This window comes from Capsicum annuum, chromosome 12, assembly GCF_002878395.1.
Source record: "Capsicum annuum cultivar UCD-10X-F1 chromosome 12, UCD10Xv1.1, whole genome shotgun sequence".
NCBI classification, from domain to species: domain Eukaryota; kingdom Viridiplantae; phylum Streptophyta; class Magnoliopsida; order Solanales; family Solanaceae; genus Capsicum; species Capsicum annuum.
This window is the reverse complement of record NC_061122.1, coordinates 114,615,725-114,687,813: the sequence shown is the minus strand read 5'-3', so window position 1 is coordinate 114,687,813 and position 72,089 is coordinate 114,615,725. Positions and strand designations below refer to the sequence as shown.

General features: G+C 33.4%; 1 protein-coding gene across 2 annotated transcripts; it reads left to right on the top strand.

Annotated features, from left to right (window-relative positions):
- The first annotated feature begins 27,639 nt into the window (after positions 1-27,639).
- On the top strand, positions 27,640-36,740 carry LOC107849766 (tetraspanin-8-like). Of its 2 annotated transcripts, XM_016694331.2 has the most exons (3): positions 27,641-28,391; positions 32,658-32,767; positions 36,109-36,731. In XM_016694331.2, exons 1-3 carry the CDS (start codon positions 27,894-27,896, stop codon positions 36,191-36,193), a joined length of 693 nt encoding a protein of 230 aa, XP_016549817.1. In that variant the 5' UTR covers positions 27,641-27,893; the 3' UTR covers positions 36,194-36,731. The 2 variants fall into 2 exon arrangements, with proteins under 2 accessions (XP_016549816.1, XP_016549817.1); XM_016694330.2 differs by lacking the exon at positions 32,658-32,767 and having other exon boundaries at positions 27,640-28,391; positions 36,109-36,740.
- The last annotated feature ends 35,349 nt before the right edge of the window (positions 36,741-72,089 follow it).

Here is a 72,089-nt window from a genome sequence, read left to right as displayed (position 1 = left end):
GCCTGGATGAAAATGTTTAATGTTGGGGCTGATTTTGGGTTAAAAATTAGGTTTTAATTGGGGTTATTTAATTATCCCAATTAAATTTAACTGGGGTTAAAATAACCCTAATTAAATTTAATTGGGTTACAATAACCCTAATTAAATTAGAAAATTGGTAGTCTTCGAAATTATTTATAAAAAATAATTTCGTTAGATTAAAGGTTATAAAAATAATTTCAATTATGATCTAATCTATTCTATTTAAATTTTGACCAAATTAAAAGTTAATTGGCCAATTGCATTGCAATTGTGGCTAATTTAGTTTCAATTATGATCAAATTTAATAGATTGGTTAAATTGAATTGAAATTCGATACAAATTAACACCTTGTTTAATCTCAAGCTTCTTGATTTAAAAAAATCAACTAAATATTTTATAAATAAATTATTTTCAATAATAAATTATATTTGAATTAGGATTTTAATTATTTAAATTTATTTTTCTAATAATCCTTAATTTAAAGTTCAATTTTGATGAAAATGTTCATTTAAATGACATCATTTATACAATCTTGTATATATAAATACAAAAATATATAATTATCAGTTAAATGATAAATTTATCCCAAATAAATATTTTAAAATGTATATATTTGAAAAAATAATTGTTATAATTTTATTTGAAAATCAAAGAAACTCGAGATTAAACATAATTATGGAGGGCAAAAAATTAGGTGTCAATGGGTTGTTTGCCTAAAATTTCATGTGTGGTTATTAGTCTTCAATGTCATGTTGGTATATAAGTGGATGGGTGCATTGTGCGTTAGTGAATTCTTAGTAAGAGGTTGAATTTAGTTGTTGAAATGGTAAGAAGAATTTATCTTGAGATGAGAAGTTGTGAAAACACATGGGGTATCGAATTCATGGTTTATACTAGTAAAATGGTGGTATGTGTTATACCTTGTAATTTTGAGTTAGGCTTGAACATGGTGAGAGCATGTAGTTCAACTCACACTTTGGCTGGAGTTGTTATATGTACCCATGCGAGTATTTACGGAGCGAGGCTAAGCTTGAGTTGGGCAGTTGTGTTGCCTAGGCCTAGTAATTCTATCCCAGCTTATGTTTCATAGGCCTATGTTCCATCACTACAACAAATTCGACTATCAGTGACAAAATATTTTGTCATGAAAAAATTATATTTTATCCTGAAAAAATTATATTTTGTCACAAAAAATCTTGCGTAAAGAAAATATAATCGTCACTTGTTCGTCTCTAAATCATGGGTCGATGAATGAATATTGAGATGACTTAGTGCTTCGTCACTAAATAATTTTGCATTAACTACAAAAATATTTGTTGTCCCCAAATGCATATTTTTTATGACGATCTTGTTCGTCATAGAAATTATATTTTTTGTAGTTAATATTATTTTTTTTGTCACTAAAGAAGTTATAATGCTGACGAGAATGATGTGTCGCTAACTATTTATTTGAATTAGTGATGAATTAATTTGTCTCTAATCTTCTATGTATTTCATCGTGGAACAAAAATTATTTTGTCACTTAATACTATCTTTTACATACACATTCTCTATTTGTCTCTAAATAGATAAATTAGTGACAACATTACTTTCTTATCACTTTGTAGCTGAAAGCGATCAAGTCGGCACTAACAATACTTTTTTTACCTACGAAATAATTTTTTCACTAGAATATGTCATAATTAGTGACGATAGCTATTATCACAAAATATAAAGTTGATTTGTAGGTAATAAGTGGGCTATTTAGGGACAAAATTTACTCTTGTCACCAAATGTTCTAATTTGGTGATGAATATGTGATCGTCTTAAAAAGTAAAAGTAAAGCTTTTATGGATAAAATGTTTTGTCACTAATTACAACCATTTGTATTTAGCTAGCTAGATTTTCAAAATTTGAAATTGAAATCATATATAAATATCTTAAACTTCATTATAAAGAGAATTATACAAAATAAAAAAAGACAACATACTAAAAGAAATAAGATAATAGCAAAAAAAAAAAAATATTGTCATATATTAATTAAGAACATCCAAAATGACATTCATGAGATGATATCTCACTTACATACTCTTAAATAAAAATTAACATTGATCAAAATTCGCCCAACTTGAAAGTCTAACTAAGATATACCAAATATTAACAAAACGAAGATAATAAAATGGAGGTTGCTTCTTAAAATATCATTGCAAAAATGTTTTTTTGTAGCAATTAGTCTTGATTTCTACCTTCCACAACCTATGTAAAAATAATAATTCAAGATTAGAATTCATATATTATAATATCATGATATACTACAACAATAATGATATTCTTGGTGTAATTTCACGAGTTCAAAAAGGATTTGATGTACACAGACTTTATCTTTTTCATTGCGAGGTTAGGAAGAGTGTTTCAATAGACTCTTGAATAAAAAAAAATGTAAAAACGTATATGCTTTGTTCAACACAACCTCATTATCCATATTTTCTACCATGAGAACAAACTAATAGTAAATAGCAAATTAATAGTTTAACATCAAACTAATAGTAAACAACAGATTTCTAGTTCAGGAACAGGAACAACATAACATGAAAACAGAATAAACAAAAACAATTGAGATCTCTCATAGAACTTCTATATAATGATTTTTGATGATTGGGAATTTAACCCGAGGTATAATTGGTAAAATAAACAAAGAAAGATTTAAAAATAAAATTACCTATATGGTGCATATTTATTCGAATATAGGTTACCTTATGCTCCAAATCTAACCACATGTCACAAAGCCTATTTTAATTTTCGGGTGTTAGTTCTGGTACTTTAATTTTACAAGCATCTTTCTCAGAACGTGCACTTTCAAACATCTTTTTTAATTTGTAACGTCATTGAAGACTTCTATTTTTGAGGATATCTTCACAACTATCTTTGACGTAATGTTCATCCAAATTAATTTCAAACTTCTCCTGGAGAAAACGTTTAAAGAGATAAACATAAAAATCAAGATCCCTGGCGTATTAAAAGGACATTATCATTAGTGTTACAAGATAAAAAAGTGTAAAAAAATCTTACATGACATTTAATCAGTGCAACATATTTTTCCTCTTTTGTAAGTTCCTTCCACTTGTCTGGAAGCATAAGAAAATTTCGCGCAATTATCCCCAATTCATTTGATAGTTTTGATGATTGGACCGCCTTAACTAGTCTTTCCTTACCAACTGAAATTTCTATTACCATCTTTTTCCCCAAAGTCCTCTTAAGCTTTTCAAGACCTTTTTTTCTAGTTTTTCCTCGACGCTTCTTAATTCTACTTGTATTATTTGAGCAGAAGAAGTCAGTTGCAAATAGTGATATATACATCATAGCATTTCTAAAATTATAATTAAAAATAACTTTTAATGGATGAATCTTATTAGTCAAATTCGACACGTGTAAGTTAAGATTGCAGAGTAATAAAAAAAAGTGACTGTGGAGAATAAGAAAGAACAACAAATTAATTTTATGAAATTTTGACACATTACCTCAACTAATTAATTTTGTCGAGTAATTACAAATTCGGCACTCCAACCAATTTCTTTTGTTATCATCAGTGTTGATAATTTTTTTCTTAGATTTGTCATGCAATTGTTTGTGGACCAGAACTTAATTTGCTAACATACAAGACTACTTTTATTTTTCATACAAGAGAGATGCTATTGGCTGGAGAGTAATTACAAGAGAAATTTGACACACTATCACAATTGTAGAGTAATTACAAATTCGACAGACTACCTTAACTAATTAATTTTATAAAATATTCATCATCTTTCATCAACATAAGTATCGAATAACTTAGTTTAACCAAACTTTCATGTATGGTATTACCTGTAGTAGTTGCAGGACTACTTTTATTTGACTCATCGACAAACTGGGTAGCTGAAATAGTTTTTCTAGTTAGTGTCTTTTGCTTATATATACATCCTCCTTGTGCCATGACTTTGCTTATATTCCTGCTAAATATCATAGCATATGAATTGTAATGATTAATTATGAAAATTCAATAGTTTTGAATATCCCTCAGTTATATTCCTGCTCATGGTAACTCATGTCAACCATGAGCAAAAGAAGACAACTTCTTTTTTTCTTTTTTTCCCTTAACATCAATTGTTTTTTTCTAAATTAGTTTGAAGATACAATGTATGCATCATTTAATAGGTGTATTATGATAAAATAGTCTTGTCATTAATTATTTTCTTACTAGATGTGTCAACTCAAAATGTGATAAATAAAATCGAACGAAGGGAATAAATACAATAGAATAAAAATATTGTCTATCACTAAAACGGACCACACAAATAACATCTTTCTAACCGCCTAAAGAAAGTATTCAAAAATAAGTTAATCCGCATACAAGCTAACTTCAGGTATACAAATAGTTTTGAAGTGATTCCACTTGACACCCATCGTAATAATAAATGGCTCATCTCTAGCTATTTTTTTTTTGACAAACATCGTGATCAGTAATGCGTACTCTAGGTAGGATAAAGGACTTAGTACTACTAGAATAACTCCTCTTTGTATTAAACAAGCCACTAATATCCAACATTTTGTATCTAGCACTTTGTCTTTGGTAACAATGGGAACTCGTTCCCCTTCTATAGTAGTAATTGTACTAGTACTGTATGTTCGACTAATGATGGGTTTAATCCCACATCTGGTTCTGTAATGGCTACTTAATTATATAAATAAAATATCTTCCTTTCAAAAGAAAAACTCCATCTCCAAACGATCACACCTGCTCAATTTTATAAAGCTTTAATAATTTTCATAAATTCCTATGAATGAATTTTCTCGAAATTTCTATGTTTGTGCTGCGGAACTCACAGAATCAAATTATGTAACGATGAAGACAACACAATCTGTCTAAACATTGTATTCATTAAAATAATACAATACAACATAATACAATATGATACATTGTAAAACAATACATAACAACCATCCAAATAAAGTGTTATATGAGATCGGGATCATACAACAAGTAAATTAAAAAGAAAAGTTTCAAAGATTGAAACTCTCTAGGAAGGTAAAAAGAAACTCACTAATTATTATCTGAAATTGCAATTTAGCAAACGCAATGTAAAAGACTCAAAACCTGTTCCATAATGAAAATGCTTTTTGAAGCTTTTAGGAGGTTATATGGATTATAGATACGGAGAAGAAATAATGGTACAAATACATACTAATTATAAGTTGTAGAAGATGGAGTTGAAGAGACACATTGTTACAATTACTTTTATTATTAAAAAGGAAAAATATTAATAAGCATTTAGTAGAAACAATTTAATTATGGAAGTTGTAGAACTTAGACTAAAACGTGTAATAAGCTTTATTGCATTTGATTGCTATACTTAATTGGGTTCTGTGAAGCTTTTATTATGATGGAATGTTTCAATAGAAAGCAACAATTAAAATGGAAGATATTTTATGGAAAGATATTATATTAGGATACAGATATCCAACATAATATTTCAATCATGGAATGTTTTAAAAAAATTAGTTGATCTTAAATTACTTATCAATTAAATTTAGCTGACATTCATGTTTTTATTTTTATATATCTTACAAATAAGTATTAATAATTAAACTAAAATTATATGAAAAAAATAGTAAAAAGACGGTTTTATCTATTGTGTACAATTTAATTGTAGTGTCTTTATGTTAGGATATAGATGACCAACATAATTTTTTTTAACTATGGAATGTTTCAAGAAAAAGGAAAAATTAACATGGAAGGCATTTTAATTGGGAAGAAAATTTTGCAACTAATTTTATTCTCTTTACATTAGGAAACGGATGCCCAACACAACATTTTAACTATGGAATGTTTTAAAAAAAATTATATGACCTCAAAATATTTATCAATTAAAACTAATAACTAGATTAAAATTATATGAGGGAAATAGTTAAAAGACGATTTTGTCAATTACGAAGTCTTTTAATGAAGGGTGAAAAATTCAAATAAATTTTCTAAGGATCTTCATACATTTAATATATTGTAGATGTAGATGTAAATATATTCTTCTGAAATTCAGTTTGGAGCCAAAAATTCAGAAATTAAGGGCCAAAACATTCTTTTTTGCATTTTATCTCCAAATATGATTTAGTTGTTGTGGGACTTAGCAAAGTAATTTGAAATATTTAAACAATAAGGAAAAAAAAAAACCGAACACTATGATGGTCCATTACCTTTTTTTATTTGAAACATTTGAATAGATAAGGAAAAATTAAAAAAATAGAACACAATGATGGTCCCTTGTGTTTTTTAAAGAAGATAAAAACAAGCCACAAAAAAAAAATGATTCAACTATCTTGGCATAGTGATATTTTGACTCGCCAAATTCTTGTGGAGGTGTTTGGCATGAGGTATGAGGTACGAGGTATAAGGGATAATAATTTTGAATTCTATATACATCATGGAATAACTTATCTCAAGATAGTTAATTTTGGGATAGACTATTTCCAACCAAACGAATAATAAAATATTATAATAATAAAACGTGTGCTCATAAATTACTTAAAAGAAAATTTAATAATAAAATGTTATAGTGTGCACACGACAAAAGACGTCCACAAGGCGTGGTACTAATGAGATTCCAATTCTTTGAAGCCGGAGAAATTATGTGGCCATTGGGATACCTGGTGCCCTAAAGGTGCCACTTCTTGTGTGAGGAGGAAATATCTCACGAGGCGTCGGACTGGACGTGAATAAGTGAAGTCAAATTGAGTTTTGGAGAAGGGTATTTTTTTCCAATGATATGCGATAGGTATTTTTTTCCAATGATATGCATACACCTTATATAAGCTAAATGATGATTTCTGTGAATGTTTAAGCTGATTGGAGATAGAAATACGTGAGGAGACGAAATGACTGAGGCTTAGAGTTTTACTGTAGTAACCTCGATTTTATGAATGATGCATTTTATAATTGTGTAATTAAGCTAATCAAAATTTCATCACTTTCACAAAATCGACAAAATTCATTGATTTCAAACTTTTCCTTACCAATTAATCAGTGAACTCTGTCCATTTTTCTTATGAAACACTTGAATTTTTTTTCAGGTGTTACTTGTAATCATTAACAATAGTAGCCAAAGAAAATTTTGTATTTTACTATAAATTATTTTTGTCGCAAATAGTTGAATTATTCAACTACAAATTTTGAAGTCGTCACTATTTATACCATGCAAATGTTGTGACAAAATTTCTATTGTCATTAAATCATAGATTGATTAGAGACAATAAAATGATCGTCACTAATTATATATATTATTAGTGACAAAAACTAATGTCACAGTTAAATATAAGGTTTATGGCTAAAGCTTACAATATTTAACTTCAATATATAATTTGTCACTATTGTAACAACATATTTTTTGTGACAAAATATTTTTGTGTCCAAAAATTAATTAGTTTTAAGACAAAAAGGTCATTTGTCACAAACTAGATAAATTATTAGTGACAAAATAATGTGTCACTGATAACACATAATTCGTGACTAATGTTGCTTAATAAAATGGTGTCAACTCATCTTTTGGCAGGAAACTTTAGAGGACAAAATTGCGCTACGAAAATTTACGTTTTATCACTAAAAATATGTGATCCATGTATTTAAATACGAAAAGTAACTTTTGTCATTAAAAGCGAACAATTAGTGACGAATTTTATGTCGTAGCTAAATATCACATTTGTTGTAGTGCATATTGCAGAGTTATAGCTATATTTAGATTCCTTACTCAGATATCTTATTCCGATTATGCCTAGGAATTCTTTGCTCCCTAAGGTTATTAGAAATTCTTTAAAAAGTATTGGATAAATACTCCAGTTGAGTATAAACTTTCAGTATGATTCAACCCATACAACAAGTAATTCAGTTTAGCAATCAGACAGATAAGCTCCTATTGATTTTCCATCTTTCTATTTATTCTTACTATCCGGAGTTTCATAAATGTGGAAATTTGATGAGGTAATTCATTCACATCCATGCATGTTGTGAATTCAGTTCAGTCCATGTATCATGTCTTTGATTCAGATGTTTAGTCATAATTCAATTCATAAGTGTTCAGTGAATGATCTTAGTTTTCCAATTCAGACAATCTAATACCCATTGTATGATCTTAGTCTTGTTATCTCATGATTCATTCTTACATAATATACTTGGTGATGCCATGAAGCCCTTTTCTTTTGATTCTTATACGTTTTTAGATGATGGATAATTTCTAATGAAAAGTTATGTACTTTATTACATCCTTAGTAACTCATGGGATTTTATTGTATCAATTATTACTTCACATTTGTATATGTATGGCCGTATCATGAATATTTCAAGTGAGTTCTAAACTCTCAGCAAGAATCAACTCCTTATAGTTAATAAAGTCAAGTCAGCTCAAAAATCAATTTCATGATGGAAGTTTTAATGTCTTAGCTCAGCTATATCCTTTGTTAGTAGATATGCCATGTCTATATTATTTCATACTTCTAAATTTTCAATAAGTTCCTATCATCATTCAAGGATGAATGATTCCAAGGGGGAGATAAGGTAACACCCCGCATTTTTTATGCTAGAAATCGAACCTTCGGTCCAATTTGTATAAACTCTAATTCCATGATTTATATTTCAATACATGTGTCAAGATCATAAGCCTAGTTTGAAGAGAGCTTATGAGGTGGAAAAATGCTCATAAGAATCACTTGGAGCAAAGTGAGCTAAGAGCCTTTAATTTGGCCAAATTTTGATGTTTAATTCCTCAAGGGTCAGATTTGAATGTGTATAACTTCTTACATATGTGGAATTTTGCAGCTCAATACCCACCAAATTATAGATAGTTGAATTGTCTATCCAACGATACCAATTTTGCCTTAATCTGATACCCAAGCGAAAAGTTATAGCAATGCAAAGGTCGTGTGTCGCATGTCAATCACAAAAGCCCGCTGGAAAGGGTGTATGATGGCCATTCATCTCCCACTTGGGGCTTTGAGATGGCCATGAATGGCCCACCTTGGCTTGGGTGATTGATGTGCATAGTGCCAAAAGGGCTCTGTTTTGACTTATATTAAGGGTGTTGAGGTCTTTTCACACTCCTAAATCATCCCTAATCATTCCTTATCTATATAAGGGGTCTTTAAATACATAAATTCCACTCTCTTAACCCCAAGCATTCAAGTCACGATTCAAAAATCCTCCTCCTCTCCCAAGAATAAAATCTTAGCCCCTTTCTCAAAAAATCAAGAATTCAAGCTTCTAAGTTCGAGAAACCCTCAAAAGATCTTCAAAAACCCATCTATTGTATGTTGATGTTCATCAATTGATCCTTTCACCCATCGAACCCAAAAACCCCTTTTTAAGTAAAGAATGAGTTTTTCCTCTATTATGTTGTTTATTATGTTCAAGATGAGTTAAATTCATGTTATTCCTTAGTATTTTGAACTCAATTCATGTTCAAGTATGATTCCATGAAAATTTAGGTCATCTCATGTTTTAAGATTCAATTATCCATGTCATATTCAAGTGAATTTCATGCTATAATGTCAAGTTTTGAGCTTAGTCACGTAACCATGTTGCTTTCCCATGTTTTAAGACATTACTATGTTCAAGTTCATGATTCTCACATATTTGATGAAATGTCTATTTTTGGGTCTTTGAACCATGATTCAGTCCTAAAGTTTTAAGCTTTAATATTGTATTTTATGATCATTCAGTGCTGGTGGGTTATGAACACTCGATACCTATGTGTTTACATGATTTTAAAATTTCAAGTACTAAGTCAGTTAAGCAATAAATCTTATCAGTATACTCAAATATTTATGCTCATGCTGAGCACTACTAGAAACTAAGTTCAGTTGAATTTAGTCTAGTTCATTACCAATGTCATTCAATTGGGGGTAGGATTTAGCACCGAGCGAACCTAGGGATGAGGTCACCCGCCAGTTAGGACTGGTCCTTAGTAACTTTCCCTAAGTTTCAGAACTACATATCCCATGTAGGATTATGAGATGTCACCATCTAGTTTAGGACTGACACTCTCTTAGGGGTCACCTACTAGTTTAGGACTGACTTCCTAGTCCTTCAAAACTCACGATTAGTAGATCCACACAGCCAGTATTAGTACCCATGGCATGGTACTGACACTCTTCCAAAAGGGGTTACTGGTTGGACCCTGATTAGTACAGATTAGGGCATGTCGGTTGTATGATACCTCTCATAGTTTTAGTTAGTATTTCAGTATATCTCATTTCAGGTTTGCTTGACCAAGTGTACAGGTTTTCAGTCATTCAGTTATACATATTTTTAGTCTTTCAGATTTTAGTTTATTTCAGAAACATATTTATGCTTGGTCTTGCATTCTCAGTTTTACTTGTTTATGTTTTTCATGCTCAGTATCCATAACCTAAGTTTTGTTCCATAATATGTTTAGCTTTATATGAGATTTACATACAATTTTCAGATTTACCACTTCCTAGCTTCAGTTCTACTTATTCAACCAAAGTAAAGATTTAAGTAACTAAGTGTAGTGATTCACCAACTTATCAGATTATGTTTGTTACTCATATTTTAAGATACTTCAGCTTTCAGTTAATTTCAGTCTCTTGGTAAGTCTACTTGCACTAAGAATGAATGTTTTAAGATTATGTACCTAATCAATTTTACTTATTGATATGTATATGTGATATATTGTCTCATAATGTAGGTACTAGTTGTAGTACACACTTCATAATCAAATAATTTGTAGCTTTTAGAAAGCAGGTGATGAGTTCTCCTAGTTCTAGAATCTCAAGTCAGTTGTAGTTCATATACTGTATTGTATTTATTCATATTGACTGATTTATGGTAGTTGGAGGCTTGCCCCAACTATCTATAGTCATTATAGTAGAGGATTCATAGATAGTCTGTTAGAGTCATGAAATGTAAGTTCCAGTTCTCTTTTAAGTTTTATCAGGTTTTTAGCTTTATCAGATCATATTTATTCAGAAGATGCCATGATTATGTTTCCGCACAACAAACTTAGCTATTTTATATATTCTAAATTAGTTGCTCAAGTATCATGCTAGTTCATGGGTTAGCTTGGGACCGCTTGTGGTTCTAAGCACTATGTTACGACTAGGGTGTAGTCTCGGTTCATGAAAAACTTGGTATCAGAGAAGAAGGTTCAAGTGTCCTAGATGCAATAAAGTGGGGATAGTGTTATTAAAATTTAGTAAATTATGTATCCTTAGGTCTAGTTGTATGAAGGTAAACCAGTAGCTTAAAATAGTGTATGCATGAATTGAAGTTTATTGATTTAAAATTAAATATAATGATGTGTGTATGATTAAGATATATGCCTAAGGTGATATGGGATTATATCATTTCTAAGTTTTTAAAGCGTGTGTTTTTAGATAGTACCATTGAGTTGTTAAGTGCGAATGAGGCTATTTAGTATATGATGTTCTTACCATCTAAGTTATGGGTTATATATTGCTGATGTTGGGTATATTGGTGTAATGGTAATTCTCATGGTTTAGGGAAAATATAAGTTTAGAGATGTGATATTACTAGGCTATGAAGGAAGTTAGTATAGTTCATTAAAAATTTTGGGAATATCCATGTTAAGTGTTAGAATTTAAGTTTGAATCTTGGTTGATTGAGCTAATAGAAAGAAGAGTTGAAGTTTGACATGATGTGAAATCGGGATATGGTGATACTCCCAAAGATTCTAAGTTAGTGAGTGTTAAGTTGTTATATGATAACTATTGGGGCTATTGAAAGTTAAGATTTGTATCTCAGAAGAAAGTTTTAGCAGCGGGTTTTACACTTTCAGGTATAGTTTTTCAGGGTAAGTTTAGTATTTATGTGTATTATTATATCCTAGAATCTAGAGTAGAGTGGTTGTAGTTCAGCTTAGAGTTTATTAAAGGAGCCTACAGACTTAGAATGACGGCTTAAATCTAAGAGGGAGATGATGAAATAAGTAACCAAGTCAGGCTCTCGGATTCTAGTAGTGATGCCAGTATGGTGTAGAACAGCAATAAGGGAGGATGATACCCACCCTATTATTATCTCAGTATGAAGTTTTGTACTTTAGTCATCACGATATATACTCATGCATTACATATCTCCATGACCATAGCTCATATTCATGCGCTTTATAGAAAAATTATGTATGCTCTCAGTTCTTAGTATAAGGAGTTCCAGTTCACTCAGTAGTGCGAATCATGATCCATGAAATCATGAACTCTAAACTCAGGTCATGCAGCTCATGACTCATGTACTAATGTTTTATAGTATACTCAGCTCCCATCACTCATGGTGCACTCTTAATGACCAGCGAAATTCAGATTATGTCATGTACATCTTCATTTTTTTTCTCTTTAATGAATTCATACATTTGGATACTCTATTCCTCAGGACTTAATTATATTTCAAAGGTATGCACAGTATTTTTTCATGCACCAGGTCCTTATGTTTTGACCTTTCAGTGAACCCTCCTTATGAAATAATGGTGGTGATGAGTAATTATTTAGATAGGAGAGAATAAATATTTTATGTTGGGGAAAGATTGTTGTATGTTTGTTTTATCTAAGGCTATAAGCATGAAAGAAGATTTAGGTAAAGCTTTTGGTATATATCATGGTAATTTAAAATTTTGTGTGTGTTTTCTTGATGGTAGTACATGAAAGTTGTTATTGATAGAGGTTTAGACAATATGAGAAAGATGTTTTGATGAGTTATTTGCCTAGAAGTTCATGTATGGTTATAAGGATAGGCTTCAATGTCATATTGGTATATAAGTGGATGGGTGCATTCTACATTAGTGAATTATTAGTAAGAGGTTGAATTTAGTTGTTGAAGTGGTAAGAAGAATTGCTCTTGAGATAATAAGTTCTGAAGACGCATGGGGTATCGAATTCATGGTTTATACTTGTAAATGGTGTTATATGTTATACCTTGTAATTTTGAGTTAGGCTTGAACATGGTGAGAGCATGTAGTTCTACTCACACTCTGACTAGAGTTGTTATATGTACCCATGCGAGTATTTAAGGAACTAGGCTAAGCTTGAATTAGGTAGTTGCATTGACTAGGCCTAGTAATTCTATCCCAGCTTATGTTTCATAGCCTATGTTCCATGTTGCAGAGTTATATCCATAATATAATTCCTTACTCAGACATCTTATTCAGATCGTGCCTAAGAATTCTTTGCTCCGTAAGGTTATTAGAACTTCTTAGAAAAGTGTTGGATAAATACTCCAGTTGAGTATAAACTTTTAGTATGATTCATCCTGTATAGCTAGGAATCTAGTTTACAAATCAAACAGATAAGCTCCTATTGATTTTCCATCTTTCCATCTAGTTTTACTATCCGGAGTTTCATGAATATGGCTATTTGATGAAGTAATTCATTCACGTCCATGTAAGTTGTGAATTCAGTTTAGTCCATGCATTATGTCTCCGATTCAAATGTTTAGTCATAATTCAGTTTATAAGTGTTCAGTGAATGATCTCAGTTTTTCAATTTTTCCATCTCAGATAGTGCAATACACATTGTATGACCTTAGTCTTGTTATATCATGATTTGTGCTTATATAATGTACTTGGTGATTTCATGAAGCCCTTTTCTTTTGATTCCTATATGTGTTTTGTTGAGGGACAATTCCAAATGAGAAGTTATGTACTTTATTCCATCCTTAGTAACTCTTGGAATTTTATTGCATTAGTTATTACTTTGCAATTGTATATGTATGATCGTATCATGAACATGTCAAGTGAGTTCTCAACTCTCAGCATGAATCAGCTCCTTATAGTTAAAAAGTCAAGTCAACTCAAAAATTAATTTCATGATGAAAGTTTTAATATTTCATCTCAGATATATCCTTCGTTAGCATACATATCATGTCTATATTATTTCATACTTCTAAAGTTTTAATAAGTTGTTATTCATCATTTGAGGATGAATGATTCAAAGGGGGAGATATTATAACACCCCGTATTTTTTGAGCTAGAAATCGAACCATCATTCCTATGTGTGTACACTATAATTCCATGATTTATATTTAAATACATATATCATGATTATAAGCCTAGTTTTAAGAGAGCTTATGAGGTGGAAAAATGTTTATAAGAATCAGTTAGAGCAAAATGATCTAAGAGCCATTGATTCAGCCAAATTTTGGCGTTTGATTCCACAATGGTAAGATTTGAACGTGTATAACTTCTTACATATATGTAATTGTGCATCTCAAGACCCATCAAATTGTAGATAACTGAATTAGGTTTTTAACTATACCAAATTTTGCGTTAATCTGATACCCAAGCGAAAAGTTATAGTCATGCAAAGGTCGTACATTGCATGACAATCGCAAAAGGCCACTAGAAAGGGTGTGCGACGGTCGTGCATCATCCACTTGGGTATTTGAGATGGACATGTGTGGCCCACCTTGGCTTGGGCGATTGTTGTGCATCTCATGGTGATTGCATAGTGCCGAAAGTGCTCCGTTTTGACTTATATTAGGGGCGTTGAGGTCTTTTCACACCCCTAAACCATCCTTAATCACTCCTAATCGATATAAGAGATCTTTAAACACGTAAATTTCACTGCCTTAACCCCAATAATTCAAGTCACAATTCAAAAATCCTCCTCTTCTCCCAAGAACAAAATCCAAGTCCCTTTCTCAAGATATCAAGCTTCCAAGTTCAAGAAACCCTCAAGAAATATTCAAGAAACCATCTATTGAGATATGTGGATGTTCATCAATGGACCCTTTCACCCATTGAGTGGAAAAACACCTTTTTGAGTGAAGTATGAGATTTTCCTCTATTGTGAAGTTTATTATGTTCAAGATGAGTTAAATTCATGTTCTTCCTTTGTATTTTGAACTCAATTCATGTTCAAGTATGGTTCCATGAAAAGTTAGGTTATCTCATGTTTCAAGATTTGATCTCCCATGTCATATTCAATTGAATTTCATGTTATAATGTCAAGTTATGATCTTAGTCACGTAACCATGCTATTTTTCCATCTTTTAAGACATTTCCGTGTTGAATTTTATGATTCTCACATGTTTGATGAAATGTCTATTTTTTGTGTCTTTGAACTATGATTCAATCCTAAAGTTTTAAGCTTTAATATTTTAATTTATGATCATTCAGTGCTGGTGGATTATGAACACCCGATACCTATGTGTTTACATGATTTCAGAATTTCAAGTACTAAGCCAGTTAAGCTATGAATCTTATCAGTATACTCAGATATTTATGATCATGCCGAACACTATCAGAAATAAAGTTCAGTTGAATTTAGTCTAGTTCAATACCTGTGCCATTCAATTGGGAGTAGAATTTAACACTGAGCAAACCTAGGGATGGTGGCTCACCCGCCAGTTAGGATTGGGTCCTTAGTAGTAGTCCCTAAGTTCTAGTACTATTTATCCCGCATAGAATTATGAGATGTCACCCACCATTTTAAGACTGACACTCTCTTAGGGGTCACCCTCCAATTTAGGAATGACTCCCTAGTCCTTTGAGACTCGTAATTATTGGATCCATATAGCCAATGTTAGTAACCGTGGCACAGTACTGACACCCTTCCAACTGTGGTTACAGGTTGGACCTCGAGTAGCTTAGATTGGGACATGCCGATTATATGATACCTACCACAATTTCAGTCAGTATTTTCATATATCTCTGTTTAGGTTTGCTTGACCAAGTGTACAGGTTTTCAGTTATTTAGTTATATAGATTTTAGATTTATTTCAGAAACATAATTATGCTTGGTCTTGCATTCTCAATTTTACATGTTCATGCTTTTCATTATTAGTATCCATACATGACCCTAAGTTCCGTTCTATAACCTGTTCAGCTTTTCATGAGATTTACATACAGTATTCATGATTTACTGCTTCCCAGCTTCAGTTGTACTTATTCTACAAAAGTAAGGATTTAAGTAACTAAGTGTAGTGATTTACCAAGTTTTCAGATTATGTTTGTTAATCATGTTTTAAGATACTTCAGCTTTCAGTTGATTTCAGTCTCTTGGTGAGTCTACTTGCACTAAGCATGCATGTTTTAAGATTATGTACCTAATCAATTTTACTTATTGCATTTCACCCCCATTTACTCAATACATTCCAGAAGTACTAATCCACATATATGTCTATGTGATACATTATCTCATAATATAGGTACCAGTTATAGTACACACATCATAATCAGACAGTTTGCAGCTTCCAGTCAGCAAGTGATGCGTTTTCCTAGTTCGAGAATCTCCAATCAGTTGTAGTTTATGTACTGTATTGTATTTATTCCCATAGATTGATTTATGGTAGTTGGAGGCATTCATAGATAGTCTGTCAGAGTCACGAAATGTAAATTCCATTTCTCTCTTCTGTTTTATCGGGTTGTAAACTTTATCATTTTTATATTTATTCAGACTATGCCATTATTATGTTTCCGTACAGCAAACTTAGCTATTTTATATATTCTAAATCAGTTGCTCAAGTATCACATCAGTTCAGGGTTAGCTTGGGATCACTTATGGTTCTAAGCACCGCTTTACGAATAGGGGTAGTCTCTGGTCGTGACATTTCTAAGACAATTATCATATCTAAGAGGAACATCATCTCTATAGGCCCGATAATCATAACTAAGAGAAATGAGATCTCTATAGGCTCAACAATCATAACTAAGAGAAAATATCATCTCTATAGGCCCAAACAATCATAACAAAGAGGAAATATCATCTCCATAGGCCCAAATATCATTATCTGAGAAAAATACATCATCATTCAATAAGCTACAAAGTAACCTTATACTAAGGTTTTATAATCTCAACTATACCTAACATCCGCAGCTACGTCCATAAAGCTAACACAAGTCTAGGCCTAAGTGGGCTAGACAATCCCACTTCTAATCCTCAATTCCCATATTTATGCATCTATGTCCCAAACTAGGCTAAGGTATCTAGTTCAACCTCTAGATGTCAAGTAAGCCATATTCAAGCCTAAGATAGGAACTTCTATTAGAACAGGTGCATTCAAGTCAACTATACCTAAATCACAATTTCAATACCACCACACTAGCCCAAGAAAATTAAATATACTAATCATACTTCCAACACTAAAACCACATCCCAAACCTATCATTATATCATATCCATGCTATAATTTACCCAAACTAGGGATAAGATAATAGGATTCTAAAAGGGTTATAAATATACTATCTTACGGGTTCAATACCCTCGTCAAACCCACAGATCTAATACCCTCATCAAACCCACAAAAATCAATAACTAAGGCTAAGTTATTCCACTCAGAATCAAGCCTAACATTCAAATTCACACACAATATATTATCCCACATCATCTATGAAGAAAAGTAGACAAAAGCCTACTTCAATGCCAAATCGCAATACCTCACTCCATATACCATATGCTCATCTTCACTTAACAATCCTCAAAATGTCATCATGCTATCAAAAACATAATCTACCCATCAATACCAGTCTAACGATACCCATATTATACTATTGTGCTTCGGATCCAAAAATGACACTAAAAACCTAAATAGATCCCGCATGTAGAAAATAAGTTTTCAAGGTCAACCCAATGTTCACACTGAAATCATAAATCTCAAGAAATAAAATCAGGCATACTTTGGGCTAAAATCAAGCCCTAAGCTAAATTGAGGTTTTGGGTCCAAACTAGGAAATTCAAGCATGAATTCAAAGGATTCTTACCTTAAATTTAAAGATAATCGCGATAAAAGATGATAATCAAGCTCTCGAGTCACCCACCATTACCATTTTGTGATTAGCACACCATATTAGGGTTAACCCACCATAATCAAGCTCTCAAGTCACAGTATTAAACAAGTTGTCAAAGAAGTTTTTCTCAATATGCATGGTATCCAGATTATGAGGAAGAAGATTATCCTTTCCATAATCCAACTCCCAAACTATGTTTCATTTAGTCCAGTTATGTGTTATACCATAACCAGGTATCCTGGATGAAGGAGACTCTGTTACCTTAGGCAGATTTCTCACTTTATTCTAAATTTTTTCTCGCGATAAAATTGTCAGTGACTCCTCAAAATCAGTCTTATTTTTCATAAAATCACTAGTATTTCTCCTAAACTTATGTTGCATTGGCAAGAATCGATGGTGACAGTCAAACCATGAGTTTTTACCCCCATGTTTCAAAGTGAATGCTTTTGTATCTTCCATACAATAAGGGCAAGCTACCTTGCCCGCAGTCGACCACCCAGACATCATTCCATAAGCAGAAAAGTCATTTATAGTCCACATCAAAGTAGAACGCAATCTAAAGTTTTATTTCATTGATACGTCATATGCTTCCACACCTTCATGCCACAATAACTTCAACTCATCAATCAATGGCTGCAGATATACATCAATCAAAACTTTTGGATTGCGAGGACCTGGAATAATGTAGCTTAGAAATATATACTAACTCATCATACACAATTCAGGTGGAAGATTATAAGGAGTCAGAAACATTGGCCAACATGAATATGGTGTAGCTGAGATAGAAAATAGAGTGAATCCATCAGTAGATAATCCCAACCTAATATTTCTTGGTTCACTAGCAAAATCCGGATACACACTACCAAAATGCTTCCATGCTTCTCCATCTAACGGATGACATAAAGCACCAGGTGGTCTTTTATTTTCATAGTGCCATCTCATATGAGGGGCAGAGCTCATTGATGCCTACAACCTCTTTAACCGTGGAATAAGGGGTAAGTAATGCATTGACTTCACAGGAACCTTCTTCCCTTTAGCATGTTTGACTTTCTTATAACAAGGCTGATTACAAAATTTGTAATGTTCTAAATTTGCATCTTCCTTATAGAATAACATGCAACCTTTCTTGCAACAGTGAATCCTCTCTGATGAAAGTCCTAACTTAGAAACCAACTTCTTTGTTGTGTAGAAATCTTTGGGTAAGTCAAGTTTATTTGGGTCAAGTTCATTCATAAGTCCAATGATAGAATTCATGCCCTCTTGAGAAATTGAATAATCTGACTTAATACTCAGTAACCGAATGATAACAGATAACTTAGAATGCATTGATCCTTCATACAATGGATGACTAGCTTCCTTTAACTGTTCATAAAAGTGCTTAGCCTCATTATTTGGTTCATTTTGAGCCCCTGAGTGTGTCCTAAAAGTATCCCTGACCATCTCACTATATCGTGAACTTTCAACATTATTCTCTCTTATTGGATTTTCAACATAATTTTGAAAAGCAAAATTATTAGCAACACTACTCTTTCCATGAGTTGTCCACACAGTATAATTCAACATAAAACCCTTCCTATAAATATGTAATGTAACAGCATCTGGACTCAATAACTTACAACACTTGCAATTCCAACAAGGACACCTAATTGTCCCTTCAATAAGAAAATCATTAAGTGTTATTGCTTTAGCAATAAATCCAGCTACCCCACCTTTATATTCCTCTCTAAACCTCACACGGTTAGGATAAATTCTATTATTCATCCATGTACAATCTTCATTTTCCATCTACATAAGAACGACAACAATACTAACAGAAAAAAGAAACAAAAACAAGAGAAACAAAACAATAATAGGGTTGTTTAGAGATGCTACTACACAGTGGACACAAGCAGAAAACTAAGAGATTCAATACAACATAGTAAAGAAGCCAACAACTATAGAATATTTTAATTAAAAGAAGAATTTTTTTATCAGTGAAAGGTATCCAATCCATGTGATAGCTATTTACTGGTTTAATATCTTGGAATTTTTTAATCAGCAACAATAGCTATTTACTTGTTTAATATATATGTATGACATTTTTTGTGGCCAGGTGCAACACTTGGAGAGGGAACGTGTAACACCCCGATTCACTGAACTAGAATGCTACATGGTGCTCATGATCCTGAGGACCACAAGCTAACCCATGACTGATATTTGTACCTGTATACTGTAAATCATGATATAATAATGCGGAATACATAGAACTGTAAGGCCATAAGGTACAACTGAATACAATCAGGTGGGTGAAAATACCCAAAACAACTCAATCTGAAAGCTAAGTCTGAACGTAAATCTGAAAGCCTCTAAACTATCTAAATAAGGAGTTGAAGGAACATGTCTCCAACTAACTCCATAAAATTGAACTGAAGAAATAAATAAATGTATCAAATCATATTATCCTCGAATCAAGAAGGACTCACTGTGTCTCTGCGACTGGAATGCTACCGCTACTGCTCGGCTGGAGCTCGTGTCTCGGAACCTATGGTGTAACAGGAAAAGAAAGCACCATAGCGCAAATGCGTCAGTACAACTAGAGTACTGAGTATACGAGGAAGGTAGGCTGAACATAAAGGGTTTCATGCATGAACAACACCGACTGATTAATATGAACGTGGGAGTGCAAACACACATATATAGAAACTGGGACCGTGAATACGTGATAGCATGACCTGTAAGCTAATACATGGTTTAATGATAACTGTCATGACTGATACTGAAACTGATAACATGGACGACTGTATCTGGCAGTCCTGTATATACTAAAATCTGAAGAACGCCCTGAGTTCTTTTATTGAGACTGATACTGAAACTGTGGGAAGTAGTGTTTAACAAACATACCCCATGTATGCCATTATGGCTAAGCTGGGGTCCAATCTCTGCCCCGACTGGAGGGGTGTCAATACCGTGCCACGGGTAAGGACAGCCTGTGAGTAACCCTTATCTAGCGGGTACTCAATGAGAATGGTGGGAACCCTAAACTGACGGGTTAAGCCACCTCATCAACCTTAATATGATGGGTTAAAATGTCTCAACCTACGCTGGCTACGTAGTTCTAGAACACAAGTATGACTACTAAGAATCACACCCTGAACAATTGGTGAGTTTCCATCCTTGGGTTCACTCGGTGCTAACCTCTACTCCCATCTGGAGGGACTGGACATGAATAACTGACTGTGCATGACTTAATCTTACTGAATTCCATTGACTGGTAGAATGTTACTGATATCTGACAACTAACTAAGATCATGAGGTTTTCCTGAGTCACATGACTGACTGAAGTCTATGGAATCATAGCTTGAGTTTGAATATCGTGAAACATGAGATGGCTCTAGGCACACAACTATAGTGTTCGAGTACAAGTACCCCCAGGACTCAATAGGAGGAAACTGACACACATGACATGACTTGATCATAAGATTTGAGTCCACAATTCACAATATCATAAGTAAGGCTTTCATAATAAGAATGATTCTCAACAAACTATCACATGATCGGGAATGCACACAACATGTATATACTTGCATGGCTTCAATAACATGGTCATTCCATATCGCAACAATATCATGAGCATCTCGTACAACTTCTTCAATTCAAGATAATAGAATGGGGATCACGTTGAACATAAACTTAGAACTTGGAATAGTCATTTCGGACTTATTATGTCATAAAGGCATGATTTCTATTCCCTTAGGTATTTTCACAAACACCTTACATGCACATCTTAGGCATAGGTGGATTCATCAAGATTACAAATATTCAACCACCAATTTCACATATTTATAAATTAAATACCACCATATCCTCACAATAAACATACAAAGATCCCATCTTAGGCATCATCAAACTCCAACCAGATGAACATCAACCACCACCAACATAAACATCATAATACAAAATTTAAAAGATGGTTCTTGAGCTTCATGGACGAAAGGAGTGCATGAATCAACTCACGCATACATTAGAAGGAAGATTCTTGATGATTGACGAAGGAATTTCCTTGAAATCAGATCTTCAAGCTTAGTTACACAACCCAAGTTGTTTTTCTCTTTTAGTGCTCTTGGATGATGAGCTTTGAGATGATAATAGGGTTGTAATATGTTTAGAAGCTATATATTTCGTAGGGTTAAGTTTAGGGACGTGTAAGGAGCGTTAAAACACTTAATTACCCTTAAAATAACTCAAAACGGAGTGTTTTTGGCACCTGGAACTGACTTAGGCGGCGCCCAAGTGATTGCCTAAGCTAAGTTGGGCGGCGCCTAACCAATCGCCTATCCTTACTATCTCTCACGAAAATGGGCATAACTTTTTGCTTGGGTATTAGATTAAGGCAAAATTGGTATCGTTGGAAATCTAATTCAATTCTCTACAATTTGGTGGGTCTAAATCATCCAAAATACCACATTAACATCGAGTTATACTCGTTCAAAGATGACCCTTGCAAAATCAAACACTAAAACTTGATGGATTCAAAAACTCTTAGCTTGTATTACTTTAAGTGACTCATATGAACATGCTTAATGCATCATAAGCTATCCTATAACTAGGATATTCATTGTAAGTCATGTACTCAAGTATGAATCACAGGATAGGAGATTTTATACGTAGGAATACTTATTAACTTCCTAGCTTAGAAATATGCGGGATATTATAGAACGGGTGCTACAATGTTTGATGATGAAGATGAGCTACAGATGGATTTTTCATTAGACCAATCTAGAGGTGATGCACATGACTTGATGAGTATGGGATTTGGCCTTCCTACTGAATCTGAAAGGTCTTTAATGGAGAGGGTCATACAAGAACTCAAAATTGAGTTCAAACAATTTCCACCTAACCACTTTTATGACCAACTATCTTTTCTTTTTTTTGTCGAGATATCAAAAGTAGTGTTATTACATTTATCTTTGACACATTATATAGAAGAAAATAACATTTTTTTCACCAATTATCTGCTGCCCTCTTACAATTTGAATAGAAGAAAATAATCTCTACAGATTTCTAGAGTGTAAAAATGAAAGAACTCTTCTAAAAAAAAACATAAAACTAAACAAAAAGGGTGAGGAACCATATGAAAGTTTTCATAAAATCACTTCCAAAATTTCAGATCCGTTTGCACAAGAAAATTAAATCTGAAGTTTCTTAGACCAGATTCTTGGATATTCATAACTTGGCGAAATTAGGATAAAAAATTCCTCCTGATTCGTATCTAAAATGAAATTTGAAATTGCTGTCTTAGTACAAATATATACAGATCGATATATATTGCTAATTGCATATTAGCAATCAATGAGAAGAACTTCTTTGACAAGACAATATATAGTGGTACATGATAAACGTGAAACAAAACAAGTTTTCAGTATTGAGCTCAATTTACTCCAAAGAAGATTCACCAAGTAAGTTCATTTTTTACCTCGAAACAGTGAAATTGACCGTCACCGTTACCACTTCTTGCGAGAGACGCAACCTTTACGGCCAACTTTTGAGAAAGACGGTGGAGAGAAGAGAGCCGAGAGAGAGAAGAGCAAAACGTGCCCTAGAGAGAGAGGAAGTGAGAAAGAGAGACATAATTGGGAAAGCTGTGCGTTTAGGGTATATTAAAAGTAAATTTTCGACTACTTCAGTCGAAAATAAATTTAACATGTTTATTATTTAAAGTTTCCGACTACTTCGGTCAATTAAGTATTTAATATAATAAATTATGTATTGAAATTAATTATTTATAAGATTTCCGACTACAGTAGTCGAAAAAATTTTATTTTATTTAATTATTTAATTTTTCTGACTACATCAGTCGGTTATATATATTTGATATTTGATACTTACAATTTAATTATATATTTAAATTAATTAATACAACTTAATTAAATATTTAAATTAATTAATACAATGTGAAAGACTACCGTGTAACTTATATTTTACATATAATTATTTATTTAATAATTCAATATAACGTTCCGACCACTACAGTCATTACAAACTAAATATATTTAATTATTTAATTATTTAATTAATTATATTTCCGACCACAGTAGTCGAAAATACATATTTAATTATTTATTTAAATAATTATTTAATTTTGGTGTAAGGGTACTATTATATATTTACTAATATATTTAATTAATTATTTTCATTTTCAACTACAACTGTCAGAAATATATATTTAATAATTTATTTTACTTATTTTTAAAATTTCGCATAAGGAACTGCTTATACATTTAGTAATATATTTATTTAATTATTTATATTTACGACTACGGTGGTCGAATATATACTCAATTACTTTTAATTTTATTTAATTATTAGTATTTTGACTACAGTAGTCGTAAATATAAATTTAATAATTTATTTAAATAATTATTTAATTTTCATATAAGGGACTGATTAGATATTTAGAATTATATTTATTTAATCATTTATATTTCCGACTACAGTAGTCGGATGTATATTAAATTAATTATTAATTTTATTTATTACTATTTTCGACCACTATAGTCGGAATTTATATTTTTCGGAATTTATCGCCAAATATTCTGACTGTTTTTGTCACAAAAGTATTGAAAAAATATTTTGTAAAAAACAAAAATAAAAAAATAATATTTCCTACTGAAGTAGTCGGAAATCTCCGACTACTTTTTTCAGTCGGAAATTTTCAATCGAAAAATAGCGAATTTCTGGTAGTGGTTTCTAAGTCTCAATGGAGAAAGAAGATGGCCAATTCTCGGCAAAAATGGGTATTTAAACACCCTTCCTAGGCCCGCAGCTAGGGCCATAACGAACCCACATGTGCCGCGATCATGGTATCGCGATCGCTAGTCTCGTTTCGCAATCGCGGTCCTTTGCTTCACTATATGACAGCTGAAACTTAGAATTTGATTTCATGTTTCAGCTAATGCCTCGGGATGCATTCAAAATCTAGTTTTCGCAAATGAAATATGTAACCTTACTAGATTCAATGTTCTAGACGCGTTGGCGAAGTTGAATTTTCAATCCGAGGTTGTTTTAACCAAATGTGGGTTCCACACCTAAACTTTCAAATTTTCGATCGATAGATCGAACTGAGCTCGGGGGCATTGGGACCCGAACCAAAAGTCTACCTAGCTTAAAATTGATATTTCAGATCTGTTGGCAAATTTGGATTTTATATCCGAGATCGTTTCACTGAAGTTTTTGCCCGGTGGCCATTTGGAACAAGCGAAGACTTCTAAATAGGAAATTGGTTCTAAAAACCAAACGAACTGCCTGGTTATCGAACCGTCGATTCCAGCAAATAACAAATGACTTGGGATAGCTATGGAGAAGCTCAAATAGTGAAGATAAGCGTAAATATGAAAAATGACCTGAAGGGTCATTACATCACTGGTGCTATATGTTGATCATAAACAACCCAAGCTGATGTATCTTTATCTGCTTCAATAATGGGGTCATCAAGAGATTTTGATATTCCGTGGGACTGTTTTCCTTTTAGTGGAGATGTTGTAGATTTCTTTGTTTCTCTTTCACTTTCAGCTTTTTTGGCACAATAAAAGTCTTACTTCTCTTTGGCAGCTGGGCAAATGATGTACCAGAATCATGCTTAGCTTTCTTTAGAAGATCTTCATGTGGTTTAGTACTAAAGTTCTCAAAACCAACAGGTTCAAATATAACGGTTAGTTTAGTCGCTTCAGACTCTATTTGCTTGGGCAGATCAGCTTATGTACTTGGTACAAAGGATGTGGTAGGATCATACGATGCAAGACTCAATAGATTAGGTAAATCAAGTTTATCTAATTCCTTCACTATAGGAGCTAGTATGGAATATACATACTGTAATTATCAATTACAAAGAAAATAGTCAAGTTAAAAATGATTACAATATCATATACATACAGATGTATCAGATACATATATAACAAAACATGAATTAATAGTTTTGCCGTACAGATAAACAATTAGTTTTGTTTCAGGGTGTCATATATATCAGTTGTGACATATATAACTATGTAGTAGTTTTCAATATTTGTCAGCCTTATGTAGTTACGTATCAGGTTATCCATGCAACTAAATAAGAATTAGCTGTTTTAATTTGTAATGTATTGGATATGTTATAATACATATTTGTTTTAAATTAAAACAAATACAACTAACTTATCTTTAAAACAAAACTAACTTAATTTGATTATGAGATTTACCTTGCTAAATATCCGTGCAATAAACTTCTCGCGGTTTGGCTTAATTTCTACAACTTGTCAATTAAACATCCTCGAAATTTAATTATCCTGATGAATAGCTTTATCTTCTTCAACTTCCAAAGAACATTCATATATCCTAACATTCGTTACGTACAGCATGTCACCTAAATGATGTAACTATTTTTTAACATTCAAGAATTGTCTCAAGGATTACAACAATTTGAAAAAGGATAACATTCCCGATGAAAATTATTTATATCTGTCATCCTCTACCATATTCAAATATGCAAAGGGAATTGGTGCATCGTGTAGTTGTGAAATCACAAATGTGTTCATGAAGTATAACCATCTGGACATCATCTTCATTGTTATCAAAATTGCCCATCTTAAAACATTGAACTAACCAGACTTTGTTTACATGTGTTGTTGCACCAGGGAAATACTTTTCCATAAGCCTGTTGGGAGGGGAGTTGGAATAGTCAAAATCTTCTATATTACCAGTGCATGATATCTTTAACGCAGACGTGAAATTCAATTGAACTATTCTGCTCTACCTAGGCACATGGTAATTTGACCTTGAAAATTACGTTGGAGTATATTGAGATATACTCCAAAGCACGTTCGTCGGAATAACTCAACTTTTTCCTAGATGAGACACACCGTAAGGTCTTCTACAATATTAGAATTGCATGTGCCAACCTGCGAGGATGTTCATGCATATCTTTGGAAACATACTTCATCCACTACATTCGAAATTATAATTTACATAATTACAAATCATTCAGATACATAACTTTATTCAGATCTTTAGTCTAATACATACCTTTTTGTATCGGTGATTTATCTTCACCATGAAAATGAGTCTGATACATAGCTTTCGTGCCTTCTTAAGAGGGTCATATGATGTATCTTGAACTCCTTTGCTGTTTGAAGTGACAATAATTGGATATTTTTCCCTCAAACCTTGCCTCTTGGCGTAACTTTTTCATCATCATGAGGTGGTTGTGGTGTTTTGATCTATTTTCATGAAAATTATCTACATCAATATCAAACACTCAGAACAAAAGTAACTACATCTGTGATTTGAGATTTGTCTATTTGAGAAATACCAAGACTAAATGAGAATTCTGAATCCATTAATTGACTTAAAATTTAGGTAACAATGTTAAATAGAACCTTTAATGACAAAATTGTTTGATCTACACAACTTAAAAATACTACGAACACAAACTAACCTCTAAGAATTGAAGAAAATAAAGAAATGGAGATTGTAAGTTGTTTATTGAACTTGTAAGTTGATGAAATTGAAGAATAATTGGGGCTGGGGGACACTATTCGATGAATGTACGTAGATAACTGCTAGATATACTTTGCAGATCTTCAGCCGATAATGGAGGAGCAGTAGGCGGTACCTTTCTCTTTTTGTGATGTGTCCGTATAATTTAGAGAAAGAAAGTAAAATAAGGGATAAAATGTATTTAAAAAAATTGAGATTTTATGCAAATACGATAAGTTAAGTAGTGCTTTAAGGTAATTTTTCCATAATTATATGATATATCAAATTAATTGAATTTAATATAAATATGAGTGTGTGCAAATATTGTCTGTCCGTACATAAATTGGTGCAGCATGAGAGGTAAGTAAAAAGCACGACACTTCTACCTCCTCTTTGGCGTCCATTTCTCTCTTCCATCCCCCATTAACCACTCTCTTACTTGTCTTCCAAATTCACCAAACGCACACCCAGAAACAGAAAAAAAAAATAAAAAATTAGAGAGATTTTATGATCAGATTTCTGGGGTTTTACTTCGGTTGACCCTCTAGAGTTCTGATCTATTATAACATATCTGTTTCTTCCTTTTTAACATCCAAAACCAAAACAAAATAAAATAATAATACATAAGGTACAAAAATGGTTCGGTGCAGCAATTGCTTTCTGACACTGCTTAATTTTATCACATTGGTGGCTTCTTTAATACTCATACTGATGGCTATGTCGTTCATTAATAACTCAAATGCTACCACCTGCCAGAAAGAGCTTCAAAAGCCTCTGATGATATCAGGGGTGATCCTTTTGGTAATTTCTTTGATGGGAATTGTAGGGGCGGCATGCCATGTCTCATTTTTGTTGTGGATATATTTGTTCTTGCTGTTCTTGGTCATTACAGGGATGATAATTTACTCCGTCTTCAACATTGTTGTCATGTTGACACATCTAAATAATCATACACCAGAAAAAGGCGGATGGGAAGACCAGTTTCAAGAATACTCACAATGGTTGAAAAATCGTGTGCCTGATGAACGACAATGGGATAAGATTAAGAGTTGTATGATTGATGCCAAATTTTGTAAATATATTCCCAACGACAGAACTGAGGATTTTTACAAAAATAAGCTCACCAAGATGCAGGTTCTCTCTCTTTCTTTCGCTCATATATTTATTGGAGATTAAATTTGAGAGTTAATTCTTCAAAATATCATTGAACTTGTGTTAACATTAACTTTTGTTTCTTTTAGGACAATATTGTCACTAAACTATACACTTCTTTTTATTATAAAGTAAAATTAAAAAATTATTAAGTATATGTTTGGAGAACACAAGGAAAGTGAAATTAGATGTAATTACATAATCCAATTCTCAATTAGGAATAGAGAATTAGGTGCAATTGAATGATGTAATTACAAAGTTATATTTTATTTCTTTTTTTAATTTTAATTTCTTTTTCTTTTAATTTTCTTTTTTATTTTTGTTATTTTAATTTTTATTTTTTTTTTCATTTTACATTATTTATCTTTATCTCTTTTCTTTTCATTTTTCAATCTTTATTTCTTATGATTCAATATAATTACTCGTATTTTTTTCTTCATTTAGCGCATTATTGCATTTTTATTTTAGTGTTTGAATTAAAGTAGTATTTCATTATTGAATGAGATGACTTATGTGTTTTTTCTTTCTTTTAAATTATTTACTTATTGGAATTTTATATAAGAGTATTGTGTTTTTTTTTTTTTGAATTTTCAATTTGTGTTTTGTTTTATGTTTCAATTCATTTGTTTTAGTACCATAGACTTGTTATTTTATATTGCATGTCACTTCAAATTGTCGAGTTAATTTTTCAAATTGACATTGAACTTATGCAAACATCCTACTAAAGTAACTTTTGTTAATTTCTTTTAGGAAAATATTGTCATTAAACTATGTACATCTTTCCAAAATAAGGTGAAACTAAAAAATAGTTAAGGACATATTTGGAAAGCCATATAAAAATTAAAATTATATGTTATTAGACAATTTGCAGTGATATGCAATATGAAATAGCATGTCTATAATACTAAAATAAATAAATCGAAACATAAATTAAAAATCCAAGAGAAAAAAATAATACTCTTATATAAAATTTCAACGAGTAAATATAATTCAGAAGAACGAAAAACACATAAGTCTATAATCTCATTCAATAATAAAATACTGCTTTAATTCAAACACTAAAATAAAAATTATAAAAATTCAATAATGCGCTAAATAAAGAAAAAAATATGAGTAATTATATTGACTCATAAGAAGTAAAGTTGGAAAATGAGAAGAAAAGAGATGAAAGATAAATAATGTAAAATGAAATAAAAATAAAAAAGAAATTAATATAATAAAAAATAAAAAAGAAATTTAAAAGAAAAGGATATTAAATTTTATTTAAAAAATAAAAAATAAAATGTAGCTTTGTAATTACATCACGTAATTGCACCTACTCCTCTTTTTCTAATTGAGAATTGGACTATGTAATTACATCTAATTTTACTTTACTTGTGGTTCTCCAAATATATCCTTAACAATTTCTTAGTTTTACCTTATAATGGAAAGAAATGCATTGTTCAGTGACAATATTGTCCTAAAAGAAACAAAATTTACTTTAGTGGGATGTTTACACAAGTTCAATGTCATTTTAAGGAATTAACTCTAAATTTGATTAACACGCCTCTTCAAGTTTTCAATTAACAAAACGACTTATTTTTATTTTTTTATTTTAAAACAAAATAAAAAATAATGTTAACGAAGAATTGAACTATAATAACATATTAAAAATTTTGGAAGATATTTATAAATATACTTAAAACATAAAACACTAACACATTTTTTTAATTTCAAATTACTTTTTTCCCTCTTTTTGACTTTTTTTCTCCTCCATTTTTATCAAAAACTCATTTTTTCTTTAACTTTCTCATTTTTAAAGATCGCATTTTATTTTGAAATATTTTGTCTCCTCTCAAATTTGTAAATTTTCTACTTTCCTTTAATTTTAGTATCATTTTTTTTTTTCAAAAGAAGAAGGTTTATGGATAAATATGTATTCGATCGGATAAGCAGAGATCGATGGTTAATCTGTCGGATAAGAAATGATCGATAATTAATCTGTTGGACTAATAACTATAATCGATCAACTATTGAATAACATAGAAGACTATCAGTCAGATCAATAATCGATCTGTCTATATATCGGTCGAATCGATAAACGATCTGTCCATGTATTAGCCGAATCGATAATAGATCTGTGCATCACAAATCAGGTTTTGAATTAATTTATAAAAAATTTAAAAGATTTTGGTGGGAAGAATTTTGTTTAAATTCTTCAAGTTGGTGATTTGTGAACTAATTTGTAACTTTTAAAACTCGTAAATAAATTATAAATCACAAATAAATTTAAACATTCAAAAGTGGATCATTTTCCTTAAAAAAAACTTGTAGTTCATTTAATTAAAAAAATAGACTTGAAAAGATTATTTAACAAAGAATCTTTCTTCAAGTTTCTAATTAGCAAAATGACTTACTTTCGTTTTCTCATTTTAAAACAAAATAAAAAATAACTTTAATGGAGAATTGGACTATAATAACATGTTAAAAACTTTGGGAGCTATTTATAAATATAATTAAAACATAAAACCTTAATATATTTTTTCAATTTCAAATTACTTCTTTTCCCCTCTCTTTAACTTTTTTCTCTTCCATTTTAATTAAAAACTCATTGTTTCTTCAACTTTCTTATTTTTGAAGCTCATATTTTATTTCTAAATGTTTTGTTTCCTTCCAAAATTATAAATTTTCTACTCTTCTTTGATTTTAGTATCATTTTTTTCAAAAGAAGAAGGCTTGTATATAAATATATAATCAATCAAATAAAAAGATATCGATGGTTAATCTGTCAGATAAAAAACGATCGATGATTAATAAGTCGGACTAATTATCATAATCGGTCAGCTATTAAATAACATAGAAGACCGATGTATAGCATCGACCTAATCGATAATCGATCTATCCATATATTGATCGGATGAATAATAGATCTGTCCATCGCAAATCAAATTTTGGATTAATTTGTAAAAAAATTAAAAGATTTTGGTGGGAGAGGTTTTATTTAAATTCTATAAGTTGATAATTTGTGGACTAATTTATAACTTTTAAAACTTGTAAATAAATTTAAATATTCAAAAATGGGTCATTTTTCTAAAAAAAAAACTTATAATTCATTTAATTAAAAAGTAGACTTAAAAAAATCATTTAACAAAGTATTCCTATTTAATTATTGTCGTTTTAGATTTATTATCATCTCTCTATATGTGTGTATATGTCGGTATTTGTAAGAGAAGTATGTACGTAGCATCATGGTTGGTTCTTTTGAGTTGGCAGAGAACATAATCAAGCATAAAAAGGTTGGAGATAGGCTTAAATCATCAAGAGGACACAAAATTTTACGATCATTTGTGTCAAGTATGCAACTGCAGATTAAAAGAGGGAGAAAAAATGCTAACTAATTTAGTTAATCATCTTAAATGTCAACGTAGTTAAGTTTTAAATGACGGCTTGAAAGTCAACTTTGAGAACCCATTTAATTTTAGTTCAATGTTAACTATGGTTACTAAAAAAAATAAAATTATAAAAGATCTCTAACATTAAACTGCATATTTTCATATTTGTCACTCCTAATAACTTAAGTACTTTAAAATTACAAAAGATCATTGCTCGGCTAATAATAATTAACTAAATATTTTGTTAAAATATAGAATAAGTGGTCGGATCAATAATGAGTTCGGAGCCTGAAGAACAAGTTTTTTCATTCAAAATTTTAAAGGAGCATATGAAAATAAAATAAAAATTCAAAACGGCAAGGTAAATATTGGTGTTTTCCTTGTTCATTAAATGTTAATGTCGTCAATTAGCTGGTAAACTACAAGGTAAAATCACGATTTTACCTTATCAGGTAAATGGCGTCACTTATCTTATCCTTTGAATGAAAGAATATAATAAAGTCCACATACTTGCAATAACAAAACAGAATCATTAGTGCGGTGCGACTTCTCCACCGACGCACAACACAAACAAAAGTAGAGGTACGATAGCATAGCTGTTCTCCAAACTTGTGTTGACATTGCAAGGAAGTTATGCATGTCAATCAATAATTTTGTACTAAATTTATTCCGGGACTTGTCGGGGAATATTGTTTCGCTGCACAATCAAAATAAGTTCAACCTAACTCTTCGTTGCACCTCTTCTTCCTCAGTTTCAATTATTTTATTTTGATTTTTTATGTATTCCTCTAATCTCAATAAATCCAATTTTCTTGAAAAAAGTTTAGGTCAGGTATTCATCTTGTTAATTTGGCAAACATTTGATGTCTGTTAATAGGTAACATCTGAGCAGCGCCTGGATGAAGATCTAATGGAAGTTCCATTTGCGAAAATTTTAAACATGATTTCCATGTCTTATAAGGTTATAGTTGCTTCACCCATTCTCAGGTAAAAGTTATGCATTTTTGACCGCCACCTTTCAACCAGCGCAGTAATAAGGAAATAATTGCATGAAACGTATCCAAAATCTATAACGCCCCTAAAATCACAAATATTAAAATAATTAAGAATACAGAAATGGAACGGATGATCTCTAACATGTTTTTAAAAATCATCATCATCATGCCGCACTGCCAAACATGTCTTTTCTCCCTTTAACATGCCTCTGCAAGTAGCCTCGGACGATGCTTTCTTTGTGTGGCATATACATCATACTGTAATGGTCCTGGATAGACAAACTGTTGATATTCTATATCTATATATAAAAATAACATAAAATTAGTTTTGATACGTGTTTCATGAACATTTATGTCACGTAATAATTTGACAAAATCAATTTACACATGCATGCAACTAAATGGAGTCTGGAGCCTAAAGGGCAAGTTTTCTTACACATGCATGACAAAATTTAACATCTTTGTTGTGCAAACAATAAATTAAAAAAGAATTAGATAGACAATAAAGACTTAATTAATGTAGGTTTAGGCTTAACAAGTTGGAACGATAACAATAATATTTAACAAATTAGTAAGCTAAAACGATGATTAATAATATTAATACTACATGTTTGTTAGGTATTGAAATAATTATATATAAAGGTGATTAAAATATACCTTAAAGTGCAAGATTTTTTATGAATAGATTTTGAACAAGAACAAACACCCAAAATAATATGAATGGCGAAAGTGAAACAAGTGAACAAACAAATAATGTGAAGAAGAAATGAATGAAATGAGTGGTTTATAAAAGAAAATTAATAAGGTAAGGAACATGTTTTACCTTGTAAGATAAAACCATCTCCCAACCTTACAATGCAGTTGGAATAAATTCTTCACTAAATACTCCATCTATCCATAAATACTTGTTCACTTTTGGCTTGACAGATGTCTTAAGAAACAATAAACAGATGGATGATTTTATTATATCACCCTTTGAATAAATTTTTTGCTTAAGAAACAATAAATAGATGGACAATAAATAGATGGATTATTTTACTATATCACCCTTTGAATATATTTTTTACTTTGAAAAATGCAATGAGTGATGCATTGTATTTAGAAAAAAGGCTCAAATATGACATCGAACTTTTTAAAATGATCCATCTATGCCATCCATTATAAGTTTTGTTCATCTATGCCACTACTATTTAAAGTGTGGCTCATATATGTCACTGTCATTATAGAAATGATCATTCATGCAATTATTTTGTAATAGTGATTTTCGCAAACTATGTTTGCCACGTGGCTTCTTATTAGAGGTCCATATTACCAAATTCAAATCAATCAATATTACTTAAAATAAAAATTGATATTCCGAATCCATTAAAATAAAATTTGATCCATATAGTTAAAATAAAAATTGGACTTATTAAAAATAAAAATTGAACTAATTAAAAATAAAATCAATCTCATTAATTGTATCAGATTTTATTTTAATGGTTATGATTTATTTATTTTGAGAAAATGCTCTATTTCACCCTTGAACTATAATCAAAACGGCTGAGACACACCTCAACTTAAAGGGGGTCCTATTACCCCCCTGAACTAATTAAAAGTGTGATTTTGACACCATTAGTGCCTACATGGCATATACGTGGCACAACACACTGAAGGGTCCACGTAGGCACACGTATGTGCCACATAGACATTAAAGGTGTCAAAATTATACTTTTAATTAGTTCAGGGGGTAATACGGCCCCCATTAAGTTGTGGTGTGTCTCAACGATTTTGGTTATAGTTCAACGGTGAAATAAGGTATTTTCTCATTTATTTTTATTTAAGTACTAGTGATTGATTTAGATTTGGTGATATGGACTCCTAATAAGAGGTTATGTGACAAAAATAATTTTGCAAATCACCGTTACAGAATAATGACACAAATAAACTTTTCTGTAACAACAGTGACATAGATGAGCCAAACTTTTATAGACGGTGGCACGAATGAACCAAACTTATAATGAATGTCATAAATGAGCCATTTTCGATAGTTCAATGATATATTTAAACTTTTTCCTTGTATTTAATACCAAGGGAAAAATAGATAAATTATCGATTAATTTTATGAATCAGAAAAGTATTGTTGGACATCCCAAAATAAATGGACAAATAAAGATTGTTGGAGAGAGTACAACATTGTCATTAATTCCTAATCCCCACCAACTTTTACAGTCAAAGGATAAGGTAAGTAACTCAATTTACTTGTAAGGTAAAATCGTGATTTTGCCTTGTACTTTACCAGCTAACTGACGACGTTAAATTTCAATGGGCAAAGTAAACATCTGTGTTTACCTTATCCGTTTTGGGATCTTTTCATTTTTATATGCCCCATTGGAATTTTGTTAGGCTCTGAACTCGGCAATAATTAAGTCATAAATAAATTTAATTATGATTTTAATGTTTTAAAATATTCTAAAAAGTTACAAATGTCACATTATTAAATCGGTAGCAGAAACTATATTTACCCCTAAAATGATTATGAAAGCTAATTAGTCAAAATTAAGTTACTTAAAAGATAAAATAAAATTGTGTGACTATGATGATCAATAATCAAAAGTTCAACGATGAGCTAAGTTTTCAGCTCCAGCTTTATCATATAACAAAAAAGTCATTGAATTACTGACATTTCACCTAACAACTTATCCAACCAGTGTTGCAAAATATGCAGAAACCAGTGTTGCAAAATATGCAGAAAGAGAATATGAGAACATAGATCGATTAGGTGACTTTTAAGTTGAAACATTAATTGTTGAGTGATTTTTGGGTTACATAATAAAATTTAGTGACTTTGTAAGAAAATTGCCCTAAATAGTTGAGGATCCATTGGAGATAATAGTTGAGGGTCCATTGGAGATATTATCTCGAAAAGGTTTAGTGTAATTAAACTTTGCCTTGAATTTATCTGCACAATCTGTTTAATTAAAATCAGAAATATGTGCAAGTTAACACCTTTTTTGTCACCGTGGCATTGTTTATTTATTTTCTAATTGACAAAAAAGGAATTGTTAAAATCTCAACATTACCATGAGAAGGATTTTGTCCCTAGGAGGCCCGTAATTTCCACGTCAATTTTGAGAGGATACTGCGTTGAAGCTGCTTTCTCCTCCGGCTGGGACTAAATGATGTCAGGGTTCGAAAAAGATGTATTTTAAGTAGTGTCCTAAGCTATATGTATGGAACTTAATATATGCACTAGTGCTATAAAAAATATTTATAGTTTATACATTCATCACAGTTGCATAATTAGGTCGGTGAAAAGCGGGAAAAGAAATGCTAATTTATGTTTTTGGTCAGTCTGGTTGTTGCAAACCGCCGACATACTGCAACTTTCAGTTCCAAAATGCATCGACTTGGATCGTGCCAAAAACAGGACCAATAGAGGGAGACGTCGACTGCAAGGCTTGGAGCAACGAACAGAATGGGATGTGCTACAACTGCAATTCGTGCAAGAAATCTGTCTTTGATGACATCAAGAAATATTCCAGGCATACCTCTCTCATAAGCCTTTGTATCTTCATTTTTCTCTCCATTGTTTACTCTATTGGCTGCTGTGCTCTCACTAATAATAGTTACAGAGAAAGGGCGTACGTCTACCATGGATACAGACCCTATGGTCCTGGCCCTTATGGTCACCCATGATCCATATATATTTTCCCAAATTTTGGATTCATTTCGCTTATTGAAAAGCTTCCATATAGATTAGTACTATGACAATATTCATCTTGTCTCCTATGGACTCGCAACTTCTTGTAATAATATACGTATTACTTTTACTAGACTAAACTAGACTTGTTGAGTCTTTATCATCTGTTGGGCAGTTTGGATTTTCTTGCTATGTCACAAATTTGATATCCTTGAATAGTTTGTAACATTATTACGTACTGAACCTAAAACAATAAGGATACTTCAAGATTCTCACATTGAAAGTACGAATGCAAATGTGACACTTAAGACATTTTAAGTAAAACATAACATCGGATCGATTTTAATTAAATTTGAAACAACTAATGAGTCTAATTTTTATTTTTAATGAGTCGAGTTTGTATTTTAATGAGTGCGATTTATATTTTAGCGATGCAGATGACTTTTATTTTAATGGATTCATTTTTTATTTTGATTTTAAATAATATTGGTTGATTTGGATTTGCTACTCTGAACCTCTAATAAAAGGCTACATGACAAAAATGGTTTCGCAAACCCTTGTTACAAATTAATGGCATGGATTAATCTTTCTGTAACTGTAGTGGTATAGATGAGCCAAACTTTTAAAGATGATGACATAGATGAGCTAAACTTATAACGGATGACACAAATAAGTTGTTTTTAATAGTTCAATGACATATTTAATCAATTTCCGGTAAGAAAATATAGTATATGCTCATTCAATCATTCTCCTAGTGTCCATTTTATATGATGTTAATCGAATGATACATAAGATTTGGCTCCTCTCCTTTGCATCTTCTCTCCATTTTCCCAAATACATACGTGGAAGAGTAATACTTGTGTTGTTCATTTATTAAGGGTCTAAATTGGATTAATTTAACAAAAAATTTAATCACAGTAAACAGGATTAACTTATGGAAAACAGTCTTAATATGGTAAGGAATAATATTTCTCTACAAATTTTGATATCAACTAATATCATTAGTTTTATTTACGTCCAAATATTAAAATTGTACTGGACATCCACATTAATAAAACCTCACCCCCACCATACAGCACCCCAAACTGAAGCTTTTTATGAAGAAAAATAAACTCAATTTCTTTCTTATCTTAATTTATTTTTCTATTCAGCATTAGTAAAATTTTAATTTTCAATTTATAAAAAGTACTCATTGATGTTACAAATGTTTGTCTTTATAAACTTACCTACTTTTTGATGCAAGTCGAGTCTCCTCAAAATTATGCACACAAAGTCGAGCTAAAGAGTTTGTAAACTTTTCATTCAACCGCTACTTTGGAGCATGGGAGGGTACTTGGGATGAAGACTCTGTGGAGGTTAATGCTTCCTAAAGCATTTTGGTGTAATGTAATGAATAAAGAAATATATTTCAAACAAAATAAACCTACATATCCGTTCCAAATGGAAAAAATCAGTATTGGTAACATTTGATTTTATTATATTTTGAGTTAATGGTTCTTTAATATTATTAAGTTTTATTGATGAACTCCACTTTCTAATCCTATATAAAGGTTGTCTTTGGAGAAGATAAACACACCACAAAAAGAAAGAAACATTTTCCTCCTTTCCTCTTCCTCTTGAATTATTTTGTGCAATTGGTTTGGACAACCTCTAAATTTCCAGCCACGAGTGCACGTTTTCGGAAGTAGTTGTGGAACCTTGGGGAGCGACTGAATAAAAGGATTTGCATCGGAGTCGGGTTGAAATCGCTTTCAAGGCAGTGGCTTGCCACGACACAGTATTTGTGACTATTTTAATACTATTATTAATTTCATGTCCATATCAATATTGTAGTATTTTTCCCAACAATTTGAAAGCGATTTCATTACATACAATATTGATAGATGGTTATTTCTTTGAATAGAACTTTTTCTAATTTATCAAAACTTGAGCCATTGGACGAAAATAATTTTAACCGTTGGTCATAAAAACTTCTGATTTTCTTAGAACAATATGAAGTTGATTATATTTTGTTTAATGATGGTTCTAACATTATTACTAGTTCTAACACATATATTATTTTTGATGAATTTTCTAAAAAGAAGGTTAAAAAGGCTAACATAAATACTAGAGGAATTTAAATTAGTATCTAGGATAGGGATGTACTTAGATACCGTACTTGATTCACATGTAGGATAATATTTGTAAAGAATTTAAGTGAGCTATTACATCCCCGCTCAATGATGTAGTTGTAAGGTTCAACTTAGATAAAGGATTAGAGGTTGTGAAACCATAATCATGCAAGTAACCCTACGAATCAACAAGCAAGATAACCAAGTTAATGAATGAAGTACAATAGCATAATATGATTGTTCAGAGCGATTCAACCCTGAGTTTTCTCTCATTGATTGTCTTAAGACCTTTACTTCCAGCATTGTTTACTTTTATATAGTTTACAAATTTCCAAACTCTTTTTAGTTACTCTCGCATCACGTAAATCTCAATTGTGAACTAAAATTAAATCATTTTCAAATCAAGTCTCTTTGGAATCGATACTTCGCTTTTATTAGGCTACTTTACTACTTTGGTGGACCACATACACTTGCGTGTGCGCTATCAAGTTTTTGGTGCCATTACCGGGGACTTGTATTTTGGAAATTGTTTATTTTAGTTTTACTTTTAGGTTTATTTGGTGTTTTTACGCTTGGTCTTGGTTTTTTTTTTGCAGGAAACAGGTTGTAGGATATTAAGCTAGTAAAGGCTCGGTATTTGGTTGAACCAAGCCCGGAACCTGAATAACTTTTTCATCAATGCAGGAGAGAAGCAATCCTTCTCCCATGAATTTTGCAAATCCAAGAAGGCCGAGAGTATACTGTTCCAATGGCTGAACAACAAGCAGCCCGAAGGACAGTTAGGAAAGTGGCAGTCTGTAACGCCCAAAAATTTGGGTCCCGAGATGTTACACATTGCTTAGGGGTGCAAGTGACCCCAAACTAACCCTCCTACTGGCACAACTCATAAACAACTGGATAAAATACTTAAATCTATATAAATTTAGCAAAAATATAGAACTTCTCTGAACTTGATCAATATAAACATGAACATTACAAGATTACAACTCTACTTTTACAAATGAAACTGAAAGTGAATACATCAACCTCTACTGACTATCTATGAAGCCTCTATTGGTACTGACTTTAGATGGATGGGTCATGACTCCCAACTACTCAATCTCAATACGACTAAAGTAATAAAATACAACACTTTACGAACTGTATAACTGACTCATGCCCTCAAATCAAAAGGACTCATCACCTGCTGACTGAAAGCTGCAAACTGACTGAATGCGATATATGCGCTATAACTTGTACCTACATTATAAGGCACGGTAGCCGATAGAAATATATGGGGATCAGTACTTTAAGGAATGTACTGAGTATGTGGTGGTGCAATGCAACATTATAAATAATATCATAAATGATTATGAAAATCATGCATACTGACGATAACAACTTTGTTTACTTGAATTAACTGAAATATATTCCTTGTAAATCATCAATAGTAATACAAGCATTATAAATCTCATAAATCATTATACTTAACTCAAACTCTTTAAATCATGACTTAGAGTGACTCAGTAACTCAGGAAACTTGAACTCTTATGGACTTGGAAGTTTCTTATAACCGACATAACTACACCATGTGAGCCGCTTGGAGTCCAACGTTTTGCCCTTCTAAGGAGAGAACCCCACATTGGCGGGGGTGTCGTACTCTTGCTAAGGAGTACAACCTCAATTTCTCAATCACAATCCCATACCCGACCTCTGGCCCACAATCATCAATGTCAATCCTACGGTGGCACGTAGTTTTGGAAAAATACCACATTTCCCGCTCGGTGCTAAATATTCTTCCCGGACTTAGCTCAGAACACATTAGAAAATCCACCTTAATCAATATCAATTCGTGGGTCCATTATAAAGACCAAAACATAAATATATATCTCATCGGTAAATCATATACAACTGTGGATTCCTAACTCGACTCAAAATCAAACAATCTTTCTCAACATCAAGATGTATCAATTCATTTAGTCATGGCAACATCAATAACTTTGAGGAAATATCAAGACTCATTATAACAACTCAATCTTATAAATCAATATACTCAATCATCTAATTTGTCATAAGGAAGCTTAAAGCATGACATATGTCTTGTAAGCACTTGAAATACCAACTCATGGTAGAACATGAAATTCACAATATTAAATATCAAGTCATAATTTGGAAGTTGTAAAATAATCATGTATCAAAAACTTCAAGAAAACATCATAGAACTCATTCTTGACTCTCAAGCTCAAATATCTATATATATATATATTCAATAATAAAAATTCTCATAGAAAAGCTTAAATCATGACTCTTATCTCAAATGATTCAGAAATCATCAACTCATAATAATAATATTCAACTCATGGAATAAATTCTCAATTTAAGAAATAAAATGCTGAAATAGTCATGTGTATCGATCTAGAATAGCTCAAATATCATAAATCATTAAGAAAGTAATTTGGGTGTACACCCACTTTGCAAAATCATGGATTTCAATAGTAGAACTTAAAATCTTTGGGCACAAGAACGAAAGAAGTGTTCTTGTTCAAACCCCAGATACCTTGATTATGGATTTGAATGAAGAAACTTGTTATAGACTCCTTTTCCACTTCTTGAGTTAGGGTTCTTGATGTTTTTGACTTGGGTACCTTGAATCTTGAACCAATTTATAAAATCTATGGTTGGATTCTTAATGTTCTTGGGAAATTTGGATTGGATTTTTGAGAGAGAAACCCTAGTATTCTTGATGAAATGGAAGAAGAATGAAGTTTTATTCTTTACTTGGATATATATATAGAGGGTCAAAATGGGTGGAAAAGACCAAAATACCCTTTTAAAAATGCCCCTTAATTGTTGAAAAAAAAGGCTGACGACATCCGTGATAGGCCGTCAGACCCGTGATAGGCCGTCACAAAATGTTGTCACAAAAGGGTTGAATTTTTGAGTTTCTGCCTAAGGATGACGATGTCGTCAGAAATGTCGTCAGAAATGGCGTCAGAAACGTGACAGCCCGTCAGAACTGTCGTCACCGTTTTCCAGCTTGACTATGTTGGAGTAAAATGGGCATAACTCTTAGCTCCGATATCGGATTTTGGCAAAATTGGTATCGTTGGAAAGATAATTCAATTATCTATCTGTTTATAGGTCATGAACTCAAAAATTCCAAGTATAATGAGAGATATACTCGTTTGAAGTTCACTAAACCAATATCTTTCCCAAGAACTCAATCGGTAAGGAATGTTTTCATTCGCCCAATCGTTAGGACATCTTTAAGTCCTTAATACACACCATCCTTGATTATAAAACAAAAAAAACACTATAATTTATTTCTCGAGAGCTTGATTCATGGTTGCACTATTGGTTAGAGTCTCGGGGAATTACAAAATGGCTCTAACTTCCTCACTGGGTGCCCAATTCAGGTGAATCTTATGTCGATGGAAAGCTTATCCAATTCTCCACATAATCGAGAGTAGAATTTAGGGAAATACAACATGATACAAATAACAATCGATTTGGAAGTCATCCATAATCACTCAAAAGATGGATTTAGGCTTAAGAAACGATCGGGGTATTACAATATCTCCCCCTTGGAAATATTCATCCTCGAATGTTTCTTTTTGGCCAAGAATATAGAGAAAACTGAAGAGACACAGCTGAAACAACTTGTAAATCTAAATCTATATCTTTCTAAACTTTGAAGTACTTCATTAAATATATAAACTGATGATGAGAATAGCTATACAGCTGGATCCGAGACTGGAAAAAAATATAGATAGAGGACAACTGTAATTCTCGACTGAATTTGAGCTGATTGCCTTCTTTCTATATTAAAGAGCGGACTCATACTGAGAGTTTAGAATTCACTTGATGTGATAAGGGTGAAATCGTACTCATAGATGGCGAAGATATAATTTCCGCTGGCATAGGTCATGAGAAACAAGGATAAGACTACACAATGGGTATTACATTGTCTGGACTAGAATACTTGGAAAACAAAGATTGTTCAATGAATGCTCACAGACTGAATCACAATTATATATCCGAATCTGAAAATGATGCCTGATACACATACTGAACTAAATTCGTAGATTTTGGGCGCGGGCAACTACTTATTGAATTGCTCATAGCTATGAAATTTCGAGTGGTACGACCAGACTAGTTTGAAAAAAATAGAAGACCATAGAAATCTATCTGCCAAATTTTAAAAACTGGGTTGCTAGCTATGCAAACTAAATTGTACTAGATACTCATACTTAAGTAGAGGATTTCTTCAACACCCTCCCAAGGAATTCTAATGGTTTGAAGGAGCAAGGCGCTTTAGGCAAGATCTAAACAAGACATCTAAATTGGAGATCATAAAATTACCATAATCCCATAACTTGAAACCTAAATCTATGAATCATATAAAAGTACTAAGCTTCAAGCAAGGAAACTCCTTACTCTCAGCTCAACCACGCTTCTCAAACACTCTCTCGACTATACTATACCCTTCTGATACTATATTTGATCGATTTAACTTACAATACTCACATGACACATGAGGATCCACAAGTCCATCTACAGGTCTTCATTTAGCTTACTGATACATTATCTCCGACTAGGGTGAGTTCAGATAATGTAAAGCTGACACTGTTTCCCCATTCACTCTTTGGGGAAGCTAAAAGGTAGTTAAATGCGGAGCTAGACAATTCAATTACCACATGGGATGACTTAACTAGAAAGTTCCTCATCAAATTCTTTCCATCAGGCAAGACTATGAAACTTTGTAGTGAGATAGTGAGCTTCAAATAGAAGTCTGATAAAAATCTATTTCATTCTTGGGAATATTTCAATGATCTTTTTTGAGATTGTCCACACCACTAATAGTCTAATGAGGTACTTACTCATACTTTTGTTGAATTGCTTGATCACAATAAGAATATTTTGCTAGATTCAGTCGTAGGTTGTTAAGCACTGGAATTGACTTATGATGAGCTGTACACATTACTGAACCGTATAAAATAAGGAAATCCAGAGTGGAATTCAAATTTTAGAAGTGCCATAAAAAAATTGCAGGTGTATTAGAGGTGGATCAATTCACAACCTTATTAGCTTAGGTTTCTACCTTACAAAATTTGACCAACACATCTTTCAGTAGCATGAAGTTGAGAGCAGCACAATCTGCAGCCACTATCAATGCCGTCCAGCAAGCTACAGGTTGGTGTGAGGTATGTGGAAATAGTGGTCATGCTGTGGCTATGTGTGCTTCAAATCTAGTATCTGTGATGTATGTAGGTAATGCTCTAAAGCCAAATTATGGTAATGCCTATAACATAAAGTGGCAGATGCAACCATCAAATTAGCCATCAAATTCACAATAGCTACAGGCCCAACCAATTTAGTCAAACTAGCAACATGGAGGAGATGATAAAAAACTCTTAGCTAATCTGGCACAGTTTGCTGTAGACTTAATAAATTTGCAAGGGGCCGCAAGAAGTTTAGAGTTGTACATGGGGAAAAACCAGCAAGCATTAAACACTAGACCATAAGGTGGGTTTCCAACAGATATATAAAATACAAAGAAGGTTATTAAAATCACCTTGAGAAGTGATAAATAACTCCAAGAAGAACCTCCCAAGGAAACAAAGGAGGTAGATACTGATATGGTGACCCAACGGGTAAATAACAGAGTTGCTGAAAATTCAAGGAAGTATGAGTACTTGAAAGAAAAAGTTGCTGCAGAAGAAGTGAAGAATATGCCACCACTACCCTTCCCTCATAGGCAAATAAAAGTGAAGAAGGATGCAATGTTCATAAAGTTCTTTGACACATTCAGAGAGATTCATATTAATTTAACTCTTTTATATGTTTTGCAGAGTACGCCCAAGTATGAAAAGTACTTAAGGGATGTGGTGGCTAGCAAGGTGAAACTGTAGGATATGGGAGCTATAACACTCACCAAAGAATGTAGCGCTGTGATAACACAAAAAATCTCTAAGAAATTGAGAGATCAGGGGAGCTTTGCTGTCTCTATTCAAATTGGGAGCAAGGTGGTCCATGCATTGAGTGACTTAGGGATAAGCATAAATTTGATGCCCCTATTGCTGTTTAAAACATTGGGCTTTGGAAAGCTAAAATCGACCATCGTGGTGTTGCAGCTGCCATTTACATATCCAAATGGAATAATTGAGGATTTTCTTATAAAGGTTGGTAAATTCATTATACCTGCTGACTTTATTATTCTTGATTTTGAGGTAGATGAACAGGTTTCAATCATCTTAGGGCATCCATTCTTAGAAACTAGAAGGGCCTTGATTGATGTTAGAGAAGGTATGCTTAAGATGAGGGTAGATGATGAAAAGGTGGTATTTGATATTTACAAAGCACTTTATGTAATGTACCAATTTAAAGATTTGTGTGTGATCAATGTTATTAAAAGGGAAAAGCGTGGGGTGATTAATCAACTAAAGACCTTTTCAAATTACCTGATTGAGCTGTCTGATATAAGCCACTATTTCCAAACATGATGAAGGTTGATGTTAAGAGAAATATTGACCTTAAGAGTGCAACCTCAAAAGGTTAGAAAAGAATGAAAAATGGCTCCCGAAAGGGAGTAAAAGGGTGAAGAAATATGGTTGAGTTGATATGGGTCATGCCGCGATACTAAATCAGGCGCTGCTTGGGAGACAATCCAAGTTAAATAGGTATGTTTTCATTTCAATTTTTTTTTTAAATTTTTATTTCACGTAGTTTTTATTTTTGGTTGAGTCACGATTAATGGGAAGTCTGAGTACCATGGACTTGAGCTAAGGAGCATGGCAAAGACTGAGTGTGGGGTCCCATGGATCTCCTTTATGTATGAAGATGCTACTACTTAGGCCTACAGGCCTCAAGGAGTATTTCTATCTGTTACCTTTAAAATTCACTTTGGGGACAAAGTAGATTTTTAAGTGTGGGGTGGGGAAATTCTCAAATATTGGCTCAATTTAAATTTTTTTGTGTGAGATATTCTTGTTGGTGATATTTTTGATTACATGATGCAAGTGAGTTTGTTTGTAAAAACATGTTGATTGGTGTGAATTGCTACTTTTGAAACTCTTAGGCTCATGTTTGTGACTCTTGTACTTGTTGGCTTGATTTTAAATTCATGCTATTGTTTGATTGGGAGTCTATGATGATCCTATTGAGTTGAGCATGTTCCATGTGCATGTGAGATTTAGGAGATGATATAGGCATTTCTTTGATAGACTTATTTTTATACCTTCTATTTATCCTACCTTTGTTCTTTATCTTAGTCAACCCCTATTGAGCCTTTAAAATTTTTCTTTGTCAACCTCATATTTAGCCTAATTCTTTCTTTGATAGACCATAATTTGATCCAAAAAGCTCCTAAGTGCTTTAATGAAAAATTAATTTAGCAAGGAGTTTGAGAAATAGAAGAAGGAAAAGGTGAAGATGATGTGAGGGGAACATGTTTTATGAATGTGGGTGATTTGTAAGATGTCCTTTATGGATAAATATGCATGATTTTGCCACTAGGTGAGTCAATTATTGAGGCTAGGATGTTTTGGAGTAGTGTTCATGAGCTATCAATCGTGTAAATAACAAGCTTAGTGTAGTAACTTGCATTCTATATAGTCATTGTAGTTCTAGCTTGAGTGTCTTACATTTAGTAGAAGTGTAAAGTCTCCGTATTTGATTATTACTATAGTAATGAGTTGTTCGAGGTCGAACAAGGCTTTAAGTGTGGAGTGGTGATGTTGGGAGTATTTATGCATTCTAGTGTCCCTATTCTTATTGTTTTAGCCTTGTTTTGAGTACGATTCTATTATATATGGGTGTATAATGATATAAATATGTAACAAATTGTTAAATCATGTATTTATAAGTATTAAAGTGAATTCCAAGTGATTCGGTACTTCAAAGAGTCAATGAGAGTTCAATAGAGAAAACTAGTTTTTCCAGCTTGAGCTAGTTGCTTGTCTAGTCTATCTTGATGGATTCTATTGTGTTATATGTGTTCCTTATTATTTTAAATGTGTTATTATATGTGTAACAACTTTTTAGAAGTTTACAAAGTTCTATTGAGTCAAGGAAAGAGTCAAAACAATAAGTGGAACATCATTGTAAATTTGCCTTATCTTAGCTCTTGTTTTGATTCGTAGTTGAGAATATTGTGTCGTTTGGATCTCTAATTTGTGGTGTATTATTATGTAGAAGGCTTTGTGATCTGAATACGGTGATATATTATTGATAAAAAGGCTAAAAATTTATTGTAAAACACTACAAAAGGCATGGGTAAAGAAGAGGATGTTCAACACTTAACCAAAATTTTAGAAGCAAATTCCAGTAAGTCGACGCGAAGTCGATGCATCACGTCGACATTCCCATTGCTTCCAGTACAGTGATGCCTTCATAGACGCATCGCATCTCTCTATTTAAAATAGTGTAAATTCAATTTAGCACCAACACGGATTGGAGGCTTTATCCCATTAATAATATAATATACTTTCTGGTGGGAATCTTTTAGGGGATTTTCTTGAAACCCGTGCACTTCATTAATCCTACTAATCTTAGGATTATTATATTATATTATATTATATTATATATATATATATATATATATATATATATATATATATATATATATATATAACAACTTTGAACAAATTTCTGAGAAGTGTGGACAACTGGACAACTTTGGCATATATTAAGCGGTGGACAACACGTGAAATGGGACTTGGACAATTCTGGGACTTCGTGGAATATTTGTGGATACGGCTACACGGTCTTTTTAAGTTTTATTATTTTTTAATAAGTCTTAATTTTTCATATCATGTATTCAATTATTTGGATCATGATTATGAATGTTAGCGGCTAAACGCCCTCTTTCCGGGGTTGAAACCAAGAACATGAGTATTATTGCTATGGATTAAGTTTGTTTTCTTTGCTTATCACTATTGGTTGTTTGTTTATTCCTGTTTTAATTATTTTTAGGATTTAGTACCCTTAGAATACATATATTGTCGACCTTGGAACTCGGGAGAGGGAATAGGGAGATAGAACATGGGAATTAGCAGAGTATGGTTTGTATTTCTTTATGAAAAGAGGAATTCAAATTAGTATCTAGGACAGGGATGTACTTAGATACCATACATGATTCACACGTAGGATGATATTTATAAGGAATTTAAGTGAACTATTACATCTCCTCTCAACGATGTAGTTGCAAGGTTCAACTAAGATAAAGGATTAGAGGTTGGGAAACCATAATCTTGCAATTAACCCTACGAATCAACAAGTAAGATAAGCAAGTTAACGAATGAAATCCAATAGCATAATATGATTGTTCAGAGTGCTTCAACCCTGGGTTTTCTCTCATTGATTGTCTTAAGACCCTTACTTTCAGCATTGTTTACTTTTATATAGTTTTCAAATTTCCAAACTCTTTTTGGTTACTCTCGCATCAACTGAATCTCAATTGTGAACTGAAATCAAATCGTTGCCAAATCAAGTCTCTGTGGGATCGATACTTGTCTTTCATTAGGCCACTTTACTACTTGGTGGACCATGTACACTTGCTTGTGTGCCTGGGCACTGCCACCAGTAACCCTGGCAAGGTAGAATCCCAAGAGGATTGAACACTGACCACCATACGAGTCCATGGTATGACTCGTACCCTGTTTTATGACTCATGGTGAGCCACTCGTACTCAGATCCAGCTTAGTCTACCATGTCCAAGATTAAGTAAAGCAACCAAACAGCCCATATCCACTAATATGAATAGTACCACCCAAGTTGTATCCATTCCAAAACCTAAATCCAACTTATCTACTAATACTGGTCAGCATACGACTAACCCATACCACTCGTATCCCTGTGTACGAGTCATTTTCTCTAGTCTTATCCTGTCTAGAGACCAAAAACCCTAAAAATTTTCTTGGTCTAGAAACCCAAGGTGTTTCAATCTCCCCCACTAGTAATATTTGTCCCTGAATGACGGACAAGGTCGGGTAAGAACAAGCACGAGTCATTTGTATTATCAAATATCTATCCAACCTTTAACCAAATTAGGAAACACAGATGCAAGGATAGTAATCTTTCCTTTTACATTATCAGAAATTAAAGATGTCTTCAAGAACACATACCTTCCACCCGAATCTTAGGAGCAGAAAACAGATACGGATACTTGGACATCATGTCCTCCTCCGGTTCCCTTGTAGCCATTTCCACCTTGTGTTTCCGCTATTGAACCTTAACCGAGGCCACATCTTTGGTTCATAACCGAAGAACCTGCCTATCCAAGATCTTAACTGGAGCCTCTTCATAAGACAGAGAATTAAAGATATCCAAGCCCTTCAAGGGAAATACTGAAAAAGGATCACTAAGACACTTTCTCAACATGGAGACATAAAATACAGGATGAATGAAGCTCAAACTAGAAGGCAACTCTAATTCATAAGCAATATTACCAATCCTCTGCAAAACCACATAAGGATCGATAAAACAGGTACTAAGCTATCCCTTCTTACCAAACCATATTACTTCCATTATGGGAGATTGGCTTAGGAACACCTTATCCCCAACTTCAAACTCCAAGTTTCTGCACCTTACATCTGCATAGGACTTTTAGCGACTTTGGGAATCATTAAGCCTATCCCAAATCACCTTCACCTTTTCCATAGCCTGATAAACCAAATTCGGACCGAACATATTCGCTTCAACAAGATCAAACCAACAAGTAGGAGATCTACACCACCTACCATACAATGCCTCAAAAATGGCCTTACCAATACTAGAATGTTATCTATTATCGTAAGCAAACTTTACCAAAGGTAGATGCTCAACCTAATTGACACCATAATCAATCACACATGTCCAAAGAATATCTTCCAATGTCTGAATAGTTCTTTCCACTTGCCCATCAATTTGAGGATGAAAAGCAGTACTCATACTTACCTTAGTACCTAATCCCTTCTGAAAAACCACCAGAAGTGAGAAGAAAATTGTGTACTATTATCAGAGATAATCAAACTAGGTACCCCATTTAGCTTTACTATCTCATGAAGATACAACTTTGCATAGTCCTATGCCAAAAAGTTAGTCCTCACTAGCAAAAAGTACGAAGATTTCATCATCCTATACATGATAACCTAAATCAAATCAAATTGCTTTTGAAATCGAGAAAGACCGGTAACGAAATACATATTGATCACCTCCTATTTCAATTCAAGAAAATCAATTTCTTGATACAAATCTCCAAGCCTTATGTGCTCAACTTTAGCATATTGAACACTATACACTTGGCCACAAAATCAACCACATCCTTTTCATACCATTCCACCAATATATCTCTTTGAGATCATAATACATCTTCATCGAACTAGGATGAACAACATAGCATAATTCATGCACCTCAACCAAGATCCTTAATCGCAACCCCTCAATGTTAGGAACACCCACCCACCCTTTGTACCATAAAGTACCACCGTCGCTAATCTCGAACACCATTACATTTTGCCTTACTACATCACTCTTGATTTTTATAAAGACAGTATTTAGCACTTACTTCTCCTTGATCTCTAAATCAAGATAATCTAATAACTTCTTGCACCATCACAACACCATTCTCAAAGTCCAAGAAATAAACTCCAAGATTGGCGAAGAGGTGAATTTCCTTCACTAATTCCTGTTTTCCTTTCTCTACATGAGTCAAACTTCCGATGGATAACCTACTAAGAGCATTAGTAACAACATTTTTCCTTACCTGGATGATAGTGAAGACTCATATCATAGTCCTTGAGAAGCTCCAACCATCTTATCTGCCTGAGATTTAGCTCCTTCTGAGTGAACACATACAACAGACTTTTATGATCAGAAAAGATGTGCATGTGCACTCCATAAAAATAATGTCACCATATTTTCTAAGTGAAAACCACCGTTAAAAGCTCCAAATCATGAGTAGGATGATTCCTCTCATGCACCTTCATCTGCCTTAAAGTATAAGCAATTACCTTCCTATTCTGCATAAAAACGCAACCAAGTACCATCCTAGATGCATCACAACAAACCAAAAACCCCTCATTGCCTTCAGGCAATGTCAAAATCGAAGCCAAAGTTAGCTTATCCTTAAGCTTCTCAAAACTCCCTTCACACGCTTCTGACTAAGAGAACTTTACCTTATTTTTTGCTAACTTAGTCAAAGAAGCAGCTATCAAAGAAAACCTCTCCACAGACCTTCTATAATACATAGCCAAACCCAAGAAGCTTCGAATGTTGGTTGGAGTCATGGATTTAGGCCACCTTTTCACCAGCACAAACTTTTGAGGATCCACCATAATTCCCTCACTAGAAATAATATGACCAAGAAAAGTTACAGTATTTAACCAAAACTCACACATTGAGAACTTGGCATACAAATGCTGCTCTTTCAAGGTCTGCAACACCACACAGAGGTGATTGGCATGATCCACCTAACTTTTAAAATACACTAAGATGTCATCAATGAACACAATGATAAAAAGATCCAAGAATTTCCTGAAAACCCTATTCATCAAATCCATAAATGCCGCTGGGTTATTAGTTAAGACAAATGACATAACCATGAATTCAAAGTGCGCATTCTAAGTACGAAAATTCATCTTAGGGATATCATCCTCCCTAATCTTATGTTGGTGATAACCATATCAAAGGTCTATCTTAGAAAAGAACTTGAAACCTTGCAATAGATCAAACAAGTCATCTATCATTGGATGAGGATACTTGTTCTTGCTCGTTACCTTATTCAACTGCCAATAGTTAATTCATATTCGAAGGGAACTATCCTTTTTGTGCACGAACAACACTGGTGCACCCCACGAAGATACACTGGATAAATAAAACCTTTATCCAAAACATCCTTGAGTTCCTTCAACTCAGCCGAAGCCATTCTATTAGGAGGACTAAATATTCGACAAGTTTCTAAAACCAAATCATACCAAACTCGATTCCCCTATCCTGAGGAACACCAGGAAGATCATCTGAAAAGACCTCAGGAAACTTATTTACCACTGAAACCGAGTGAAAAGAAAGACCCTCCGAGTTAGAATCTTTAATCTGGATCAAGTGATAAAGACACCCTTTAAATATTAATCTATGAGCTCTAAGATAAGAAATAAACCTTTCCCTATGAGCTAGGGAACCACCTTCCTACTCTATGACCAGTTCACCATGGAACCTAAAGACAACCTTTTGAGTTCGAAAATCTAAGAATGCTTAATAAGAGTGTAACCAATCCATTCCCAGAATAACGTCAAAATCCATCATATCCAGGTCAAATAGATCTACCAAGGTCTGCTTGCTACCAACAAATACCACACACCCCCTATACACTCTTTAAGCAATAACCGAGTTACCTACTGGGGTAAAAATAGAAAAAGGATCTAAATCAACCTCAGGATCAAAACCAAAGCATGCAACCATGCATGTGGCCACATAGGAAAGAGTCGACCCCGGATCAAGCAGGCAATATATGTCACGAGAAAAGAGTTGTAACGTACCAATAATGCCATCAGGTGATGCTTCAGATTCCTACCAAGATATAAGAACATACAACCTATTCTATCCTATGCCAGTACCAGCAGTAGGAGTAGATGCTAAAGCCACACCACTAGGCACAGGAGCAAAAGATAAAGCAACCGGAGCTTTGACCACGCTCGAAGCATCCTTACTAACTGGATAATTTTATAGTATATGGCCTGGCTAGCCATGTTTAAAATGCCTGTCCCTCTATTCATAGCAAAAACCCCTATAAAGATGATAACAAAACCGACAAGAAGAATGTAAAGAAGCTGAGTGTGCCCCACTTACCTGAGATCTGACACCTTGTGCCTAGAAATTATCACTACCTTGCGGATTCCTATCACCCAACTGCTTCAGGTAAGAAGCGCTAGTAGTAGAGAAAAGACCATAACTGCCCTACTTCGTCATCATTTATTTGTCTCCATCCTGGCCACCCTGCTACTGAGCACCACCCTACTCAGAGAACCCTATTTCCTCATTTTATTCTCCATCTACTATATGTGGACAACCAACCTTGAAATATCCATATTCTTAATGAGTAAAATAGTCTTGCTTTCAAGGATCAAATCTCGAGATATCCCAAAAGTGAACTTTATTATTCTCTCCCTTCAGAGCATATCTTGAAAGATAATGAAATTTCAAGCCGTATTCCTTGACAGACATTATCCCTTTCTTAAGATTCACAAACTCCTCCATCTTTGCTTTTATCATATCTTGAGGAAAGAAGTGATCTAAGAAGGAATTAGAAAAAGCCTCCTACAAAACTCTTCCACATCACCCCTATCCCTATCCCACTTCTTGTACTATTGGTATGCAATATATTTGAGCTAATAAGCTGTAAAATTCACCCTTTCTATATTAGTGGCCTACATCACTCTAAATATCTTCTCTATTTCATCCAAGAAACCTTGAGGAGCCTCTTCCACCTTTACACCAATAAAAGTAAGAGGATTTATCTTCATGAACTGGATAACACTTGTGGCCTCCGTAGATAGAACACTAGATGTATCTCGCTTAGCCTGAGCAAAAACCAACTGAGAAATAGTATGAATCAAGTAATGAAATTCTACAATAGTCACCTCACCTTCAGGAGGACTAGTAGCAACTAAGGAAACTCTAGAACAATCGGGGATAGGACCCTGAGATCAAGTGCAAACTCCAGGTGTAAGACGTACCCCATCAACATCATCTCCAAATAGTACAAAATAATTTCCTTCTATTCCAGATCATCGAGGCATGATCTGAAAAGCAAAAAACAAGGATTAGAGGAAATTCTTGGACTTAGACTCTATCTTGAAAACAAAATACCAAGAAAGTGAAACATTCCTAAATGCCTTGTAGCCTCTTTCTTATAAGTGTGACATGCTACACACCCCTAAAAGAGACTTTACTAGACATAACTTTGTGGACTCCCAATTAACCATGAACCTAATGGTCTGATACCGCTTGACATGACTCGATCGGGGGCTTTGTCGTAATAGGCATCTCAAGTTCGACCAAGACTAAAGACCACCCCTGTTACCCAACCCAACCACCAATCGCCCGTCCTAAATTGTCTAAATTTTAAACGTATAAAAAGATAGCATAATTATCTAAATTATAGATATTGGGATAGGTCTATTATCAAGACCGACCCAACTGAGTCCAACCATCTAAACCCAACCAATAGCTAAAACAAACCATAAACTATAACCATATGATTTCCATAATAATTATAGATAATCCCAAAATAAAAGAGGATAAAACAACCAACAATACAGTTAATCTGTTTTAGCCCTAATACTAAGGCTGACACACCTACCAATCCCGCCCGTACCAACCCATAGTAGTTCCAGAAAATCCTCTAACCAAAATAATACCAAAATTCAATTAGGACGTGCCCCCAACCATAGAAAAAACCAATATCCATAAATAAACTAAAGCATAAAATAACATCCATGAAATAACACCTTTCAGAAAGATGAAAGCTCACCACTTCAATCCCAAAGCTGATATCGAATGTCAAATTACTATGTAAGAGAAGTAGAATGGTTTATTCCTACATCGCATTGGGATACGGCCACCCAAAGATGGTTTGGTAGGTGAACGCTAGCATGCACTCAGGATAAGGATAAAATAATTCCATTTAACAAAACCAAGTAGACCGTCTACATACATACAAACCATATATATATATATATATATATATATATATAACTATGCTGGGAAAGAGAATTGAGTTTAGCATGCATCTGAAACTATTAACCTGGGTATGTATAACTTAACCATTCTTAACTACCTACAGGCTATATAGGTCTAGTGTAACCCTGTGAATTATCCTCGATGCGTGTAGCACATGAACTAGATATACCATTAGAGTAGGGGATTCCCAAGTACCCTTACCCTCCATGATATATATGTACAGTGTACTTAGAGAATTACCATGTACCTCATTGTATCATATAAGGTCGCCATGACCTACCCCTCATGTCAGCAAATATGAGTTTTTAGTATTTCTTCATTGAACTTCCACCTTTACAGTTAGCTATCATACCTCACCATTTTTTCCCAATTAAAACTATTTCCAACCAACCAAACCATTATTATTAGTTGAGGCTATACATAGTGGTATAATCATACCAAATATAACTTGTAAGTACTATACTTAGCCAAAATTTTTAAGGTAAAGGGATTCCAATGTACCCATTTACCAAGTAAACTTGGGGGAATCCCATGTACCCCACAAGTGTTCCATTATTTTGGCTTGGGGGATTCTATTGTACCCGACAAGGATGATTGTTAAACCCAAAACCATTCTATTTTGACCATTCCAAATTATTTAACTATTTAGGGCTACATTACTTAGTTTAAACCATGCAATAGTTCCATTAAAATCCAATAATGTAGTAAAAACATTCTCATAGACATTTTATCAAACATATTAGGGTATAGTATTTTCAAAACCAAAGACAATTACTAAATAACTATTCCCATGCAACCAATTATCGAAAACCACCATTAAAGCATATAAAAGCACAATTAAAACTTGAGGAAACCATAGCTAACCATTTATAACCAAAATCCCCAAATTATATTTTAAAACCCATAGCCATACAATAATCAAACCATGAAAATATTTTATAACATCATGAATTTAGTGGAACTAAAAATGAGGGAAGATAACACGCCTTAAACTAAGAATATGATGGAGAGAAATCACCAATACAAGCCCAAAATTTGTTCATAAGATGAAACCCTAGCTTTCCTTTACCCAAAATCCTTAGAGTTAATTATATAGTGTTTAAGAAAAGTTTTGAAGTGTTAATAAATAGAATAATAAGGAAAATAACCTCCCAATAGGAATATAAGTTATGGGGTCTTATTAGGTTAAGCAAGGTAATATCCAGATTACACTCACTTAAACTCCCAAAAATTCAGTTAGGTGGGTACGTCTATCCATACCAGTCGTACCCTTCAATATGAGTGGTACCCACCAATCATACCCAAGGTCATCTCCCTTGGATGCAATAATGTACAAGGTAAGACTCACTACAAACCATGTCGTATCCGAGTATACGACTAGTACCTATGATCTGTACCTATACTAGAATAGAATCCCAAGAGAATTAAACACTGCCCACCATAAGAGTCCATGGTATGACTCGTACCCTATCTTATGGATCATTGTGACTACTCATACTTAGATCCAACTAGGTCTACCAAGTCTAAAATTAAGTGAAGTAATTAAACAACCCGTATCCACCAATACAACTATACCACCCAAGTCGTATCCATTCCAGAACCTAAATCCAACCCATCAACCAATATTACTCAACATTTGACTAACCAATACCACTTGTATCCCAGTGTACGAGTCATTTCCCCAAGTCGTATCCTATCCAGAGACCAAAAATCTAAGAAATTTTCTTAGGGCCAAAATCCCAAGGTGTTTCAGGTTCCTAAAATACATTAGTTCTTATGATTTACCCCTTTGTTAGTGTTTCTCATGTAACCTAGTATCTATTTATTTGTTGGGTTTCAGGCCCTTTGTTGATTATTTTGATGCTTTGTTACATGTTAAGTTTATGCATCCAGGGAATGTTATTGAATTTTTATCGTTAACACTAATCCTTATGCCATGATGATCTTGTTATTTTTTTGTTTTTTTAATGATTTTGCAAGGTTTGAATTTGAGAATGAATCCTTTTCAAGAAAGAAAAAATGATGTATTTGGAGCCTTGAAGGGTACTTGGGATAAAGATTTAAATTTCAACAACTTGTACAAATAGAATTTCAAGAGAGGAGAGAGAAATGGGATTACATATGCAAAATGGTTTTTTCATGAATTGTCATGAATTCAACAAAAAGGAAGACAACCATAAAAGGCCCTTAATTTTTAGGGATAAAATTATAATAGCTAGTATCTTTCTTTCTATCCTAGAATAAGTAGTGGTTTATTATTATTTTTAAAGGATAGATTATCTAGTTAATGAATACTAATTACTCTTTTGTGAGTTTGAGAGCTTGTTGAAGCTTTTGATTGTGTTTGAGTTTAGAAAGAAAGGTTGCTTGAAAGTTTAATTCCCTTGAGGGCTTTCTAATAGGTTTAAGTGTTTAATTTTATATTAAATTGAGGTCTATACTTTAATATAGTATTGGTTGCCTTTGATTTTATTTTTGTGTCTATATTTCTATCCCTTAATCTTTTGTTTATATTTATTTTTTTGCTTTGTTTGGCTTCAACATTTTCTCTGTTGTATCATTTGGTATTAGATCTTGGATTATGTTTGTTTCTACAAACCTATGTTTTGGGGTTTTGGTATTTTCAAAAACAAAAATAAAAAAATCTTTTAAAAAAATCTGATTTTTTTAAATTTTAATTTGTTGTTTTTAACAGTAGATCTTTGTTCTCATGTGTTTCTTACATTAAAATCTGTAAATTTCATCCAATTTTGAATTGTTTGAAAGATTTTATTATTACACAAGTTGAAGCTTTGAAACTTAGAGGAATAGTTAAATTGGATTTCTTGATTTGGGTATCGATTGAGGTTAAAACTTATTGGGATTGTTCTCGAGATTAAGAGGAAGTTACACAAAAAATTAGGAGTGATTTGGAGAAGATTTGAAGTGATGTGTGTTCATGGATATCTACAAGTTGTTCTTAAAGAAAAAGTCTCAAAAAGTTACCTTACATCCAAGTCAAAAGTCAATTTTCACCAAAAGGTGTTTATAGGGTCCACAAGTGGAACTTAATAGTTAAGAAAAATCAGATCTCAAAAAAAGATTGAAATAGAAAATCTGCGTGGACGGTTCATGTCATGCCAACACTAATTGACATCCCAGTGACACACATCTACCATATCAAATGCAAACACAACAGGTTACTACTCAACATCCTATGAAGGGTAAAACGCTTGCTGAAATGCCTAAACTAGTAAGCTTTTTAAAGCTAAAAAAAATCCTAAAAACTTTCTAAGCGTCAAAGGTTTCTAGTTTTTCATCGACACTCATCTTTCTTTTGATTTCTTAGATACTTAATATCTAAGTAGTGAGTTTAGTTATTGGTTGAATAGATCTTCTTATACATTTCATTTTTTTGATTCTTACATCAAAACAACATAAGTAATTCCCTCTACTTTTTGTGCTTAGTTCTTGAGTTTGAATTTTTTTTATCATTTTTCTTTACCTTTTCTTATTTCTTATCCTTCAAAAGTTCTTGATTCCCATACTTAGATTTTGATTTGTTCTTGATTTAATAAAAATCCATTTTTGACCTCAAGTAGATATTGGGCCCTTTCAACTCATACCACCAAACAAAATACAATCATTAGTTGAAATAATTTGTAAGGGCAAACCATGGTGTAATTTATTGAGTGATTCAAAGCCTTTCTAGAACTATCCTAACATCTTTATTTTCTTTGGTCGAGTTTTTTAATAGTTACAAAGAAAGGTAAAGAATAGAAAAACCGAGTTCCACTGAAAAACCTACGTTGAGTGAATTGTTAAGCATGTTTACCACCCTCTCTATATGAACAAAAGGATGATTGGATAGATTTAGTACTCAGATTAATATATTATAACTTATATTTCCAACTAATCTCCATAATCGTCATCAATAAAGTTTAGGAACTACTTTCAAGACCCACGAATATGAAAGAAATATTTTTCAAAGAGGTAAGAAAGTGCAAGGTGGTAACTTTAGAGTAGAAGAAGGACATAGTGAGTGGAGTAAAGTGCGGGAGTTTCCAAAAAGCCAATATAACATATTTTAATGTCCTTCTCATTTTAAGGACTTTTGTGTCTACAAGCATAACAAGTGGAGGAATACAAGGTAATAACTATCTTTCATGGAGATTCAAGGTAAAATAGCTAAACTCTACAATTTTAAATTTTTTAATGAACAAAGTGTGAGTGATAGCTTATATTTATGTGAACTTGATAACCTTTACCATGTATTTCTTAAAATCATTGCTGAGAGTGATCATACAGTAGTTGATCCTATTGATGAACAAATTGATTCTTCTAGTAAGATCAATTTATTTTCACCTAGTGTTGACACTTGATTTTTGAATGATGGTAAATTATCATGTCATAGTTGAGTTGATCAACTTTTTTGTGATTGTGCTTCACTAATTGAGAGATTTTGTGATGTGATTAAGAAGCCTCAAATTAGTGATGATATTAAAAAAGTTGGCCATCTATATAGGAGTGACTCTTTGAGTATATCTATTGTCAATGATCTCATTACATTTTTCGATCATAAAGATAATGTGAATGAAAATGCTTTAAAAGATGACATTCATATTTTTAAGACTTAATTTACATGATTTTATTTTACTTTATTTCTTGATTATTCTCTCGTTAAGTATAATGTATTGTTTGCAGATGATGAGATCACTCCTAGTGATCTGAATCATGTACAATATCCTTCTAGGTCATTCCATTTGTTTCATGCATTTTTTGTATTTAAAGCATTTTTATAGCAGCCTAGGCCATTTGTGACTTGTTGGAACTGACAGTTCAATTGCTAGATAGTTTGTTTGGATTTTAGATCTACTTCCATGTTTAGGAGTTTCTGAAGTTAAGAAATCAATCCCAAGCCAAAACCTTAAGTAAACAACCTTAATTTTATTTCTGATAGTCTCAACAACTCTAAAATATTGACTTTAGGCTAGAGGGCCCCATAGCCTGGGTTTGGATGCTTCTCAAATCATTTTGGTCTATCATGTGGAATTTGGCAAAAATAACTCCTTAGAGTGTGGGAATACTTTTTGTTGAAATAACCTCTGATGGAAATTTTGATGGTGCCAATAATTCTGAAATATCAAATTTGGTATGCTAGTATTGTGCCTTAGCATGCACGAGATTTTGAACCAATCTCGAGTATCAGGTCAGAGTTCATTTGGATATCTAAACTTGGTTGGTGCCAAATATTTGGTGCAATCTCTTAAGCAGCCAGGAACCGCTTAAGAGATGACCGCTTTAGAGGCAACAACTTAAGCAACCCTTAACCACTTTAACAGACCTGGCTGGTTGGGGCAGGGTTGCTTTAGCAACTCTTGGGTACTTAAGAGGTATTTACTTAAGTGGTCATTTGCCACTTAAGTAGCCATCATAGGTATTTTATATATACACCATTCTTTCTTATTTCAAATATTTCCTCTAAGTTTTAAAATTCATTATAGACCCCTTAAACACTGATTTGATATGGGATTTTAGTGCTCGATGCTGAGATTTGCGTCAGGGCTCATTAGTGGGATTATAATCCTTATTATCTCCTTAAGTTTCATCCAATTTCTAGCCTACTTATCATATTTAATTCTTGATTTCTCCATTGGATGGGACTGATTTGGGGATGTTTAAGCCTAGATTTGGCTATATTTTGATTTGATCCTTGAGCTACATGGAACGCTGTGATGATTTTAGTTTTTTGATTTTGCAAGCGAGCGCCACGTTGGGTCTTTTAGTCCAACTGCTAACCTAGTGCATTTGTATGCTTTGTTGGTTATTATTTTTCTCGTCTTGATCCATTAACTATTATTTTGATAGCATGGTAACTCTCGAAGGCCTTTTAGAAGGGAAGATCTTTGGTTTAGAGGATTCAACAAGCACTCGATGGAATCCAGGTAGGCTAGGCTTATACTATCTTTAGAGTGAGCTTATTTATGTTATTAGCACACAACTAGGCTTATCCCATCTTTAGAGTGAGCTAAACTCATTTATGGCATTACCATACAACTAGGCATATACTATATTTAGAGTGAGCTTATTTATGTTATCACCGCACTATTATGTTAGTTTAGGCTAGTAATTTTAGCCCGATTATCAATTTGGTAGCTTACACTTTATTTAGCCAGTTAGGACCCCATTTCAGTAGTATCCAAGCTCGTTATTCTCTAGTACAGTGTAGTATCATTATTTATGATTAGTATTATTAGTGCCTTTAATTTTGAATAGAAAGCCTTAGACTAGACTAGGTTAGGTTCCAGCCTAGATTTTGTTTTTAGGACCCCATAGTGGGCCCTACTACTTGTTTTATCTAGTATGCTTGGTTTAAAGACTCTTTAGGCTTAGTTATACTCTTGACTACCATTTTAGGCGATTAACTTTAGTTGGTTTTGACCTAGACTTATTTTCTAGCATTTTTAGTCCTTTTTCCCTGGGTAGCATAGTGTTTGACCTAGACTGCTCTTTTTTCACCTAGTAATTGGGGATCTTCCATGCCTTAGTTGACTTATTTTCCCAAAAGTGGTGTTTATAACCTCATGGTGTGGAAATAATCTTAAAAACCTTGGATTTCTTCATTTTATCTAGTCATGTGCATATTTATTTAAATGCATTTCAATTTTGGTTTATGATCATCATATACTTTATTTCTACTATTTATGATGAGTTAACTATGGCATTGGTTATGGTATGATTGTGGTATCAATTTTATAGTTGAGATTTACTATCTTTGGATAATTGGTTTTCAGTTACGGTATGGTTACTATAAGTTTTGATTTAAGTCTTTCATTTGGTTATGATATGATTGGGCTGTTCTAGTATTGATTACATTTGTTCTGAGAATATTGATACTGGTACTGAGTTTTGTTTTATATAATTTATGTATCCTCTTATTATTACCCACTATTTTTGGTTCAAACCCTGCATATGGCCTCTCATTATTGTCCATTATTTTTAGTTCAAGCTCAATAACGGTCCTTTCATTATTATCCATTTGTTTCAATTAAAGCTCGATGCAAATCTAGATAGTTTTATCATATATTTGGGATCAAATGGTTACCTGAGATCTGTTCAACTACGGTTACTTAGGCTTTCAGATTTGTTACTTCTATATGCACCTGTTTGTTTATGGGGGCTTGATATGGTTAATATATTTGTTCACTCCCACCTATGTTATTGTTGTTGTTGGTTTTAGTTCTTATTTCTTTTTATTTTCCAACCGTTAAGCCGTTACTTATTGTTTCAGGGAAAGGCTTGTCTCACCTATTGGTGGGTTAGATTATGTACCATCATGCATGTAAAATTAGGTTGTAACCTCTTGGTATCAAATCTTAGGTATAACCTATATTATTGACGCAGTAAAAGTGTTTAGTAGAGACGCGCGGATAGACACAAAGACATCTATATCCTATCTTTTAGAGGTTATAGAATATTTTTAGGAAAATCTTATCTTTTTGTTCACTTTTGTGTTTTGCATCCTATAGATTTATAAATCTTTATTTGTTTTACTCTTTTTTAGATTGCTAGGATGTAAAGAGATGCAGCTGGGGATTAGGACCCTGAGCTAGCTACTAGAGATCTAGTTAGAGGCAGAGGTCAAACCCGAGGTCGAGAAAAGGCTAGGGTTGTAGCCATAATTTAAGATCAGGGTTACGATCCATCGCTAGATCTAATTATTTCTCCTGATACTTAGATGGATCCAGAGATTCTGCCGCTATACCACCATATGTCCAGGGGAATCTAGACCCCCAAAATTGTATCTTCTTTTATTCTCTGGTATGCATATGTTCATTTATTGGGATTATTTGGCAGTCCGCTAACCAATGTTGCTTAGCCAGCAGCACAGGGTGGTAGTTATATAAGGGTGCTGCCTATAACTGTAGCCCCTAGAGTAAAGGTTTCACTATCACCAGTAGTCCCACAACCAGTAGCATCCCAAACAGTTATGTCTATGGAAGAGAGAAAGACTCAGGGATGATTTCTAAGATTGACTCTATCTAGGTTTGCTAGAACCCCTAGGAGAGGATACTTATGAGTTCCTTACCAGTTGTGAGGACTGTTTATGTAATTTGGGCTTAGTTGAGTCACGTGTAGTGGATTTATTTACTTATCAACTAGATATCAAAGTGAAGGTGTTGGAGAGGTTATTTTAATCTATGCCAGCTGAATCTCAATCTATGACTTGGACTCAGTTCTCCAATGCTTTATTAGGGAAGAAGATGACTCGCAACATGTGAGATCACTTGAGAGATGATTTTTTTGGCAATATATAGACGAGTATAAGGAAATATTTCATATGTTAGCTAGACAACCTCTATAATTTTGCCTACAGAGTATGTGTCGATTTGATGCTTTGTTAGGGTTTTGAGACTACCGTTTTGTAGGGCAGCTCAAAGTTTGGTGATTTTAGGGAAGTATTTTCCAATACTTCTAAGCATGTTTATTCTATTGAGGATATACATCATAAGGTCCAAGGGGCAGTCATAAGAGACCCTATTATCTGGGTAATTATAGTGAGAGCCACAATGACTCACAGTTAAAGGCAGAGGAATTTAGGGTAAGTACCTCCAACATTAGTCTTATCAGCATCTGGGTCAACCTAGTAAGATATTTTAGGTAGTGGTTCAGATATCATATGGGGGTCAAATGGGTACTAGTGATTTTGGTATTGAAAGTAGTGGCCAGCTATAGAGTGGTATTTAGTCAGGGATGTTAGTCTAAAATATTCATTCTTAATTAGTTGGAACTTCTAGATAGAGCAGAGAGCTAAGGGCATGATATGGCTGTGGGGTTGTCAGTCACTTTGCTTGAGAGTCTTCCCAGTATGGGAAGATTAAGTCTTTTGTTTAGATTACACAATTGATTAAATTAGTATTGCTTCTAGCTAGAGGTGGTGCATTAGGTCGTAGGGGTGCTCGTCAGAGTTTGAGAGGTGATACTTAGAAAGGTAGGATAGGTGGTCAGTCAGGCACCCAGTATAATAGAGTACATGGCTATTTATATGTTGGACAGAGTAGATAGAAGGCTGAGGCTTTAGATACTGTGATTATAGGTATAATTTCACTATGCCATTAGCTATGTTTTGCTTTGTTTTATCTTTGATCCATATTTTAATATATTTATGCTTATTGTGCACTGCATTTGGCTTTGTCTTTGGAGTTTTTATCTGTGCCTTTTCATGTAGCTACCCCCGTGGGTGATTCCTTAGTAGTGTATCAGGTACATAATTATATTTGGTGACTGTTCGGGAGTATAATACTAGAGTTGATCTTATTATATTGGATATGGTAGATTTTGATATAATTCTGGGCATGGACTGGTTATCCCTCTACAATGCGGTCTTAGATTGCTTTACCAAGACCATTATCTTATGCATGCCTGGCCTACCCTCCGAGTGTATGGCAGGGTTATTTTAGCTATGCACTAATGGGGATTATTTCTTATATATTATCTAGGATACTGATATCGAGTGGTTATAGGTTCCTTGGTTATATTTGGAATGTTAGTCCGGCAAGTCCTTCGCTTGAATCCATTCCTATCATTTGTAATTTTCTCAATATTATTCCTAACGACCTACCTAAACTTTCTCTTGAGTATTGAGTTTTTTTATTGACTTTGAGCTACGCCTCAACCTGTTTCTATCGCTCCTTATTATATGGATCCTACAGAGATAAAAGAGCTAAATATTTATCTTTATGATCTTTTAGGTAAGGGCTTTATTAAACCTAGTTTATAACCTTAGGGTGCTCCTATTTTGTTTGTGATGAAAAAGAATGGCTCTATGCATGTGTGTATCAACCAAAGGCAATTGAGTAAGGTGATGGTGAAGAATAAGTATCATATACCTCGTATCAATGATTTTTTACACTAGCTTCAGGGTGCAGTAGTGTTTTATAAGATTCATTTGAGGTTTGGTTACCATCAGTTAAGGATCAGGGCTGAGGAGATCCCTAAGACAACCTTTAGGACTCATTACTATCATTATGTGTTCTAGGTGATGTCTTATGGGTTGACTAATGCCCCTATAGTATTTATGGATTTGATAAACCATATTTTAAGGTCATATTTGTAGTCTTTTGTGATAATATTGGTTGATGAAATCTTGGTATTTCGAGGAATAGGGAGTAGCACCAACAATATTTGAGGACTGTGCTCCATATAATGAGAGATCATAGGCTTTATGCCAAATTCTCAAAGTGCGAGTTCCGGCTTGAGTCTATAGCTTTCTTGATATGGGTCAAATGATCACCTTAGCTTTTGATGACATCATTTGAAGTTAGTACATAGGGCATCAAGCTTTGGTCGCATTGAGGACACGAGATCCTACATGGAGGGGCCGATTTGAGTACACCAAAGAGCAATCATGCTTGTGAAAGATTGCTTGGAGCATTAAAGATTGAGGACTCATGGTTTTGGGGCCTTCATTAAGGGCATTTTGGGCACTTAGACTTGTCCAAGTAACACTCCATGGCTGCCCCACCTCATTAAGGGTATTGGAGTCATTTTGTCTTCCATTACATAATAAGGCTATATATAGTTTCTTTTAGGTATTTTCTCTTTAGCTTTTGAATGATGAATATATGAAAGAATTCTTTTCTCTTTTAGAGTGTAACACCCATAGTGTAGGGCTAGGAAAACCCATTAGCCGCTAAGTAGTGATTGACACCTTATTGACTACTAGAGTATAAGCAACTTTTAATATTCACTACTCTGATTGTGAGAATCACAAAGATGAGCGTATACGAGTATTGGAGAGGAGCTTTAGCTACTAATCTTGTTCGTTCTTTTTGTAGGTTTAAAAGGTGATATAAAGAGAACTTGTCTTCAATAGCCGGGGATTATTAAGACTACAACATGGGAGACTATAATTGTAGTGAGGTATTTTATTGCTACGAAGTTGAGGGAGATTGTGTGGGCTATGAAAACAGCCATGATCAAAACTTGGGCAGATTTGAGGGTGACGGTTTTAGGGAAGAAAATAAGGAGAATGAAGTACCTAGCACTTGTGGGGAATATGGAGATGATGTAGGACCTCATGATGGTTCTTGTGATAAAGTTGGGGCATGTGAGGAGTGTTACACTTCCCACTCTGAGCCTAGATTTGGTGTTAGGTATAACCCTTTCATTCACAAAGCTTATGAGAGCTATGATGAAATTACATGTGAGGAGTGTAAAAATTCATTTTCTTCACCTTATAGTACTTCTTATCAAGATCGACTTGGTGTGAATGGTTATCCTAGATATAGTAAAGGTTGTCCCACAAGAAGAAGAGGATATGAATCTCAAAAGCCAATGGGTAATTATGTGCCTTACAATGGTTATCCTAGAAGGAGTGTACCCTCCGGAAAGGTAACCATTTGTCGAATACCGGGCTGCCTCATTGTATTAAATGATAGGTACTATAGAAACTACATCTTTCCATACATGGTTGACTACTTGGGTTTATTTCAAGAGACTTTACTTATTTTATATTTCTTGGATGGGTTTAAGGTTACCAAGAGGGTAAAAGTTGTCTTCTCCCAATTTGATTACCATCGGTAGGTGTGGTGTAATCTTTTCCCCATAACCTACGGTCATGTGAGCTTGGGTGCTGATTGGTTTGCACAATATAAAATCCCAAATGTGCAAATTGGCCTAATGTTGTAATAACTCGATGGTGAAATTTCCTCGTGACGTATATTCTGCCCGTGCCATAAAGAGAAGTGCTTGCCTACTCCAATCCGAGTGATGATGAGAGAAAAAAATTAAGAGGAGTAAGGGTGTGCAAGGTAGTAATCCAATAGTAGAAAAAAGAGAGGTTGTGTGGAGCGAAGTGAGGGGATAGCCACCAAATTGAGCTAATATTATTTATCCTTCTATTTCTAAGGACATTTGTGTAGGTACTGACATGGCAAGTAAAGGAGAGCAATACTGAAGTGAATTTTCTGCCCAAGCTTATGGAGGACCTTCACAACATGACAAAGGAGAGCCTACTTAAGAACTTCAAGGTAAAATAGCTAACTCTTACACTTTGTGCATGTTAATGATAATTGTTTGTCTAGTAGCCCATTGAGTGTGAGTAGTGGCTTACTTACTTATGAGTCTAATGATTCTTTGCCTCTTGTTGATGATGTACATGTTTTAAGTGTGGGTATACTAGTTGATACTATTGATGGCCAAATTGACTCTTCTTGTAAGATTAATTTATGTCCACCTAGTGTTGAAGCCTATATGTTAAACAAAAGTACATTGTCTTGTGTAATTGGTGTTGATCAACTTATTTGTGAAAATTATTCACCATTTCAGTAGGTGCATGATGTGATTAATAAATCTCAAGTGAGTGAAGTACTTGAAAATATTGGTCAACAAAATAGGAGTGAACCTGAGAGCTATTCTTGGGATAATGTTGTACTTAAAACCTCTTTGAAACTTGATATTGATCTTTTAGAGAGTGAAGAACTTTTTTGTTCCAAATCAGCCTGTCAGATAGATCATGCTCTCTTTAGGTATAATGTCTTTTTTGAAAATGATATACACACTCCTAAGGAACCTAGTGGAGAAAATGATTGTATAGATTGCCTTGAAGTCTATAGCCGATATGCTAATCCACTATGGTGTGACAAAATTCCTCCTAAAGATGGAAATCCTTTTTTGAAAGATGAGAGTACTCTTACGAGTAAGGAATGTGTAATCCTTCTTGAAAAGCCAAGGTTAAAGGTGTCATTGACTCCTTGGGGTAATGTTTCTTAATGCACATCCTTTCTTGACACACTTGTGTTTGAGTTACGTGAATATCAACTTGTGGATGCCGAGTTGTTTATTTGTTTGCAAGAAGGAAAGTTTATGTGCTTAATTGGTTTGTCTTCATTCCTGTATGTCTCTACACTTGATTCCTTCCTATACTACCTCTTTGTCTATGATGACATCCATACTAGTTTTGGATTTGTTTTATGAAGAGGTAGGAAATTTATTGGTAAGTCCACTTGTGTGAGTAATAGTGCTACATGGATCTCGTGGACTTTAGAACCAATTGAATCATAACCGTTGGTATGGTCTCTTAAAGAGATTAAAAGGCAATTGTGTCTTGAAGCTCATACGATCCTAATTCTACTTTTTGGACCGAGTGGTGCCATTAAGACCCTTGTAACTTCTTTATCTCTTAGTGATTCTCGTAACCATATCCTTTGTGCATATTTTATTGAGCATTTAATATTTAGTTCAAAGGATCCTTGGTTATATTTTAAATATGTGCAACCTTGGCATGTTGAGATTATTTGTCGTGCCAACCCTAACCATCATGCCATGAGGAGTTTGTATTCGTTTGTCCATTCTTCGGTTTTGCAAGGTTTGGATTCAAGGTCAAATCCTTTTTAAAAAAGGAAGGACGATACATGTCAAATAGCTGCCTTCGATGACATCATTTGAAGTCAGTACGTGGGGCATCAAGATTTAGTCGCATTGAGGATACGGGATCCTACATAGAGGGTCCAATTTGAGTACACCAAAGAGCAATCCTGCATGTTGAAGATTGCTTGGAGCATTCAACATTGAGGACTCATAGTTTTGGGCCCTTCATTAAGGGCATTTTGGTCGCTTATCCTTATCCAAGTAACACTCCATGGTCGCCCTACCTCATTAAAGGTATTGGAGTCATTTTGTCTTTAATTATGTAATAAGGCTATATATATAGTCTCTTTTAGGTCTTTCTTCTTTATCTTTTGAATGATGAATATGTGAAAGACTTCTTTTCTTTTTGAGAGTGTAACACCCTTAGTGCAGGGTTTGGAAAAGTCATTATTGATTTTTGCTTAGAAACGGTAATTGTAAGGTGGAGTTGATTTCCTTAGCGGTCACCATAAGAAGATTGGTGTTTGTCATTTTGAGTTTAAGGTTCTTATCATTTAATACACGGTTTGAGTATTCTTTCTTCATAACTTTTTATGTCATCTTATCTATCCCTTTATCTTATTGCATTTGTGCATTTGTGTCTATCTTTTTATTCTCGGATTCTTTGTGTTGCTGCCCGTGCTTGTTTTGTATCTTGTTCTTAGTTTCCTCTTGTTGTTCTTGGCTAGTTTATGTTTTGAATCATATCCCTTACCATTTATTGGGGTACGTGGTGTTTAAGAAATATATTTTAATGGATCTCAAATATTAAGGCTATTTATGGTTGAGCTAGGCCTACATCTCCTATCGAGGTTTGCAGTTTTATTATGTTAGCAGGATACTACAAGTGATTTATTGAGAAATTTGGTTATACTACAACCCCTATGACCAGGTTGAGTAGGAAGGAAGTTCCATTTTAGTGGTCCATAAATTGTGAGGCGAGCTTTCTTAAGCTTAAGGACTTGCTCACTTCAACTCCTATTCTGACTCTTTTAGTTGAAGATGAGGGGTTATTGTCTATGATGATGCTTCTGGTGTTGGTTTAAGGTGTGCTCTGATGTAGCAGGGTTGTGTTATTACATATGTGTTTATGTAGCTGAATGTGTATAAGTACAACTACCTCATTCATGATTTTGAGTTGGTAACAAAAGTCTTTACGCTTAAAATTTGGAGGTATTATCTCTATAAGGTCCATTGTGAGATCCTCACTAACCATCATTGTCTTCAATACATTATGACCCAGAGAAATATTGATTCGAGAAAGTGTATATGGATTGAGTTGTTGAAGGACTATGATATCTCTATTCTATACCATTCGGGCAAGGCGAATGTGGTAACAAATGCCTTTTGCTGAAAGCCAGTGACTATGGGTAGCTTGACCTTTACTTTTATTTTACATTGCCTTTTGGTGCTGGATATCGAGCCCCTATCTAAATTGAAGGTATGTCTTAATTTTTTAGACCATAGGAGGATTATTTCTATTATCGAGGCCAGATCTACCTTGTTGGAGTTGATTCAGAGTCATTGATTTGAGTATAACATGTTTCATAGTATTCTAGGGTATGTAAAGACCCTCCTAGGATCACTTCTATATTTCTGCTTATTTTTACCATTTAGAGCTTTCCTATAGTTGTCCTAAGTCATTTATGACTTGATAAAAATACAGATCAGGTATCGACCAGTTTATTTATTTTTTAGAGCTAATTCCTATTTTTTATAGTCTGTTGTTTCAAATTGGCTTTTAAAAGGGAATTTCAGTTAAATGACCATGTACCAATTATGACAGTCCCACTAGCTCTGGAATATCTATTTTAGGCTAGGTGGTCCCTTGGTTATGGTTTTGAGTTTTCCAAACTCACTTCAGGCTATTGGTCAGAAGTTAAGAAAAATGACACATTGGTATAGGACCCACTTTTCATCAAAATAACCTCAGATGGAAATTTTAACTGTGCCATTGAGTTTGAAATGTCAAATTTGATAGGGTAGCATAGTTTGTTTATGTATACGAGATTCTAAATGAATCCTAAGGGGTTGGTGGAGACTTGGAAGATTTCCAAGTCTCATCTGGTGCTAGTGCATCGCTTAAGCGCCTAATGGGTCACTTAAGCGACCTGGATTAGCCCAGAAAGTATGTCTTAAGCAATTTATTTGGTGCTTAAGCGATAGTTCCTTAAGTAGCCAGAGGTCACTTAAGAGACAATGTGCAGGGAGATCGGTATCACTAAGTGATGTGAGGTTGCTTAACTGATGTGGCATACACAACCCAGTGTCCTCTTAAGCGGTACCTGAATACCTGGGGAGGGTATAAAAACCCAGTTAGCCTGATTTTCCCATTTTTACTTATTCTCAAGTGTGTAGAACACTAAAAAATGTGGAAACTTGGGAGAATCATTGATGGGTAATTTTTGAGCACTGTGGACTTGAAGGGACCTGATCCCTCATAGTGTGGTGCAACCCTCACATTTCAAAAATTTATATCAACGGTAGGTCACTCTAAACTTTCATACCTAGAGTACTTAATTGATCATGACTGCTCCACCTAATCTGGTAGAAGGGTAATCTACCACTAGACTATCCTTCTTTTATGGGCAGTACTATGGGTAGTGGAAACCAGAATGTATGACTTCATTATGGCCAAGGACAGTGAGCTGATGAATGTATTACTTGATGGTACTTATATGCCTATTAGAGAGGTCAAAAAAGGAGACGTAACAAGGATTATTGTCAAAACTAGGAGAGAGTTAGATGATGAAGATCGAAAAAAAGTTGAGAAGAATTACAATGCAATGGAATTGCTTGTCTGTGGCATAGGATCTGATGAATATAACAAGATTTCTTCTTGTGAAAATGCTAAGGAAATCTGGGATTGCTTAAGGACTACTCATGAAAGAACCACTCATGTGAAGGATTCAAAAATTGATATGCTGACTACTTAGTATGAAACCTTCACCATGAAAGAAGGAGAAACTATCCAACAGATGCATACCAGATTTACTTTAATCACCAATGAGTTGCACTACTTAGGAGAAATTATCCCTTTGTATAAACAAATGAGAAAAATTCTAGGTATTCTTCCTAAATCCTAGGAAAGCAAATTGGATGCTATCACTGAGGCAAGAAACTTGAAAACTCTCACAATGGATGAACTTATTGGTAATATTAAAACTTATGAACTTAAGAAGTTGCAAGGGCAAGATAAGAAGAAAGAAAAAAGAGAAAAATCTCTGGCATTGAAGGCTTCAAAATCCGACTTAAGTGAAAAAGACACTGATGTTGCCTATTTGGCAAAAATAATTGTTAGAGAAATAAATAAAAGTGGTTAGTTTTAAGGAAGAGGAAGTAGAAGCAAAAAGGGAGGCACTGTTGAGGTTTGTCTCAAATATGGAAATCGTAAGCATTTCATTAAGGACTGTTCAATGTTGAAAATGGATTATGAAGAATATTTCAAGACTAGAGGTGACAAAGGAAAGAATAGGGGCCAAGTCTCTGTATAATCAAGAAGAAAGTCTACAACTGATTATGCAGTAAAGCAGGCCTTAGCAGTCTAGGGAGATTCCTCTATTAATCTGATGAAGCTAAGTAGTTTGTAAATGTATCTATTTTAGCAATGGAGGATAGTGAAGTTATCTATGATTCCTTATTTGCTCTTATAGCAAACACAAAATATAAATAAGAAAATGATGTAACTCTCTCAGACATTAAGGAAAACTTAGATAACTACTCTGTTAGAAATATAAAGAAACTAAAAAATGTGTTGATTGACTCTGTGCATGAGTTGACTGCTAAGAAATATAATCTAGAAGAGAATTACAAAATCAAGAGCTTGAATTGATTACTTTAACTCTCCAGATATCTAAAATAGATGAATTGTTTACAAAATTAAAATCTAAAAATCGAAGTTTAATGAGTCAACTTGAGAAAGCAAATGATTCTGATTGTAAAGGGAAGAAATAAACCTCAAGGCTTCAAATTGAGCTTAAATAAAAGTTGGGGGATTCTCAGAAGCATCTTATGAATACACTTCATAAGAATGAAGAATTAGTGTCATGACATGAGACTACTCCCTAGTTGTAACATGGTGCTTAGAACCACAAGTGATCTAACCCATGAGCTAGTATACTGCTAGAGCGACTAATTAAAATGTATATCTAAGATAAATATGTTGAGTGGAAGAATAATCATGAGAAAATCATGTGATACTATAAAAGTTTACAATACGATAAAGCTGAAAAAAGAACTTGAGTTACATATAACGACTCGGACTGACTATCTATGAAAGCTTTACTATACTGATCATAGGTAGCTAGGACATGCCTCCAACTACTACAAATTAATACATAAGGATAATAAAAATACAATACATGAACTGCAACGGATTGGAGTCCCTAAAATATGAGAACTCATCATCTACTGGCTAGAAGCTATAATCTATCATA

Excerpts from the sequence above, each read along its gene's own strand:
- LOC107849766 (XM_016694330.2), top strand. The coding sequence starts at position 27,894 with ATGGTTCGGTGCAGCAATTGCTTTCTGACACTGCTTAATTTTATCACA. Across the intron at positions 28,392-36,108 it reads ATAAGCTCACCAAGATGCAG|TCTGGTTGTTGCAAACCGCC; the intron begins GTTCTCTCTCTT and ends GTTTTTGGTCAG.